Source organism: Ambystoma mexicanum, chromosome 10 (assembly GCF_040938575.1).
Source record: "Ambystoma mexicanum isolate Mex_15411 chromosome 10, UKY_AmexF1_1, whole genome shotgun sequence".
Lineage (NCBI taxonomy): Eukaryota > Metazoa > Chordata > Amphibia > Caudata > Ambystomatidae > Ambystoma > Ambystoma mexicanum.
This window is the reverse complement of record NC_090932.1, coordinates 457,582,677-457,654,765: the sequence shown is the minus strand read 5'-3', so window position 1 is coordinate 457,654,765 and position 72,089 is coordinate 457,582,677. Positions and strand designations below refer to the sequence as shown.

At 46.9% G+C, this 72,089-nt stretch overlaps 1 protein-coding gene across 1 annotated transcript; it reads right to left on the bottom strand.

Moving 5' to 3' along the window:
* Nucleotides 1-36,660: 36,660 nt before the first annotated feature.
* Nucleotides 36,661-64,503, bottom strand: LOC138492887 (cyclin-dependent kinase 20-like). Its single transcript, XM_069620201.1, has 2 exons — nucleotides 64,448-64,503; nucleotides 36,661-37,519 (listed from the first exon to the last, which is right to left on the bottom strand). Exons 1-2 carry the CDS (start codon nucleotides 64,501-64,503, stop codon nucleotides 36,898-36,900), a joined length of 678 nt encoding a protein of 225 aa, XP_069476302.1. The 3' UTR covers nucleotides 36,661-36,897.
* Nucleotides 64,504-72,089: the final 7,586 nt, after the last annotated feature.

The window sequence follows — 72,089 nt, the reverse complement described above, 5'->3', positions numbered from 1 at the left end:
TTGCTAACTAGACTTACTGAGGTTGCCTGGGTTTCAGACGGTGTGCTAAAGTGGTTATCCTCTTTCTTGCAAAATCGAACTCAAGCAGTTAAACAAGAAACTTTGTTTTCTGATAATCTCCCTGTTCTATGTGGATTGCCTCAGGGGTCGTCTCTGTCCCTGACATTGTTCAATGTGTACCTTAGGCCATTAATGGATATCTTCACTAGGTTTAAATTGAACTGTCATTTCTATATGGATGATACACAAATCTATGTTAGATTCAAATCTTCACCTGAAGCCTTTGAATGTATTCTGCACATTTCTAATGCAATAAAAAACTGGATGCTTGAAAGTAAGCTCCAACTTAATCCCTCCAAAACTGAGGTTATTGTGTTTGGCCCAAAAACCCATTAAGAGATGTCCATGCTACAACCTCTTGTCCTGCCACCTTTGATGTTGCAACCACCTTCTTTCATCGTTGGGCTGCAATGCTCATGTCTCTGAAGTCTTTAGATCTGTTTTCTACCAACGTAGGCTTTTAAAACCTCTTCTGCCATTTATCTCCAAACTAGATCATGCTCTGGTTGTGGGACAATGGTTAATTCCAGACTCAAGTACTGAATCACTCTTCTCTTAGGAGCACCAGTGAGCCAGTCACATCGACTCCAGGTGGCTCAGAATGCCACCGTTAGACTGGTATATTATCTGTCTAAAAAGGTATCCATCTCTGTGTATCAGCGGAAGCGCACTGGTTGTCTGTTCAAAAACAAATTGAATTAAGATTTATTTAATTTATTTATTTATTACATTTATCACACGCCCAGACTCGAAGGTATCACGGCGAGGTTACAGACAGCTTATAAGAATTTCTCATACAGTGTTACAAACAATGGAAGTAGAGGTAGCATTTCAATTAATAATTCTAGTTACAGACATAGTACACAGCTAAGGCATGCACAGGGGAAGTGGAACCATCATTTATTGTTACAGCTAAATAGATCGAAGGCACTCCAGTGCCAGGGTTGATTTGGGCTTGCAGAAATCAGTATTTGTTGAACAACCACGTTTTCAGGTTTTTTCTAAAGCCTAAGAAGGTTTCCTTGTTTTTAATACTCAGTGGTAGTGCATTCCAAAGAGTCGGGGCAAATACTCAGTGGTAGTGCATTCCAAAGAGTCGGGGCGAGGACTCTGAAGCTGCTTCCTCCTGCTCTATTATATTTGTATTGCGGTATTTCCAAGAGAGCCAGGTTATTAGATCTGAGGGTCCTACAGGAGATTCTTTTCTTAATAGTGTTATTGAGGTAACTGGGGGCTTTATTCATAAGGGATTTATGTACAACACATAGTGTTTTGAAAATGATTCTGGCTTCAATAGGTAGCCAATGATTTTCTCGCCTAATGTTGGAAATGTGTTCTGATTTCTTTATACCTAGTGCCGCTCCAAGGGCTTTATTCTGCAGTAGTTGTACTTTATTGATGTTTGTTTTAGAGGTTCCTAGTAGAAGGGCATTGCTATAATCGAGTTTAGTTATGATCAACGCTCTGGCCAAAGTGATGCAGTTGGTAGGTGTGAGGAATTGACGGCTGAGGGCGATGAGTTGCTGGGCCTAATACATAAATGCATTCTGGTTGTGGCACCCTGATATCTGGTTTCTAAAATCAGGCTTTATCAGCCACCTCGTTTGCTACTTCGGTCAAGAAAAATTTGTTGGTTTTGCCACCCTCTTATTTTGTTTCTCGGGGTGAGTAATGTTTTTCAATTAGGGGCCCTCGTCTCTGGAATGCACTGCCAGTTGAACTACGGAAAATATCTTCTATTTCTCTTTTTTTAAACCTGAAGACCCATTTGTTCCAATAATCTCTTTTTTGCTAATGTTATAGCTGGTCATAGGAATTGAACATCTGTGCCTAAATGCAGGTTCTCTGCTTGGTTCTGAAAAGATATACGCATTATGCATTCCAAATTAATCAAACCTGGAGCATTCGGAAATTCAAAAGTTCTTAATATATAGAGAGACACACCAAAATCTATTAAAAAAGAGACATATTTCCACTAACAGAGCATTTGTAATGCATAAAATTGGGGTCATTGTATATCCTACAGACATGGGTCTGGTGTCATTCCATTCCACATTTGGCCCAGTTTAATGGTATACTGTCCAAACTGCAATACCTACTGCGTTTGAAGTCCATTCACTGGAGTTCATTCACTGATGAAGTTCTGTATAAGTGACGATTTTGTGTAACATTTCATATGAGTCTGGTGGCATTCCGTTCCACATGCATCCAACTTTGATGGTATACTGTCCAAATATACAATTCCTAAGGCGTTTGAAGTTTATTAACTGACATTAACTGATGAAGTTGTGTGAGGAACTTGTGTAAGTAATAAGTGACGGTGCTGTAACGCTTTGAATTGGGGTCATTGTATGCCCTAAAGATATGGGTCTGCTGTCATTCCATGCCACATTTCTCCAACTTTGCTGGTATACTGTCCAACTTTCCAATTCCCCAAATGGGTCGGGGCAAACAAAGAGACCCCTTGGTGAAGTATCCCTTCAAGCGATTAAGCCGCCAATTTCAACGTATAGTAGTCGCAGAGGTGTGGGGGGTGCAGAGACCCCGGGTTGGGCACCCAGGGTGCCAGGGGGGTAGTGCCTCCCTAGTATCATATCATATCAGTAGTTACCCTAGCAAGTAGGGAGGGGGTAATAAGCTGCAACTCACATATAAAACATCAAGCAGATTTTATTTCACCTGACCCCCTCCCTGTCAGGAGCACCAGGGATCCAAGTACCCCTTTGTCAGGGACCAACCTGAGGAAAACATTCCCAAGACCCTATGAGGTGACAGGAGAACCCCTCTTTCTACAACTGACATATCCAACAGCCTCACAAGAATCTTGATGAGAGGGAACACATTTATGCTGGTAAATGTTAGAGTAATACCCTGATAGGTGCATAGGTATTCCAGTTATTAAGGTATCTCTTAAGGCAAGGATAATCATATGTTCTTATTGATAGAAGTTTGCTACGCAAAGAAACATGGGAAACCCAACCAGGGCCAAGAAGGGCCAGGAATAAGAACATGAGGGGAAGCCAAGAGACTCAAGAGGCACACTGTGGCAATAGCCCAGGAGTGTAAGTTTGACAGGAAGCCAGCAGTGAGATACAGCACTGGAACTGTGAATACTAGAGTAGAGAATTGGACTTGGACGTTATATCATTTTAAAGAAGTACCTTGCATCTGTTTTTAACCCACCAACATACAGACACTATTATCCCAAGTTGTCCCTCGAGTTCAGTTAAAACCTGTAGGTGCTCATGACATCCCTCATCTAAGAAAAAGCTAGAAGCAGAGGATAACCTGGAAAGTTACACCAAATAGGGGAAGGGAGGGACCATATCCCCAGGAAGTCCCAAAGAAACTGGGTGAGTTACAAACATCTAGGCCCTTCTTTTTCCCTTTCTCTGGTATACTGTTACCGTAGTAACCGAGGTCGGCCATCCTGTTGTGTTTACAGAAACCTGTTCCTACAAACATTCAACAAACCCCACTTGTTTTATAATAAAGGTGTTAAACTTTGCCCAGTGTCTCAAGAGTTCTGTTGACCCTGCATATTGTCTCAAGACACAATAGTTGTCACCTAAGTGGGCCTTATAGCACATTAAATATATGTTTGGAGGATCCGATCAGAGGTTTGCACATGCAAGAAATTGTGGGTGCTAATGCAAATGTGCCTCACTTGTAAACTAAAAACGCTGTTGCAGAAACAACATTTTAATTGTGAATGAAATGGCTCAAAGAGAAAAATACTGGAAGAGCCAAGCTCTCTGCCAATTTTTTTTACCATAAATGTCATTTCGGATGGAATTCCTACATGAAATGTGGGAGAGAAGTGTAAAATATCCCCCACGCATTTTCCCTCTCCATGCAGGAAAATCATCAGCTTCTAAACCAGCATCTAATTGTGCTGCTGGTAGAGCGGCTTCAATCCTAATGCATTCATACCTGCTTTTTAAGCCGCTAAAACGGTGGTGAAATCTATAGGGATTTGTTGTAATGCCGGCCACCATTAACGTTCATGGCCACTGGGAGCGTGGCCAAGGAGCCATATGAGAGAACGGGACTTCCAGTGGCCTCTTGCAGATCCTGCAATCATCCAGAGAAATATTGTGCAAAGCTGCAGCATTTGACAACAAAACAAGGGATTGTGCATGGGAAGCCTGGGAGAACGAGGAGGTGCATTGCAAACTTGATCTGGAAAGCGAGAGAGTAACGGTGCTGAGGAGAAGCTGGTGAGACGCGGGTGACCGGACAAAGGAAGATGGCCACCGACTGACAAACAACAGACAAAGGACCCGCCGCAGGGGCAGGAGATGCGAAGGCAGCCTCGTATTACTGCACGGCACCCTGGGAGGCACCAGACCCTTGAATGCACACGGCCCAGGTTGGTGCATGAATGATAAACGGCACGCTGTACGAGGAACTGGAGTAAAGGTCGGATGAGGCTGGGTGGGTAGAAGTCCTTCCGAAATACATGGGAGCCGAGTCAGTGCCCGAGCAGACGAGAAACTGACTACGGCGGGATACATTGTCGCTCCGCTCCCGAGTCTAAATAAGCTAATTGATTGAGCCATGTTAACGCATACGGCACCAGACACATTGTATCCACCGCAGCAACTGGTGGTGAAGCGGCCGTGGGAGGGGGGCCGGGTGAAGAGGAAAGTGCACACGGCAGCATCAGGCTGCGGTGTGCCAAAGAGAGCGGAGGACTGGCCTCAAGTAGGCACCTAAAGCGCTTCACTCCAATGTATGCAGCTGCACAGGAGGGAATAAAAAAAAAAAGAGAACTCGCAATGAGAACAGAAGTATGCCTGAAGTGAAAGTGGCACAGACAATTCAATAAGGCACAGGGGCAGCAATAAGCAGCGTGAAACACAGAGATCCAGGGTTGCTGCTCATAAGGATTACAGAACTAATCCGGGACAAAGAGAGACAATCAAGGCAGTGGTGTCACACACCCCGCACCAGGCAGACCCCGAGTTGGAGACTCAAGAGAAGGTTGGCTGTACTCCCAAGGGGCCTAAACGTGTATAGCAACGGGGCTGTGGAAAGGCACAAAATAGAGTCATATGCATGGCACTGGAGCTATTATCTGGGGAGATTCCCTGGGAAGAGATGAGTACGCTATGCCCGCAATGAAGAGCGTGAGACCCACACCTTGAACAGGGCCTAGTGGCAAACAACTGGAAGGAAGCTAAGAAGTGCCGGGAGAGAAACACACAAACCACAGCGGACAGAACTCAAGCAGTAGAACTCGGCCCAGTGTGGTGAAACCACAGTGACATCAGCAGCTGGGCACACAACCAGTAATTGGGAGGCCATGGGAATAGTCCCCAACAAAGTTTAAACATCATATGGGCTGAAGCAAGGGAGGAAGACAGTGATCATAGCTTCGGCAACGGCGAGCAGAACCGTAGTGGCATCAAGATGATGTCCAAGTTACTCAAGACAAAAGGGAAACAACAGACAATGGAAGATTATACAAAAACACCCCAACCATCTGAAGGGGCCAGGAGCAAAGACAAGAACCCACAAAATTGCCTGGGAAACTAAACTAGATGCAGCCATGAACGAAATCAGAGCATCATTGGACCTCAAAATAGGGGCAGTGCAAGAGGATGTCAACCTACTGCGGCAAGATGTAAAGAAAATAGCAGAACGTACAGGTGAGCAGGAGAAGACAGCAAGGACAAATACAGCATCCTGTGCATCGCACAATTCAGAGATCCACATATTGCGCCAACAAGTGGGCAACTTGGAAAATAGAGCGGAGGAAGTGGAAGGACGAGCCCGAAGGAATAATATTCTCATAGTGGGGCTTCCTGAAGGAGAAGAAGGCCCTAACCCCACAGAATACATTGAAACCATGCTACTGCAAGAAATAACAGGCGGGGAATTCACCCAGGGATTTGCGGTCGAGAGGGCGCACAGGGCATTGACTAGAAAACCACCACCTGGAGTGCCCCGAGGCCGATAATAGCCAAAATCCTGAACTACCGAGACAGGGAGAAGATCCTGGAATTCTTTCGCAAAGGAGGCACGATACACAGGGCATCCGCCCCATAATACTTACCCGAATTACACTCTCATGATGCAAAGGAAGAGATTGAACTACGGTACTGTGAAGAAGAGGTAAAGAGTGACAGGCCTTAAGTACATGTTGATGTACCCAGCGAGGCTGAAAGTATTCCATAAACCAGGGCTTTGTTTTTTGACACCCCAGAAGACGCGACAGGCTAGATGCGCAGAACTGCCGCTCAGGGATGGATACACGGATGGAAGACGGCACAGAGAAATTACGTGGTGGCCTGGGAGGCAGAGGTGCTGTATGACTATGACACTGGGACTAGAATATAATGTAATGCACATAGGCTAGGTCTGAATAATATAAATTTAACGCACATAGCGAAATGTAGCAAAGGTGCGGGAGACACTGGGGTCACATTCTCGCACCCCAGAAGTGAGGTTAGAAAGGTCACTGATAGAGTGGTGGCCTCCTACTGGGTCCCTAGTACCAGTAACCCGGGACGGGACGGAACGTGGGATCACCTGAGATCCAAGGATGGAGCTGGGCAACTGTTGGGGACAAGAAAAGCAGGGGAGGGGGAGTTTGGGTAGTTGAAGTGTTATTTGTTGGGAGTAGTTTATAGAAAGGGAAATGAGCTTACACACTTGCGAACCTGCGCCTTATGCAGAAGAGGGGGAGTGACGAGAAAGGGACTGGATATGGCTGAAATATGGGGACCTTAAAGTAATCACATGGAATGTAAGGGTGCTCAACAGTTATCTGAAAACAAATAAGATTATGATGTATCCAAGAAGGAAAAAGATAGACATTGCCCTGATACAGGAAACTCATCTTACAAAAGAAAAACAGGAGGTGATTCAGAAGAAATGGAAGGGAACTATAATTGGAGCGCCATACTTGTTGTATGCTAGAGGAGTGATCATGTGGGTAGCCCTGCATGTCCCATTCAAACTACTACAGACTACAATAGATGCAGATGGGAGGATGGTGGCAATAAGGGGGCTGGAAGAAAACAAAGAGATATGTATTATAAACACATACGCCCTGAATCAGGACACAGTGTCATACATCAGGTCCCTATACAACAAAGTTAATTCATACTTGGGAAAGGCAATGATATGGGCAGGGGATTTTAACTGCACATTAGACCCAAAGGTAGAAAGATCAGATACGAAATGGGATAAACCTGCCGGTGGCCAAAACCCTGAAGACTCTGCTGTCGGAGCTCTAGTAGAGGACCTGTGGATGGTACATCACCCACATAACAGACAGTACTCGCATTATTCGGCCCCACAGAAGCTACATACTAGGCTAGACTACATGTTTGCTACACAGGAAATTATGGTGGAGATAACATGTACAGAATACAAAGCGAGGGTCCTATCGGACCACTTGCCACTGGTTCTAACATGGCAATATTTTCCCCCGAGAGCTAGGATTCCAACATGGAGGCTTAGAGTGGAGGCATTACAAGACATGGAATTCAGAGAAGACCTGAGAGAAGAAATCATAGATTACTTCGAGAACAACACTGGAAGTGTAGATTCGGTAGGAACTTTATGGGAAGCATTCAAGGTGGTGATAAGGGGAGCAGCAATAGCTAAATCCAAAGGGCTGCAAGGAGGGATATTGAAGGAATTGCAAAAAGCAGAGAAAAAACTGAAGAAAGTGATGGGCGAAGGCGAGGACTCTGAGGAGGCACTGGAACCATAAGTCAACTGCAGCAGGAATGTGTAGGACACTGGGATAGATTGTGTAATTTAAGCTACAAGAAATATACAGAGAGGCAGCATGCGGGCGGAGACAAACCGGGGAGAATGCTGGCTTGATTGTACAAAAATGAGTCCCCCAGACCAGTGATTAGAGCAGTAGTGGGGGAGATTGGGCACATAGTGGATACCCAGGAAGGAGTAAACAGAGAGTTCCTGGAATTTTACAAGAGATTGTACAAGGACGTGGGGGGGAAGCGACAGTACAGAGATAGTGGAAACACTGGAATACATTGGTTTGCCCAAAATAAGTGCTGAAGAAAGAGAGGGCCTAGAACCCCCAATCACAATAGAAGAATTAGAAGAAGTGGTGGTGCTACTGCCCACCGGCAAGACCCCAGGAACTGATGGGCTCCCAAGCGAGTTCTATAAAAAGTATAAGAATGAAGTGCTCCCCCCGCTGCTAGCAATGTTGAATGAGGCATTCGAAATAGGAACGCTACCACAATCCCTGAGAGAAGCGATTATTATCCAACTCCCTAAACCTAACAAACCAGGCATGGAGTCATATAGACTACTGTTGATGCTGAACCAAAACAGTAAAATACTTACTGAGGTGTTGGCCAACAGAATGAAGCAAGTCATTGGCAACGTAATACATCCCGATCAAACAGGGTATGTCCCGTGCAGAAGCATATCAGACAATTTAAGACGGCTCCACCGGGTTATAGAACACACGAGAGGAGACCCGAGTGAGATTGCTATTGTATCACTTGATGCAATCAAAGCCTTTGACTCCGTCAAGTGGCCCTGGCTGACGGTATCCCTGAGTAAATATGGGATGGGACCAGGATACCTCAGATGGGTGAAATTGCTGTATAGCACGCCGCTAGCCAGAGTTAAAACGGGGACGTGTATCTCGGAGAGATGACAACTCGGCAGGGGCACCAGACAGGGATGCCCATGGTCACCAATGATGTATATACTAGCGTTGGAACCCTTTGCGATATGTTTAAGACAGCAATACGGAATAATCGGGATCCACACAAATGGGGAACCTCACCTAATCTCGTTATATGCAGACGATATGCTGCTGTACCTGCGATAACCTAAGGAAAACCTCCAATACATACTGGAAATTATGCAGCGATTCACGTCACTATCGGGCATCGCTGTCAACCCTAAGAAATTGTGTATATTCCCTCTGGGGAGGTACATAGGGGTCCCAAAGGAACAATTGGCAGTCCTGCAAATACAATGGGAGACCAACACATTCAGATATTTGGGGATAAACATTTATCATACGTGGAAAAGGAACATGGGCATAACACTGAGAAAACGGTAGCGAGCATAGAAAATAGCATGAAATTCTGGACTAAACTACCCCTGGCCACGATGGGAAGAGGGGCACTATTGAACATTGTCATATTGCCTAGATTATTACACTATTTCGGGAACATACCGTATATGATACCAAAACGATTTGTTGCCAAACTTCAGAGCATATGTAGGGGGTTCCTCTGGCATGGAACTAGGAATAGAATTGCCCTGTGGAAATTGCAGAACATGTACGACAGAGGAGGTATAAAACAGCCGAATTGTGAGGCCTATTACCTAGAAAGCCATTTGAAACATGTGGCTAAATGGTTATCTGAGGACGCTGAGTCTGTAGTGTGCGGCCCGTACTTCCTCAAAGAGATGATATGGCTCCCCAAGTCAGAGTTGAGGGGGTGCCCTGGGATGCTGGATTTGGGATGGAAGATATGGCAGAAGGCATGTCAGGTTATGGAGAACCCAACCCCATGTTCCCTGCAAGAGCCATTAGTGGCATTCACTGAAGGGGATGAACAACTGAGGAGAATGATTTGTGGGCGATGGGAATCAGTGGGGATTGCAACAGTGGGAGACATATGGCAAGAGGGGACGATAAAAGAATTTGGGGTGCTGGTGGAGGAAACTGGTCTACAAGTGGGGCAATACATTACCTATACTAGAATGGTACGGCGGATCAAAAAGACATGGTCAGAAATAATGCTAGAAGAACAACCCGATGAAGCCATAGAAATGATGTATGACATGGCAGATGGAGGGCATGAGATTTCCAGAATCTATGAGCTCTTAATGTCCAGGATTGAGAAAGAAGTGACCCAATTAAGATTGGACTGGGAAGAAGAGGTCGGGGAACCTATGAGTGGTGTTCTATGGGAAAGGGCCCAAGGCTACCATAAAAAGGTATCTAGAAATGCGAGGCTGCAGCAGATACAGCTATACGTAACCCACAGGGCATAATTGACTCCCCAAAGGATAGCTAAATTTGAGAACGCTGAATGACAAACATGCCCTAGATGTGGAGAAGTAAATGCAGGAATGACACATATGTTTTGGGCATGTCCAGAAATTGGGAAGTTCTGGGGAGAGAAAGTCCATTGTTTAAAGGAGAAAAGGATAAAGATAAATGTGAAATCAGTATGGGCATGCATGGTAGGGGGGTTCCCTAGGCCGCGTCAATTGAAACATGTGAGTAAACTGAAGGACTTGGCATACATATTTGCCAAACGGAGAATTGCCACGGGATGGAAGGCAAGCTATAGACCCAGAGTAGAGGCATGGTGGAGGGACCTACAGAAATTGACTGAAGCTGAAAAAGCAGTATGGCAAGAGACGAGAAACAGGGGGAGGGGAGGAGGAAACAGGATCCCTGATGGTTTGGTGACACCTGATAGCCACATTAGATGAGCCCACTCAGAATGGCCCAAGTGAGAATGAATCTGTTGAAGAGGAGAATGTAGGAATGCCTTGTAATGAAGGAACAGCAGAATGTGAGGTGGAGTAGGCTCGAGTTGGGGGGAGGGTAAAAGTAAACAGCAGAGTCTAAATGTTAAGTACCAGATGTTGTAGACCTATGATGTACATTGCTGGTTTGTTGATTGTTTATAGTTTGTTGTGAAAATTAATAAAAATTGTTTTTAAAAAAAAAGTTCATGCCCGCTGACATTATTGCTTGTTAACTAGTTGGGGTGAAAAAGTGTATGTGAACCAGGGACCACCCGGATTCCCTCTGTTTTTTACATCGTGAGCAGTCAATTGCTAAAATCTATTCCTTTCCAACCCTCCACTTTTTCTGCTTAGGCACCAGAGATTAATGACCTTTGTATTTTTGCAAAGCAGTAAGATGTTCCTCTTCTGTTACACTTCTAAAATAGAATTCAGTGCGCTAAGTGTGTGACTTTGTTTTCTCTGACCAGATCTGGGCACGATATGCTGATCAGTTGCAATGCCAGTTCTAAAAAAGGATTGGGGTAATCTTTTCACAGCATGCTTTTTTGCACCCCAGACCTCTCAATTCATGTTCTTTTTCAACCACTGTGGAAACAGTCCACTCACCCGTGAAACCCCTGGCCTACATTAAATGTAGGTCGGTCTAGCCAATTAATAACACTTATCCTGTTTGCATCACCCTTATTGCCAAGTAGAAAATGGCAAGCCACATTAGGAAAGTATATGCAGATTGACTACTAGTGTCACTCTGCATATACTTTGTTAATGTGGCATGGTATTTTTACTTGGCATCAAGGGATAAGCAAACATAAGTGTTATTACTTGGCTAGATTGACCTACATTAGAAGTGCCAGTCTGCATTTACTTCCTTAATGTGGCATGACATGTTTTACATGGCATCAAGGGTAAAGCAAACATAAGTGTTATTATCTGGATAGCTTGGCATATGGTGTCAGTGTGCATTTGCTTTCTTACTGTGGCACGGCACCTTTTGCTTTTTACTTGACATCAAGGGTAAAGCAAGCATGATGAGTGTTATTACATGACTGGAATGGCTTAAATTGGGGCTACACTATAGTCATATATTCTTTGTGTGCCATGGCATTTTTGTACTTTGTATCAAAGATAAACGCAAACATAAGTGTGATTACTTGGTACACTGGCCTATCTTGGTATAGCCAGTCTAGATGTGGTCTTTCTGTGGCATCACATTTGTATCACTGGCTGGGAGTCCTTATATGGTAATTCTGACATATATTGGTGCTGCATGCAAGGACTTGTATAGCCACAGCCACCATTAACATGTCTTATATACTGGCATATGTTGTGGGTAAAGGCATAATGAAAATGTGTTGTAATGTGGTCCTGTACACTGTTCGTAAGTTGTGCCTTTTTACCTACATTTTCACCGAAAGTATTGTAAAATGCACCATTTTAACCAATTATTTTAAGGGTTTTTCTTGGGGGAGACACCCTGCCTCCTATCCTGAGCCCCTTGGTTGGGGCTTCCTCTCTCTGCTCAGACACTCAGGCATATTTGACAAATGCACTTCCACCACCCCAGTCGAAAAATTAACCAGCTTCCACTGTGACTATGTAACTAACTCACATTTCGATTCACTGATTTCCAATGCATTTTGTATGCATGCCAAAACACAAGAGAAGGGCTGAATTCTTTTCCATGAGCACTTGCATCCTTTGAATCCCTCAGAATACCAGTGGCAGCCTGACTACACGCAAACTCCACGCATTTGAAACTCACTCATTAATGTTTATGTTTATGTGTGTGTGCTTGTAAGGCGCCGAAAGCCCGCGGGCATCAGGGCGTGGAGAAGCCAGAAAAGGTCAAACACATCATAATCTCCGCTTAGTTACAATTAGAGTAGAAAAGTAGGTCTGTGATGCATTTGCCAAATATCTTAAGACACAAGGGAGTGTGAGCCAGAATCTTCATAGAGGCCACCGGATGCGGTGGGCAATTTACATAATCCTTTATCTGAAGTTGTTCGCACGCATTTTTATACAAACATTAGGAGCATCAGCTGCTTCTTTGCCTTCAGGGGTCAGATAAGCCCACGCTTGTGTAACGTTTTTTTTTTATTTTTTTTTTACATTTCCATAGCAACAGATCTTGATGTCACGAGCAGAGAATCATTGTCCTTGCAGCAGGGTAAGCATAAGGATCCCAGGGAAGGCGCATGCAGAATGCGCACTTTGGTATATATATAGATGAAGATTGGTAGGGGTCAAGACTGTCTGTAGAGAATATAAGTGGGTGGACAATTACGACAAGTGTGACCCCTGCATGCACACGAAGTTTCCAGAGGCATTGCATATTGGAAGGAAAACATATGTATTGCACCGATGGCCAACGCACGTAATGCGTCATCCACTGTCTCAGGCATGCTTTTCATGTGTAGGTCTAGTAAAGAGAAATGTAGATATCTGACACGCAACTAATATGGTGAAGCAGAATTTGGCTAATATTTTTCCAAAACGAGAACTTGTAGTAAAGTACATCTAGCCGCTTTTTTAACATTGGGGCTATGGCCACCATTTGTCTGTTTTCATTCATGTGTTTTTCCTTAAGAGCTGCGTTCTGATATCCTAAGGGTTAATCTCTTCCTTTCTCGTGTCTGACAGTGATATCCCTCCCATGGGGCAGTTTCACTGGTCAGCTGAGGGGACTTTGGCATAGCATTCTTCCCTGCAGAGGCAGTGGTGTACTTTCTGCCATCAGATAACCTGGGAAGATGTAGTAAAATGGACAGGTCTAGTGACCACTAGGAGTGGAGCACTTTTGACAGTCGCTGACAGAATTGTGTTCTGTGAAGAGGGGCGAAAAGGAAACTGAAGTAACAGCTGTCTTTTGAGGATCATTTTGGACGTGAGCAGGGCAAAGTAGAACCGCCCCCTCATAGCGGAGCAGAATAATGCTAATGAGAGTTGAAACAGGACACTGCCAATGTATGAATTGGCAGGGCTTCTCCTTCAAATTGGGAAGAGGAGGCACATATGTGGGTGATGAGATTAAGTAGAGAACAGGGATCGGGATGGAGCAAGGGGCTGTGAACGGGGCACCACCAAGGAGAAAGTTCAAGTGGTGTGCCGCGGAGTAACAGCATCATGTTGCATCAGTTGTAGTAAGCTACAGGACAGAGATGTGGTATCCCACTCTCAGGGCACCGGTGCAGGACACACCAGATACTGGATTCCTCCGGAGGAACAGCAAGGCTGCGATCACGCAACAGGTTTGTGGCAGGGGTCACCTTGCTGAGGTCGGGTTTACCCGACCTGACAACAATGCTGGGGCACCCAGCAGACGTTGGCCTCAGCCCTGTGGTCACACAGGCCCCGCTCGAACACAGTCTGTGGGCGCACGGCAGACACACAGTAAATAATACAGAGACACAGAGTTGCCGCTTCCTGGGTCTCTGCTGCAGTCCCCTGCACGTGAATGCAGAGCCCCCTTTTATTGGCACGGGTCATGACAAAGTTCATGACTCGTGTTCGTAAAGGGGCAACATGCCCCAGTTAAAGCGGCGACACACAACACTCCTCCTTTATTATAACAAAACCAAACAACACAATAACATTGGCCCTGCAACCGAGCCCACAACTTTGGTGCATTCCATTCCCGCACGCCAGTACTATCATGTATTAAACCACAGCAAACTTTGGTGCTTTTCAGTCCGAGCACCCACTTAAGACCCAGCGGCCCTATATTCCTGGGTCAAACTGTCCTCCCTGGGGGGTCATGCTTCGGTCGTCCTGCCTTGGCCACTTGTCTTGCTGCAGGACAGGAAGAATACATCCTCGCCTTCGTCATCCTCCGCATAGTCAAATTGCCTTCTCTGGTCCTCTGCCACCTGGACCACAGCTGTTTTGGTGGTTTCCTCCCAGTAGCTTGTCTCATTTCCTCCCTGCTGCTGGTCCCACTGGGTTGGCAGGTGATGGAGCTTGGCAGACCCGTGCAAAATGATCTTCTTTTCCACACCTCCCGCACGTTTGTCCTTTCGGCAAGCACTCATATGCATGCGGTAAGGTCCCATCCACACTGAGGGCAAAACGTGGCACCCGTCTCCTTTTGTGGCCACTCCCCCTTTTTTTGCTGGCTTACTTCCTTGCCACTTGCCCACGACAAACATATCCTCCAATTTCACCCGTTGCATGGGGGCTTCCAGCTTGAGCTTCTGCCTGGAGATGTACATGGCTGAGGCACGCACCCTCGCCAGCTCCTGGGTGCAACCCAGATCTAGGATTCGGTCCAAACTTAGCCCTGGCTCCCTGAGTACCTGCTTTCGCAGCTTGGCAGAGCAACCGCCATAAATTATCTGAGCCTTGACCTCGTTATATTCAAAGTTGCAGGCCAACGCAATGGTCCAAAGCTTGCCATGAAAAGCATCTAGGCTCTCCCTTATCTCTTGTCTTGCGCATCTTATCCTGAACTATTCATAATCCCGGTTGATCATGGGCATAAAGTACTCATTCAGTCTGGCAATGGCTGCGGCATACGATTGTTCGCTGGGCCGCAAAGTCTTAAACGGTTTCTGCACTGCTGGGCCCGCTGAATATAGCAGAGTTGGACATTTCGCCCTTTCCTTGATCTCGACTGCCTCAAAATACAGCTTGAGGTTCTCAACCCATGCCATCCACCAGGGTCCTAGACTGGCAGGTGCTCCTACCACATCAAAGGCATACAGTGGCGCTAGCTGTCCATTCTGTCGATACACCCCTTGGGCGTCATTTTCCTCATCCCCCATGATGGGTGCCTGACATTGAACAGAGTCCTGTCACACAGGCTCACATGCACTCACTGGGAGCCGCTACCCCGTGGCTTCCACTCACGATCCCTGGCCTTGACCACTTGACCTGGATGTCTCTGTTATTTGAACCTGCAGAGTGCAGTCCTCAACAGCACCTCAGCGCCAAGCTCAGGCCTGTATTTGCCCCTCTGACTGCACTCCCACCCTCAAGGAAAAGTGTTCATACTCCTTCTCCAATCTGGGCCAGGTAGGGCGGGGGCTCTTCTCCTCTTCAGGCGTTGCACCACCCCATAGCACAGTGCAACTCACCGCCAGGCAGCCTGGGTAAGTGACTGGATGTAGTGTCCTTTTTCTTTCCACACGGGCATCCAAGTTATTTGCTTGTCCTTTTCCCTGGGACTGCTGGCTCCACGCCCCAGCACACAGCAGCCACACCCCCTTCGCCGCTGCTCCGCCCGTGCATGGAGATGGGCCCAAGCGAAACACGTGGCTCCTCCACGTTGCTTTCTTTTTCTTCCCATCTCCGGGTACTGCTGGAAACTGCCGGCTACATGTTCCTACACAAAGCAGCCACACTTTTTTCACTGCCGCTCAGCTCGTGTGTGGGGATGGGCTCGAGCAAACACGTGCCTCCTCCTTTTTTTTAATTAATTTTTTATTATTTTTTATTGATTTCCGTTTACACATAGTCATGGAACTTTTCCCAGCACTACCGTATGCAGCAACTGGAATCATTTCAATATATCAGGGGCGTTGCTAGGGGGGGGGGGCTAAGGGGGCTATAGCCCCTGATCTTTTGGTTGTAGCCCCGAACAGAATTTCAGGAGCTACACCCAAAAGACTAGCTAGCCCCCAGTCCCAACAGTTCTGACATCAGCTTAGCCCCAGGTCTTTTCCAGACCTAGCAACTCCCCTGCAATATATCACAACATATGCACAATCCCCAATAACCCCACTCACAGCACCCTACAACTCCCACCCCCCAACTTTGTCTGAAACACTAGTGTACAATCTTAGCATCACGTATCCATCCGACTGGACCTCCCCTAATTTATAATGGGATGCCTCCAGTTCATCCACGTCCTCAGCTGTAGTGGCAAACAATGTCTCTAGCAGAGCCGCCCGTGCCATTATTCCAGCACTGGTATCCTCACAACTAAGCCGCACCACCCCCTCCATGTCACTGTTGCGGCCACCGCCCACTTCCTCAGATCCCTTCACCATTCCTCCACATCCAGACCTTTAGGGGATTTCCATGCCATAGTAATTCTGCATTTGGCCAGTATTTATGCCAGATCTCGCTTCTTTGTGACATGGGAAACAGCCCAACAAACACACACTCAGAGAAAGTATATCCAGTGCCACCGCGCCCCTATTCGTTCTACTCACCACATCCTGCCAGTATTGCCCCACCACCGGACATGCCCAAAACATATGTAATAACCCAGCATCTATTTCTTGGCCCCCTGAGGCATGCTTATGGCGCCTGGGAACTATGTGATATCAATAGTTGTATCAGTTGCAGTTTTGCATTCAGTGACACCCTTTTATGGTACCCCAGTATCGCCACCCAGCGTACGTCTGCAAGGGGGGCTCCTAGGTCTTCTTTCCCATTTGCTCCTCGTGCAGAGAGTGTGGTGGGGCCATTGGTTAGAAGGAAATCCTATAGTCGGGATATAGAGTGTGTCCCCTCCGATATGTCGTAAAGAGTGTCCACTACAGAGTGTTTCTCTTTCAATTCACTGTAAGCAGGCCTTCTGAGGATGATCTCTCTCTTAATGGTGCAGTACAGTTAATATTGTCCGCCGTGTAAACCTGTGTGCTCAGAAAGCTCCAAAAAGGGCAAAAAGGAGGTATCCCGCAGCCGGTCTCCTATTGTGGCCACCCCAAATGACTCCCAATTTCTACGTATCCCTAATCTGACTTGTGCCATGGGTGCCACCACCGTGACCAAGGGGATTTGTGTTGAGAACGGATCTACAAGCCCTATTGTTGCAAGAGCTCTATCCCATATTCTCAACCCTAAGGTCACTAGATACGATCCATGGCCCCCGTAGGTCTACCCTCCCACACCAACTCTTTCAGATAATATCCAGAATGAGCGGGTGACTGCGGGCTCTGAATCCACCGGATTCTACCTGGTGAGACCCTCCTTGGGCCATTTGCTGGGATTTTTACTTTTGATCTGGTGCCCCCTGTTCCCCGCTCCTTGCTCCCTTCATGGTTCCCTTCTGCTTTCTTCCCCTCCTTCCTGCACGCCTCCCTGCCCGGCCACCACCCTGATTGGTTCCTCTGTTGTCCGTGTGTTGCAGTCTAGTGAGCTACAGCGCACCGTGCTCGCCATTCCATCCAGGCTGAGCAGTTGACTGCGGGCTCTGAATCCACCGGATTCCACCTGGTGAGACCGTCCTTGGGCCATTTTGCTGGGATTTTTACTTTTGTTCTGGTGACCCCTTTCCCCCGCTCCTTGTTCCCTCCATGGTTCCCTTCTGCTGTCTTCCCCTCCTTCCCGCCCGCCTCCCTGCCCACCCACCACCCTGATTGGTTCCTCTGTTGTCTGTCTGTTGCAGTCTAGTGAGCCACAGCACACCGCGCTCGCCATTGGGCTCTGAATCCACCTGATTCCACCTGATAAGACCCTCCTTGGGCCATTTGCTGTGATTTTCACTTTTGTTCTGGTGCCCCCTGCCCCCCACTCCTTGCTCCCTCTGTGGTTCCCTTCCGCTTTCTTCCCCTCCTTCCCACCCGCCTCCCTGCCTGCCCACGACCCCTGATTAGCCTTCCCTTCCTCATTACTGACCTTCCCAGGGCAGCCCTCTGCCCAGCAGCCCCCACGGCGAGGGCCCCAAGGTAAAGGGCAGCTCCCACTGAGGCGGCTCCTGGCTGTGTTTGCAGGTGTCCGCAGGGGAAGCCAGTTGCCAGCCGTCAACCAGGTTTAGACCCTCACCCTACCAAGCAAACTTAGGTGCATTCTTATTCCAGTTTTCTAAAATTGCACTGTGAAAGTCTTTAAAATTGCATTATGAAACCTAGGCCTTTTCCCTTCTATTCAGAATTCTCAAACTTGGGTATGTTTTTATTCCAGTTTTAAAAATTGCATTGTAAAAGTCTTTAAAATTGCATTGTGAAACCTATGCCTTTTCCCTTCTATTCAGGATTCTCAAACTTAGGTGTGTTTTTATTCCAGTTTTAAAAATTGCATTGTGAAAGTCTTTAAAATTACATTGTGAAACCTAGGCCTTTTCCCTTCTATTGAGGATACTCAAACTTGGGTGTGTTTTTATTCTAGTTTTTAAAAATTGCATTGTGATAGTCTTTAATCTGAGTGTCAGTCGTCTTGTCCAATTGTCAATTTTTCTCGCCTCTCCCTGTCTTGTCTGCCTGCACCCTGCCCTGTGTCCCTCCCTAGTGTTTCTCCCTTCCCTGTCTCTCCTATCTTCTCTAACTGCTTCTCTATTGACTATTCTGCTCTCCTCACTAAATCTGGTAGGAAGAAGTTTAAAAAGGACATCCTGGTCTCCAACCCAGGCCTACCTATCGCTGACACCTATAACAGTTCCTCCTCCAGGCAAACTTTCACTGACATCCTTTGTCATTGCCTCACCAGACCTATGGACTGTACACATGGTCTCTGTGCTCTCTCCCTTCTCTTCCTCTCCCATTAATGGTGGAACTCAGTGGGATGCCCTCCTGGCCTCCTCCCACTCCTCTCAGGTCATCATTAATGTTTACCTGAATGGCACCATCTTGGTCCAAGGCCCTCAGGCCAACCTTCTCCTCTTCAATAGATGCTTCCCGCACCACACCAATTTACTTTCTTCCCCTGCTGTCCCCTCTGCCCCCTCCACGGCTTTCTCACCTCCCCCTGCTGCCTCCTCCTTGGCTACTTTGCCTTCTCCTCCTTCCTTTTCTCCCCCCCCAATTGGGCATCTTATACACCGCTGCAGGGCGTACCTCTGATTTGTACCCCTCCCCGGAAGTCTTTCAAGGACGGCAACCTTCTCCATATCTCCATATTGCCACTCTAAACTCTTGCTCAGCTGTCAAACACTCCTCCGACATCTGCCGCCTTCTGGAGGAACTTGACCTCGATGTCCTCGGCCTCACTGAGACATGGTTCACGGCCAGCTCTTTCACGAGCTTTGACAGTCTTCTCCCAGACGGCTACAAGATCCTAAGTGCGCCCAGATCTAACCGTTCCGGAGGGGGTGTAGCTCTGATCTTCCCTGAGTGGATTCCTGCCTCTGTCATTCCGACGCAGGCCTACTCCTCCTTTGAATGCCTTCTCTGCAGGCTCTCTCTCTCTCTCCTGGCCATTCCCTTACTGTGGCTACTATCTATCAGCCACCTGGTCAGATCTCCTCCTTCTTCTCTGAGTGGGTGGACCCCCTCCTTGACTCGACCACTCAACTCCTCCTTCTTGGAGACTTTAACATCCATCTGGATGATTCCTGTCCTTCCTCTGGACTCTTTTGTGACCTCTGCGACTCTCTCTCACTCTCTATCCTCCCCTCTGGCCTGACTCACTCTGCAGGGCACACCCTCGATGTTCTGATCTCTACAGACCTTCCCCTTTCTATCCCTCTCACTACTCCTCTCTCCTGGAGTGATCACTTTCTCTTTTCCTCACAGCTCACCCTCTCTACCCCTCAGGCGAAGCAAAACTCCAGCACTGCCACCCACCTTCTCGATCATCCGACCCATGAAGCGCGTGTTAGTTGAGGCTTTCAACGCCACTTTCTCACCCCCCTCCACCTTTGGCTGACTCACACCCTGACACAGCCCTTTCCATGAGCCACTCTGCTATATCTGATACTCTCGATATTCTTGCCCCTGTCATGAGGATCCACCTGAAGCCCAAAGCCAAGTGCAACTCCTGGTACGATTCAGACCTTGTCACTCTCAAACGTAACTGCAGGGTGGCTGAGAGGAAATGGCGTGCTTGTGGTACATCCTGTGACAAACTGGCCTGCCTCCTGCTTCAAAGGTAATACCGTCTTTCTGTCCTCACCAAGAAGAGAGCTCACATCCAAGCCTGCGTCTCTGTGGCATCTAACAATCTCAGCTGAACTCTTTAAAATCTGCAAGGAACTGGCCAATCCTGCCGCAGTCTCTACCTCTCCTTTCCCTACCCAGGCCCTCTGCACAGCACTGGCTTCTCACTTCATCTCCAAAACTCAGGATATCCTGTTCTCTCTCTTCTCCTCTCCCCTTCCTCCCTCTACTCCCTGCTCTTCCTCGGGTCCTTCTTTGGCCACCCCTCCTCCCTCTTTCTCTCCCTTTCCTGTGCTCTCCCCAGACACGGTTTCTAGACAAGTTCAATCTATGAAAGTCTCGTCAAAATAGGTTCATCCCTGCTCCTCCAAAACCGTCAAGGACCACATTAACTCCCTGGCTCCTGCTCTGGCCGACTTCTGCAACTGCTCCTTCACCACTGAAGTCTTCCCTTCCCCCCTGAAGCACTTCCTTGTGCACCAACTTCTTAAGAAACCCTCTGCCGACCATTCCTGCCCGGATAACTATCGCCCAATCTCCATCACTCCTTTCCTGGGCAAACGCCTGGAAAAGCTGGCCATCTCCCAGCTCAATCTTCACACTGCTCCATGATCATTAGTCTGGCTTCAGACCTGCGACAAGCACGGAAACTGCTCTCCTGAACATCCGTGAAGACCTGCTCTCCAACCTTGATTCCAACACTGTGAAGAGGGAAAATCGAGATCAAACCCATGCCCCCTCACCCCAGGCGCATATACAGAAGAACAGCAGGAAAAACAAGGAGCACACTTATCATTTGAACCAGGCCCCAGCGCACCCATGGGTGACAAATATGCTGAAACACACCCACTTCACCAACAGTGCAACTTCCATGCTACATTAGAATCAATGCTGCAATATCAGAATCTACAAACACAAAAACCCCTGATTAAAGGCTTGCAAATGCCTATATGAATTAACATGGTCTAAATGCACAGTGTAAAGCCATGTTTCAGGAAAATTACAGCCAAGTTCATTTCTCTCACTGAACACTGGCTGCGGGAGCCTTCAGCAATGTCCCTCGCAAAACCTCCGACCTGCCAAGGCCGCACATTCAAGATAAGATTGCTTTCTGCAGACAAACATTTTTTAATTATCCACAAATGCGAATAAATCACGGCAACCCAGTGTGCTTTTTTTCTTTCCGGGAAAGAAAGACATTTTCTCAAGGACTCGCACAACATTTGAAACATAAATTGTAACAAGAATGGCACAGCCCAGCGCCCAGAGCCCAGGTGCGAACTGCTGGTTCAGCTAAAAGTTATGGGAACAAGGTCATATTGCAACAAGTTAGAATTAGGTAATGGGGGCTGGCACAGCTAAACCAACCCACTGACGCAAAAGGTTAATATCCAATTATCAGGCTCTCTATAAGGGCTACATAGGTAACCTATCACTTAGCAGCCAATAACAGGAGGAGTTAGGTTTCTGGGAACTGATCCAATTCTGTGAGTTCAGCCTGCAGTGTGATTACAAAGCTGGCTTGCAAGCCAGCCCCGGGGGAGACGGCGCTTGAACTCTCGATGTGCACGATGCTCTGCGTGTTTTTTTCTTTTTTTGCTGCCCAGAAATAAACGCAGTTTAGAACATGCTGCTGCCTGCTTGGGACTCTGTTGCATTTCTGGGGGCCATATGGGAGGTGTTGGTGTCTCCCATAGATGGTGAGGGTATGGCTGCTGGCCCCCACTGCCCTGGTGGGGTCCAGCTTCTCCCCAACAAGTTGGTGCCCTCTGTGAGTCTCATTGCTCATTGTAACATGGGTGAATGAGCACTGCCTGCGCAAGCCCTGCGTTGAACTGAACTCCCTGCCGCCGACTCAAGGAAGCTGCGGGACCCTCGCCTGCACCTGAAGACCACCGGAAAACGCGTAACCGGCTAAAGGCTTCGGGGGCCACTTGGAAATACCCTGCTTGAGAGCAGGTGAGAGCCCTGCAGGAGAAGGGGTCCGGTGAAGCGCCTTGAGGGGGTGTCCAGCAGCGGAGCAACTGCCAGTGCAGCATAGGAAAATGTAAGTCAACCAGCAACATGGGCTTTAAGGGTGGGAAACGTTTAAAGTATTATGATGCATTGTTGATCAGTATGTTGCAGAAATGTTAAGTTATTTTGTTTGGGTAGAAACTGAGGGAGGCATTGTAAATTGGGTGGTGGGTGATTGTACATTGTCGCAAAATTCAGCGCATTGGTGGTGATCGGCACGTGAATTGTAGTTGGGACTGGGGCGGTGGCAGTGATCCCATCTTGTGTTTTTGAGCCTATTGGGTGGGGTAGTGACTCCACACATATAGGACAGGAGTGTCGCACTGGTTGGTCTGGATGGCGATTTCATGTACGGGGGTCTGGATTTCCTATGAATTGACGTTATAGATCAATGAGTAGATGAGGTTCCCTGCTAATTGAGCGTTTTAGTTCAGTGAGAGGATGATGTTTTCCCGCAGGAGGTAGCTAGATTGTTCCCGAGTGCGGAAGATAGTTGGCTGCTTAAGGTCCCCTGGTGAGGAGCGTATCACACGTGAGGCGACGCAGTGTGTGCAGTCCAATTATAAGAATTTTTATTATAGTTTACCTTGTTCCAGTTGAGACAGGAAGACAGCTGTGGGGATTGTGGGGTTTTATTTTGGGATTTTCGTGGGGTTGGGAGAAATGGGTTATTGTTCTGTGTATGCACATTTGTCTGTTCATTTGCACTGTGTTTTTAGTTTGGTGACGTCACCTTCAGATTGATGCATAGGACACAGAGTTTTGATGGTGAGGAGATAGTGGTGTGGTTTTGGATTTGGAGAATAGGTGACCCAGAGGCGGTGTGTGGAAGACACATGCGCAAGATTGTGGGGGTGCGGAGCCAAGAAGGCTCACAGAAGTTGAAAAATGTTCAATTATCTTCTAACTTTTGCTCACTGAACAGCGGACTATCGAAATTTACGAATTGAATAGAGGTAAAATGTATCACACAATACAGAAATGACTCCCCTTCACATGTTGTGTAGCACACAGGTTCCATGCCGAAATAAGTAAGTAAAACATAGTGTGCAAAGATTCAAAAGTACTGAAGGTAAATTAAAAAAGACCATGGCTGCTCATAGGCGGCTTCTCCAGAAGCGTGCAGCAATCGCTAAGGACACACATACACAGCACTTACACGGGAATAGCTTTAAAAGCACATGGCTACAGTTGAACTGTGTGCACGAAGGAAAGGAAAGATGCGAGGGGTCAGTTGATGCTGAACCAGCGCGAGCAGAGGGAAGAGGGGACTCACCCTTCTGAACCTCCGGGAGTGTAATATTTGATGACACAGATGGTAAGCAAGGAATGCATTGCATGAGAGAACTGAAAACAGCAGAAGGACATTTAAACACCACACACAATCACAATACACAAACAGGAAGGTGCAGAACAACCCACTAGCAGCACAGGAGTGAGCAAAGGAGGGCTGCAGTGCATGGAAGCAGATTTGAAGGCACAGGTACAGAGGAATTAAATTTAAAGGTGAGATAACGGGGGAGTTGCAAGGAGTAACAATAGCAACAAAGAGGGGGAACCGGAAAGGGAAGAAAGGGATTGGAGGAGGAGAGAAGGACTGAACGAGACAGCACAGCCAAACATGATAGAGGATCAGTAAGGGGTGGTGCAGCATGCATGGGGTTATGGAAGGGAGGAAGGAATGATAGCGCGCTAGACATTGACTGTGTGCATTGTAGATTGTGGCAAGAAAACGCAGGGGCAGAGAAAGGCAGATGAGGGCAAGTAGGCACAAAATAAATTATTAAAGTATGCAATGGGAGGGGCAGTTTAAAACAGCCTCAACACACACGCACAAGAATCACAATAGCAGTGTCAACAACCACCACAATATGCACCGCCCATGTGGGGAGGATACATGGGGCAGGATGGGATCATTTCAGCAGACACCACAAGCACCAACGCAGGTACTGTCGCCACTACATGTACAGACACAACAAATGACAGCACCACTACCCCAGGACTGACTAGAATAACAACACAGGGGCACTGCACAGCAGCCAGCACCCATACAGAACACTGACACAATAGCAATGGTACCGGTTACATGACTGGGTGGGGTCTTCCTGATGGGGAACAAACCTTTCAAAGGACATAGATTGACATTATACCGCTAATAGGACAGCCCAAGACAATCTTGATTTGACTCACTCTGCCACACACACTCATGCTCCACCTCCCCGACAGAGCGGGCGAGACGCGCGCCGACACACACACTCACGCACACTCAATAATGCAGAGGACAATTGCATAGGGGCGGTGATAGGTATCAAAACATTTTCTTTTCTGGGTGACAGTGGGGCGACTAGACCATGCATTAGGGAAGAGACATTTGTGACATCATGAGCGATGTGGACATGACCACCTTATTAACAGAGAAATCCATAACTTGTTAAACACCACGCATACACATGTTGAAAGTAAGGAAGATTGTTTAAGCATAATGGGGGTGCACGGCACAGAGGGGGGTGCATAATGATAGCGCATCACAAGAGAGTACATTTAGCTACATTTTGAGCACACATCTTTCAGTGAGGAGACTGGGCTCATGAATACACGATTAACACAGAACAATTAAATAAGACACACAAGGTGGAAGAAGGTGCACTTGAGGGGGAGGCCTACATTTCATTGACAGTTCACCACAGGAGGAGAGAAATAGGGGTAAAGGGTGGATGATCCATGTTCCCAACAGAATTAATTTGGCGACAAAATGACAGTGCAAGTGGTAATGCCACTAGCGCTTTTGAAAATAGCACTGGCACAAATGCATTAGCCAACACACATAGGGAAAGAGGTCATTGCTGCACGAACTGGAGCATGATGGTTGTATTAATATTTGAGAGCAGATAATGGGGGATAAATATATTGTTTAAATGTAACAGTAATTAAAGTAGTGGAGTAATAAAATACTAGACTAATGAGTAACAGAGTAGGTAGGGTTTAAAAAGTGGACATGGGGTGGGATAGAGAGAATGGGAGTAAATTGTGAGGGTTGGGTTTGCAAGAAAAGAGGAAATAAATAAATAAATAAATAAATAAATAAATAAATAAATAAATAAATAAATAAATAAATAAATAAATACAAAAGAGGGGGGAGAGACAGGTAGCGAGTAATTGGTAGCGAATTTAATTAATACCAGCTTAAAGGGCCTGCAGTTCACTGCGAGGCACGCCCTGAGAAGTTGAGAGAGGAGCCATAGAAAAAAAAAAGATCTAAAAACCCTGCGATTATCTTAACTAAGTAACATGGTGCACTTAATTTAGAAACACAGCCACCCTATATGACAAATTTACCACCCTGATGTTTCCCTACTTAGCTTGTCAGTGCCTGATGCCCCACGGGACAAAGGCACGCACTATAAATAGCTTACAACAAAAGCACAGTAAATATAAAGATCCAAAGGCCCATTTGCACACTAGCACCTAAATTGCGTATATATGATCCAAGTGTGTAATGAGTATCTTCACATAAATTAAGTGCCTACCCATTTTCTGGGTACATTTCGAATTGTGTAACAATTTACAGTCAGACCGCCATTGAACGCCACCAGGTGGTGATAGGATGGTGCATAGGTGTACCATTGGCTCCTCCCACTAGGACACTGAATAGTGTGAGAGTAGTGCAGAGAGGTTAGGTCAAGAAATTGAAGAATATGTAAATTCTCAGGTCTCAAGCGCTTCCATTTCATTTCTCGCCAGATATAAAGGACCCAGGGCAGGCCTGAAGACAACGGACAACCAACACCCAATGGCTATGGACTACAGTGGGACATTTTCCCCTCCTGACAGACTTTGTTAGATGTGTGAGGCGTCAAGCCCTACAAAGCGGTGGCCACCCTGGCAACGAGGGAGCAACGATCAACAGGGCCAAAGCAAGAGATTTTCATGAACTGCAAAATAGCACGAACACTCCCGAGTTAGGGAAACATGGCCATCCTATGGTCCAACGCACACTAGCAACTAGAATAGGGACTGGCACACGCATTTCCAAAGTTTAATTGAGTTTCATATTACATTTTGTGCACCTACAGCTGTAACACTGTTTTGTTCCTTCTCTTTTCCCCGCACATGCAGGTTGTTGCGTATGTATGCTGTTAGAAATGTGTAGGAAATTTCCTTAATATTATCTTCCATTAGAAACTGTGAGGCCTACTGATTAAAACATTGTGTAGCATTCCCCACTCAATTGCCCACCCTATCAAGAACCTCAGACCCCTTAGAGCATGTTTCCCTGAAGTATATTTCCTTGCTTCCATTGAATAAACAACCCAAGATTTTCCCTACCCATATTGAGAAATTTTGAAAACACGAAATGTCCAGGGGGAGGTTTGATTTTTGCCCTTAGTGATTGTTTAGTTCGCGGAGCTTGAGGTTACTAACAAGTACTAACTATTAACGCCTTTCTTGCGATTTTCAGGCGGGCAACTTTATCATCTCATCAGCTGCAAGGACCCAGCAGCGTAAGTGGTTATGGGCAAGCAAATAAGGACTTTTACCTTCACGATGGGACTATTAATGATGAACGAAATAATGGGGGTGGTAATTTGAAAATTATTTGTAATAGTGAGCATTACCGCTGTATCCCCTGCTAACATTCCCTAACCTAAGCAGGAAGAGTTACGGCGTCAGTGGGTGAGGAAAAGCTGCTGCTAAAGTAAGGAGAGTTAAGGGCAGACACAAAGGGAGTAAAACATACACATAACACACATAGCAGAAGTGACCAACAACATGCACACATATACGAAATTGGTAGGGACACCACTGGAGAGAGCTGTCCTGACTGTTCTTAACATATGCCGGAAGAGAATTGATTACAACAGAAATTACTACAGCAGAGCACAACGCCCATGTATTCCAAGGTGCGAAGAAGATTGCAAGGGAAGACAGCAACATTGAGATTGAAAAAAAAAAAAGAAAAAAAAGGGGGGTAATCCCCTATGGAAGATGATTACATAAAGCAGCTACTTGGAGAACAACTGTATGTGGAAAGTGACCAGAGAGAGAAGAAACAACGAGCAAATGCACCAGTGAGCAAGCTGCAAGAAAAAATAAATAAATAAATAAATAAATAAATAAACAAATAAATAATAAAAGAAGGAAGAATAACAAAAAGAGAGAAGAAAAAATAAAATAAGAGAGAAAAATATGATAAGTGCCTAACGGAGTGAGACAAAAGAGCGAAGATGGTCACTTGGGTGGAGAATGAAGAAGGACGTATACTGTTAAGGTACCAGCGTTATGTTAACAGCACAACAGTGACAAGAAGTGGACAATCATTCTGGATGCAAGAAGGTTGAGAGAAGTTGCGAGATGAGAGCAGGAACATCACTGCTTATGGACTACTATTGAGCACATGCATCCAAAGATAAAGAGAAACTACCACTGAATTGGGGAGGAGAGTGTTCATTGGTGCGCATCAGCATGCCCTTGTTGGTGATGACCAAGGAAGATGTGAAGAGTGACACATTCACCAAGATGGAAAACAACGGAAGAAGAGAAACAGACAGAGGAGTAAAAAGAGGGGGGAATTACTTCTTGAGCGAGACAGAAGAATAATTGGGTGAAGTACCAGCATACTAAAGAATGATCAGCAAAACTGCATCTGAAAAGAGAAAGCAAAGAACTAGCTAGTGCTTGCATGGTAATGGAGGACATCATGACTGCCTGGTTGATTGAAGGTGATAACGGAAGGACTAGTACCGAGCACAGCATCATTGTGCAAGATAGAGATACATTGCAAGAGAACAACAGAAGAAGTTATCGGAATGCAAATAAGAGACATGGTGAAAGGAAGAGCCGGACTAAGGGAGAAGATAGCGGTGTGCAACATGGTTCCAGCAGTAATAAAGGTGGCCACTCCCTGTGATCAGAGGAAGTATGAAGGGAAGTGAGTGTAGTGGAACACAGAAGGAGAACACTCCTATATGTACTGTTCATCAACAACAATGCAAAAAATTATGGACACTTCAAGGAATTGACAAAGATATGCAGACCGGAAGGAGGTGAATGTTGCTTGGTGGTGTGGTCGACAAAGTCGACCAGAGGGGGGACTGAAGAGGGAAAATCGAGATCAAACCCATGCCCCCTCACCCCAGGCGCATATACAGAAGAACAGCAGGAAAAACAAGGAGCGCACTTATCATTTGAACCAGGCCCCAGCGCACCCATGGGTGACAAATATGCTGAAACACACCCACTTCACCAACAGTGCAACTTCCATGCTACATTAGAATCCATGCTGCAATATCAGAATCTACAAACACAAAAATCCCTGTTTAAAGGCTTGCAAATGCCTATATGAATTAACATGGTCTAAATGCACAGTGTAAAGCCATGTTTCAGGAAAATTACTGCCAAGTTCATTTCTCTCACTGAACACTTGCTGCGGGAGCCTTCAGCAATGTTCCTCGCAAAACCTCCGACCTGCCAAGGCCGCACATTCAAGATAAGATTGCTTTCTGCAGACAAACATTTTTTAATTATCCACAAATGTGAATAAATCACGGCAACCCAGTGTGCTTTTCTTCTTTCCGGGAAAGAAAGACATTTTCTCAAGGACTCGCACAACATTTGAAACATAAATTGTAACAAGAATGGCACAGCCCAGCGCCCAGGGCCCAGGTGCGAACTGCTTGTTCAGCTAAAAGTTACGGGAACAAGGTCATATTGCAACAAGTTAGAATTAGGTAATGGGGGCTGGCACAGCTAAACTAACCCACTGACGCAAAAGGTTAATATCCAATTATCAGGCTCTCTATAAGGGCTACATAGGTAACCTATCACTTAGCAGCCAATAGCAGGAGGAGTTAGGTTTCTGGGAACTGATCCAATTCTGTGAGGTCAGCCTGCAGTGTGATTACAAAGCTGGCTTGCAAGCCAGCCCCGGGGGAGACGGCGCCTGAACTCTCGAATGTGCACGATGCTCTGCGTGTTTTTTTCTTTTTTTGCTGCCCAGAAATAAACGCAGTTTGGAACATGCTGCTGCCTGCTTGGGACTCTGTTGCATTTCTGGGGGCCATATGGGAGGTGTTGGGGTCTCCCATAGATGGTGAGGGTATGGCTGCTGGCCCCCACTGCCCTGGTGGGGGTCCAGCTTCTCCCCAACAACTGCCTGTGTCCTCATCTTAGTTGATCTCTCTTCTGCCTTTGGCACTGTCAACCATGCCATCTTGCTCAACCGTCTCCGTGATAACATGGGCATCACCAGTCAGGCCCTGGCGTGGCTGACTTCTTTCCTCTCTGATTGACCCTCCCAGGTTCAACTTGGGTCCTTCCTCTCCTCTATCTCTATCTCTACCTGTGGTTTTTCCCAGGGATCTAACCACTCTCCCTGGCTGTTCAACCAATACCTGGCACTTCTTTCCCACCGCATTGCCGCTCTCTGCCCCAACTTTCAGTGCTACGCGGATGACACTCAACTCATTTTAAGGCTCCCTTCCGCCACTTCTTCTCCTTCTCTCCTCTCTGACTGTCTGTCCGCTATCCAGGAGTGGTGTGCCGCCAATGATCTCTGCCTTAATGCCAGTAAGACCGAGATTCTCCTCATCAGCATGCCTGCTCCCTCCTTTCCTGTCACTCTCTGGCCGGCCTCTCTTGGCCCTCTTCCTGCTCCCACCCTTGAGGCTAAAAACCTTATGGGTCATCTTCGACTCCACACTCTCCTTCTCTGCTCACATCTCCGATGTCTCTAAGAAGTCACACTACCAGTTGCTCTTTCTCAGAGGTATTCTTCCTTGCCTCTCCTTCCCACAGAAGCTCACTCTCCAGAGCTCTGGTTCTCTCTAGGCTTGACTATTGCAACAGCCTCTTTCTAAATCTGCCTGCTTCTACTCTCCAACCTCTTCAACTCATCCAGAACAGGACTGCAAGACTTGTCCTTGGCCTTAAGCCCAGGCATCGTATCTCTCCAGCACTGACATCTCTGCACTGGCTACCAGTGGCTGCGAGGATTAAGTTCAAAACCCTCTGGATTATCCACAAGGCCTTCTGGGGCCTGGGGCCTCAACACCTTCAACTCTCTCTTCCTAAATATCTTCCTTCTCAAGCTCTTCACTCATCCGCCTTCAACTCAGGGTCAGTCGCTTCTCCAAGCAACAAGTTGGTGGTAGATCTCTTTCTTCGGCTTGGGCCTCCCTCTGGAACAGTCTCCCTGAAACCTGAGGAGAACCATCTCTGGTTCTGGAAGCACCTCAAAACCCTTCTCTTTGCTTCTGCTTTCTCTCCTCAACTCCCCTGCTGAATTTCCTGGCTGATACTGAAACTGCACTGGTTACCTGCCCACCCTCTGATCTCGGGCCCAGGCCCCCTCCCCCAGCAGTCGCACACCTGCACTGCCTTCCTGGCAACCTCCACACATAATGTATATGCTTATATAATGTATGTAACTAAGCTAACTGCAACTTGCAAACTGTAACCATGCTCTAAGTATTCTTGATATGCTGTGCGCCCAGCTACCTAAGGGTTTTGGGCGCCCTACAAATAATAAACAAACAAACAAACTTTGGGACTGTTTTCTATATCCCTTCAGTTCCACTACCAGCACTTGACACCTGTTGTCTGCACATACCCCTTGCACTTGCCACCAGCTGGACATACTTTTACTTATTGTTATTTATTCTATTATCCCATATCCCATATTCTGCACTGTACCCTCCCCTTTTCCCCCATGCACTTTCCCCCTTCTCATGCACTTGCGCAATATGAATGAAACCCAGCCTAGTAGGATTGTTGTCTTTGTCTTCCCTCTGTTCCCCCTCCCCTGCCTCGTCGCACCTTGAAACACTTATGTATAGGCGTGTTATAAATGCCATATCATATCATATCATTGTGCTCTAATAGGCTGCAGCATTAATGTGTCTGGAGTTGGGTCATCTGTGAGCCAATCCACCAGTGGCGCAGGAGACACATAAAATCTGGGGGGACAGGGGACATCTTGGGGACTTAGCTTTATTTATTTATTTATTTATTTATTTATTGTGTTTTAGTGAAAGAACTCGACTTTTCACAAAATTAGAATTAAAATAGCAGTACGTATTAAATTACAAATATCACTGTATAAAACAAGAGAAAAGAAGAAAAGAAAACAGAAGAAAATTAGAGGATGCAGCAGCAAAGAGCATGTCTTTGTATGTTGCATTTCTGGATTTTACATCTGACCATGAGCTCATGGTAAGAGAGAGGAAATAACAATTACTTCCAGTGGGCCACAGCTAGGATGCCAGCTTGTTAAGAGGCATATCACCTGTAAGTGGACTCCTGCCAAATAAAGGAGTTGAAGCCTTTTCTACCAACTGCAAGTTGCTACTTTTTTTGTGTGGGGCAAGGTGACGTGTGTGTCTCTTGGAATGGAAAGATGGGGGTTTCAAAGAAAGAGAAAATCTTGTTTGTACCTCTGAGTAAGCCCTGTTATGGGAGTATAGGGATCAGGTGTGTGATGTTGCTGCTTTGACTGTCCTCCGAGGGGGTACAGCAAACAAGGAGGATGAGCATCGCAAGCCCACCCCCTTATAAGCACTCCCCAGGTCCGGTGCCGGATGTGTCAGACCCAAGGGATGCCTAGTAGGTGGGGTGTATGTGGACCCAGGGGGGTGGCCAGAGGGGCAGCCTGCTATGTGGGCTGCCCCTCTAGTGCCCCTCCGAGGGCCGGGCTAGCCTCTCACGATGAGTATGGTCCCTCTTATTCCAACTCATGCTGGCTTCAGAGCCTAGCCTTTCTTTGCCTTTGTTATTCTGAATGCAGAGCTGGACTCTGTTCCTTTCTCGTTTAACATTTGCTGCAAAGCCTGATCTATTTCATTCTCTCATATGTTACTAGGATGGCAGAGCATGGGTCCTCTGCCCTGTTACATTATTCAAAGAGCCCCTCTGGCCTTTCTTTGCCTCTACGTTGTCTCACTGCTTGCTTGCTTAATACATACCTCCTTGCTTGAACACTCAACATATTCTCCCTAACACAGCAAAGGCAGCTGCAGTCTGTCTTAACTTCTATTTGTTTCGTGTCTTGAATTTGCCTCTTATTTCTGCTTTTCGGTCTGCAGGGGAAAGGCATTTTGCCAGTCACTGCCATGATGGTTCTACCTGGCCATAAGAGGGCAACACCTAGCCAATATTGGAAGAACATGGGCATATTATGCCAGAGGCTGGCAACTGTCTTCCTAATGCCTACACACGAGACACAACTCTTGCCTTTGTTTCTAACACTAATTCAGTGGATGAAGAAACACGAGAGCACACATATTGCTTATAAAGGAAGGGGATGATGTCACACTTGGTTAAGACATTTTGATCACGCCAGGAGCAAATTTCCAGCTGCAATTAGGCGATTACCTTTTAGACATCTGGCTTTAAATAACGTTGGTATGACCTGGAAAGCACAGAGGTTGCTCAACAGGGTTCCTGGAGCACAAGGGGTACCCTACACGTGGGCATGGATGATTGGAGGGCATTCTTGCCCTGTTTTGGAGCCTGGCCGCTACAGCCATGATCGGAGAGGGGCCTATTACTTTTGGTTGTACGCAGGGCCATCTTAAGCACTTTGGGGGCCCGGGGCACGGACACCTTTGGGGGCCTCCCTTCATCAAGCCAAACGAATTAAGGTATCCAGAATATCTGATCGTGCCCCCGTCATCGCGATCACAACACATAGCTTGGCATGTTACCTCGCAGCTATTAAAATAGCCAACGGTATTCCCTTTCAGTCCCCTTATTCTCTTCATTTTTCTGTAATAAGAATGATAAAGAAGTAGCATTTCAAGTCCAACATTAGCAGTCCACGACAAGGCTACTTGCATTCTAGCAAAGGTACAGGCCATTTTTCATCATTAGCAGTAACGAGGAATGTATACCAGTCATAGTATACATGATTCAGGATATGAAAAAGGCACACATAATCCAGAATAGACAAACTCAGATTAGCTCACTCTCACAGAATGCAAAAATGATCAAGCATGGATACAGAAGACCAATTAGAAGCAAGGAGAAAGATACACTTACCATATAATAGATAGTGGATGAAGATTAGAAGCTACGAGGAAGATACACGCATCCAGACAGATTGTTATTAGAAGAGGGACATGGGTTTCAAGTAGGGTTGCCATTACAGAGCAAAGAAACAACTGGCTGTGGTGTGCAATATAACAATGCTCACTATTAGTATAGAGGAAGCAACACTATAGCCAGTTAAACTATGTGTGAAGCTGCTGTGAAGCTCATACCCTGAGAACAAAATCACTCAGAAGGGTGACAATTGTGAATGGTTTAGGGACTGACAATTGTGACATGTTAGGCAGTCCAAGATTAAATGAGATGCCCAGGATTACACAGTGGCTAAAAGGTGAAGTTGGGATTTGAACCCACTCTGCAATTTCTGCACTTTAACACTTGCTTTTCTAGTGCGTACCATGAACTAAAATAATACCATTTTAGAGATCTGACTTAGAAGTAGACCAACCACATAATCTAAAATGACAATTTTAAAAGCAAAATGTTATAGAAGCTCATTATGCAAAATGGGAATGATTCTAGCTTCATTGTCTGGATCATCAAGGGAATTATATAGCTGCCAACATACTATTTGATGTGAACCTAAAAGATTACATCTAGGTTTCTCTTTTGTATTTTAATGCTTTAAATTGGCCCAAACCACAGGCTTGTGAAATTGTTATTTATAAAGATACACAAAAACCTTTCGGTTGTACAAAAAAGCAAACTGTTTTTTTTTGTGCCAAATGAGCAGACCTTAAAATATGCTTGCCAGAGGCTTGCAATATCTGATCAGCTCTCTATTCTGTCTAGGACCTTTTCCGCTGAAAGGACCTACATAAAAAGTAAGATCAGGTAATGAATGGGCTAAACAATACCCACATGTGAAAAGGCAACCTTTTCAAGGAAGACAGTACAGTAATGTCAGTGAAATAAGTTGATTCGTCCAGGATCACTGTATCGTCTGCCGGGGAAGCCAGGATAGAAGCATGAACGTTTTAGTTCCACAGTCTTGAATTTGCATACCTAATCACTTCTCTGACTAACACTTTATTGGGCCTCATTACAAGTGTGCCGGTCCAGTAACAACGGTGCTGTAGGCTTACTGGCACCGTTGTTACCGGGTGCCAGTAAGGTCACCCTGGCGGGGGGGGAACAGCACCCGCCCGCAGACTTTCATGGAAGCACCAGCACTGTTGCACACTCAAATGGGAATGGGTATTTACATTTTCTGGCGCCTGACTTCACGGACCGCCAGGGCTGTAATGCCCCGGTGTTTCAGTGAAGTTAGGCAGCAGAAAAGTTTGCAAGTTCGGCGGCAACCTGCCGGTTTTACCGCCACGGTTGCTGCCGGACTTGTAATGAGGTCCATAGTCTTTATTTGAGGTACCTGCCTAGGTTTTACAAGCCTCCGTCTGCAGAAACCAATTTCTAGACCTTCACCATACTGATGGTATATTCGTTTTTTTTTTTTATAGCAACCACAGTTACAGGTACACTGCTGAAAACAAAGTACACATACCTGCAGATTTATCAACTTCAAACATAGGAAAGGCTGAGTTGGCCTTGCTGGAATTCCGTATTATAATCTTGCATTTGAACACAAATCTCTGCAATTAGTGCTCAACACACTGTGCTATCTTCTGAACCGACGCAGCACTCACATTTATCAGTATGCATTTCAACTTTGGCTATTGCACATGATCAATATTATTCACATAGAAAGGTGAGATTGTTACAGGAGTTGTAGTGAACACACAAACTATGTGTGGGACAGTGAACACAGAACAGGATGAATTGGTCAGAGCAGAAAGTATTTGTTGCAACAGACAGGAAATAGGTTCAGAGCCTCATCAACACGCCATACAATGGGCCTCATCACGAGTTGGGCGGTAACGCTGGCGGTTTTACCGCTGGTGGTATTAGCCCTACCGCCAAACCCCCGGCTCTATTAGTGCCGGATCACGGGTTTGGAGGTAATGGAATTCCCCATTCCCCACTGAGCCCGTTCGGGAATGCCCCATTCCCCATTGGGCTTAATGGGGAATTTTCGTGCTCTTACTGCCTAGGGAAATCCGCCGGCGGTAATAGCGTGAATTTTCGGCGGATTTCCCCCCAGCTCAGAGCTGGGGAGAAATCCGCCGAAGCCCTGATTTGGCGGACCCTTAAATCCGGCGGTAATAGCGCGACCGCCGGATTTAAGGGTTACCGCCAAACTCGTGATGAGGCCCAATATCTTGATGTGTGCTATTTAAGTTTTGTAAACAATGGTCACTAACATCTTTAGATTAGACAACGTTGTGGGGGCCTCCTCCAAGGTGGGGGCCCGGGGCAAGTGCCCCTTTTGCCCTTCCATAAAGACATCACTGGTTGTACGTAGGGATGTAACGGTATTACGGTATACCGTTAAAGATACCGTGAACCACTTAATTGTACAATAATAACCGTCACATTGTTTATACCGGTATGCCGTTCATACCGTTAAGTGTGCTTTTGAATCTGATTTGGAAAGGCTGCAGTAAGCAAGTGCTGTGCAGTCTTGGTCTTGCAGTCTTGGTCTTGCAGTGTTGGATGTGCCGTCTGCCAAGTAGTTTCAGTTGGAGCAATTTTTAAATGCCATTCCATAAACCACACGTGCCTGACACAAAATCAATATGTTAGCAATAGGAAGAATAAATACAGTGCCAAGAAGGAAAAGGGTTTATTTTGGGTTGGCGGCTTTGAGGTTTATATATTTATAATGGCTAAAGTTTTCTAAACATATGACAAAGGGGGATTTCCCTGGTTCCATCATTGAATTTACATATAATAAGTCACACTGCGAAATTTACTCATCTCTGTGGGTATTCCCTGCTGCCATACCAAGGTGTAACATGTCCGTGATTACTGAACACCAATTGGCCCGCAAGTAAACTAAAGGCTGTAACGTAAAGAGAGAGTGCGTGTTCGTGTGTATGCGCACAAGCGTATACTACCATCAGACTCCATTGATCTGTGGCATGCAGGTTATCAAAATGGCAACATGTTCATCTTCACCAGTAGCCAGTGGGGGGGCTAAAAGCCTAAATGACCACTTAAGAAAAGCCATTCAGTTTGCTTTGCTAGTCGCAGCAGGGCTCCCCCCGCCCCCCCTCCTCTCCACACATGTGTTTGAGTTTGGTGGAAGCAAGGGGTGGCATTTCAGTGGAAAGTATATTGAAAAGCCCAATTCTGACCCTTGGTGCCTGGTTTTGTTTGTGATGATAAATCTGACAATGTATGACCTTTTAGAAAATATTTTTTTTTTTTTTTTTAGCTGTTACTTCACTTTATTTTGAACCAAGCTATTAACACATTGGTTTGCATTTCTGAGAAAATCCAGTGTCCCCCTCCAGGCATATTACATGGTACATTTTATAATTTCCGTGGTTCTGCTGAGAACAGCTTGAGCAAATTACCAGATACGCCTCTACGGTCTTAGTCCCTGCCTCTAATCTGCTCCTGCACAAATATCACAATATTAAAGTGTGGGCAGTGGGTGCAGAGAGTCCAGAGTTTAGCTCATTATATATGGGGCTATGAGTTCCGGGTCCACAACAGACTCTTCGATCGGATGGTCGATGTGGAACTCCCGCTGATGCTGCAGGCGCTGGCGGGTCTTCCTTCCACTGCGCTGTGGTATCGGAAGCTCTGAGTGATGAGCAGGCAAGGGCTCAGTGAAAAAGTAAGGACACAGCAGCGCCTCTGCAGCACTGATCCTTTGCTTTGAAGGGTACACCAGGAAGCGCTTAAGCAGCTCTAAGGCATGAGGAGAGGCATCAGGTACAATCTTCTCCAGCGGGATAGGAGGATTTTCTTTAAAGGAGATTTTGTTGTAATCAGGCAAGTCTGTAATTTCTGGCCAGATCTTCTCATTGGGTGTCCCCAGGACCTGCAGCACACAGCACAGTTGTTCAATGTCATTCTCTCCAGGGAAGAGGGGAGAGTTGTTCAGGAGCTCCCCAAAGATGCAGCCCACAGCCCACAAGTCTACGCCCTCATCGTATTTCCGCGCTCCGTAGAGGAGTTCTGGTGCTCGATACCACCTGGTGGCAACCTGATGACTGTAAAGTCTGTTGCCTTCATTGGAGAACACACGGGCAAGGCCGAAGTCTGCGATCTTCAGGTGCCCAGTCGAGCTGATATTTAGAAAATATTTGTTAAGATTAGTTAACTCCACCTGCTATACCGCGATAACCATGATATACCGTCATTTGGCAAGAAGGTCATTGTACCGTCATAAAACTAATACCGTGACACCCCTAGTTGTACGTACATACCCTTTAAGGGTGGGCAGACATTGCCTCCTGCTTTAGCCCACTCACAGCTCTGCTTTGCAACCTTATCACACATACCTGTCAGGTGGCATGTAACTCAATGGTACTTATGTTATCAGCCTCAGAAGTCTGGAATCCTTTGCCACATCAACTAGGGTACAGGCTTGCCACCTGAGACTTACCCATGTCTGAGTCGGCATCTGTCGCCCTGTGGGGAAGACACACACAGAAAGAACAGGGCACAGTGCCCTTGTGGGTTTTTCACACTTCTTCCTCGGGGTGGGCACAATTCACTCCGCAGAGAAAGTGGCACATGCTGGACAACATTCTCCCACTTTGACAATGTCACCCAAAAAGCGAAATTGGCCATTTGAAATACCTCTGTCGACTTATTATTGTGCAATCCACACTGATGGGTTTCAGCGCCTGCTTAACGCTAAGGACATTTGCCAATGTACTCTAGAAGCACAGGACACCCTGTTACCAGTGAGATGCCCTGCTCACTCAATCTGATCACGAATTGGCTTTTCTCTGGGGTCATGTTAAATGTATTTATTTATTTATTGCATGTGTAGCATCACGTAAAACCCCCAACGATCTAGGCGCAAAGTAAACTGCATGGAGTGGACCACTTCCATTGGCGCACGTTTTTAATTTTCTGCCACAAAATGGAAGATTTTAGGGTAAAAGGCAGGTGAAATCCCATCGCTTTTCCACTTTGGAAGAGTGTAAATACCTCACGCAATTAGCGATTGCTGGCGGAATTGACAATGGCTTCCTCTGGACTCCGCCCGCTTTTACCAGGTTTCATTTCCAAGCAGATCCCAGAGGAATCCCTTTCCTTATTTCCAGCATGAGAATCCATGCTGGCAGTAAAGCCACATTTGTCTGGTGGAGCGGGAAATACAGGGGGTCCTGATGTGTCCACTCGGCTCCCGAACTCCACCCAGAAAATGCACGAAAATCTGGCCAATTGGAAAAGGTGACAGTAATAGTGTTTTCCACCACTTTTTCTAAACCAATTCACCTGGAAAATGCTGTGTTGCATCGGAAGCTGAATGTATTCACTCTGCCTATTTTTCCACTGGAAGATTAAGCCAGGTGCTGAACACAGGTGTTACATATTCCTGTGCACAATCTGCACTTGAAGAATTAACTAACTGAGCTACCTTACAAATGAAATCTCCTCTGGGACTTTACCGTCTTAACCCCTTAACTGCCATGGGGATTTCCCTCCAGTGCCAAGGCCTTTTTTGGTGATGTCGGTATGTCGTCATTCAATCCCTTGTAGCTTCTTTGTTACATGAGATATCTCGGCCAAAGTTGTCCCCTTTTTTCCCACATGCAGGCGGTCGTAACGCCACCCAGGAATCCTAGTTTGCTGTAGGGGGGTGAAAATAACCAAAAAGGATAACATTTGTTTTTTTTTAGAAAATGCCAATAAAATGTTGTACAAAGAAGCCTGTGGTGTTTTCCTTGTAAGAGGTAGGAACAAATAGTTTGCTGTGCTGGTTTCACCATTTTCCAGGCTTTCAAGAACAGATTGAATGGAAACCAAAATAACGTATTTTGATATGCTAATCAGCCGTTTTGTGAGAGGTGGGCGATTTTGGCATTTTTTGTCCAATAGGACATGCGTAGACGGAATGGAAGAAAAGGGTAGGAAAGCTGAATGGGAAGCCAGAAAGGCATACATTTCTGGAAAGGAGACAATATTCCAAGTTTAGGAAGGGGTGATTTCCACAGGTCAGGCAACAACTATGTAGGGAAAGATTCCATTGTTTTGTGAGAAGTGGGCGATTTTGGCATTTTTTGTCCAATAGGACATGCGTAGACGGAATGGAAGAAAAGGGTAGGAAAGCTGAATGGGAAGCCAGAAAGGCATACATTTCTGGAAAGGAGACAATATTCCAAGTTTAGGAAGGGGTGATTTCCACAGGTCAGGCAACAACTATGTAGGGAAAGATTCCATTGTTTGGGGGGAAATCAAGAAAATTACAGAAAAAAACCCACAATATCTGCACATTTCACTCTGTTCACCCACCGAAACACATAGCCAACAACGGATGGCCTACCTTCCCACATTCCCACAGGTTTCCTGATGAAAACGGTACCTCAAATGCGTGGGTGCACCCCAAGTCCTTTCGAGCAGCAGATTTTCAGGAATTTTGCTCATGTAGACAACCTACAGATTTGGGCCTAGGGTGTCGAAGCCACGAAGGAAAACAGGGAACCCCATGCATTTCCGAAAAGAAGACACCAGTGGGAATCCACAGAGGTCTAACTTGCGTGAATCGCCCCATAATTTATGACCCCCAATCCCTGACAAAGTGTGAAATTTAGTGGAAAAAACACAAATTTCACTTTGTCTGGGATTGTGAGTAATACATTCAGAAATCTGCCCCCAGGGATGGCTACATAAGGTGCTCCCCATCTACTTAGGGTGGGGGGGAGAGGTCCACCCCCTTGCAAAAATCTCTGGTGGCTAGTGGTCCCACCCACACCGACCCCACCCAAAACTATGTTTAAAAAGAAAATCTTTTTTTTTATTTGCCCCCTTCCCTGAGGGCAGATGATCACCCATTTGCCCCCAGGGTATTGCCGCCATGTTTTGGGGGCAGGGGGAGAGGGCAGCTTACATAGTAAGCAGCCCCTCCCCCCACTTCAAAAACAGATCCCTGCATGACACACCAAACACATATCCTGGGGGGGGGATAAATGACATTACATCCCCCCCACTTAAAATTGTGGGGGGTATTTGTCCCACCTGACCCCCCATGTCCTACGCCCATGCAATCCACCACAAATTGCAGCTGTCCTGAAATGTAATGTAGCTCAAAGTTCGGGGCCCTGACACCTCCTCCCTCATATGACCTTTGTAATGTAGATAGCGCAACTCAATTTCTACCGTTTTGCTGCAGAACCCTCTGCAAATGCCGTCCAACGGCCTGAAAAAAGATATAGGTACATAGAACGGGACATTTAAAGAGAAATACAGCAATCTGGGCTATACCACCAATACTATTCTCCCCATTAATGAAAGGTGCAGTTTAGCCCAAAACCTCATGGAGCTCTTAATGCCCGCCAGTGCTTTCAATGTGTTATTTACATATTCTGTCTCAGGAGCCTGATATATATTAACCCCTAAATACCTAAAGGTGGGTTTTGTCCAATGCAGCGCAAGAACTGAGAGAGCTTTTCATTCTTGCTTCTGTAATCCAGCAATCGGGAACAGGGACGTCTTATCCATGCTAACCCTAACCCCTGACAATTTCTCGTATAGCGCTAATGCCTCCAACAGCAATTCAAGATTATCTTCAGGGTTCTGGATATATAACAGGATATCATCGGCATACATCGAGATCATGTGCCAAACCCCATTATTTTCTATGCCCGCCTCCATATATTCTGCTCTCAGATATTGCGCTATGGGTTCCATGGCAAGGACATAGAGCAATGGGGACAAGGGACTGCCCAGTCTAGTTCCTCTTTCAAGTTCCCATGCTTCTGATATGCATCGCCCCGTTTTAACACTAGCTATCGGGCTAGTGTATACCAAATGGACCCATTTAATGTAAAGCTGCCCAAACCCAAACCTGTGTAAAGTTGCATATAGCCATTCCTATTTCACCTACTCAAACGCTTTCACGGCATCTAACGTGACTAGAGCGCACGGTATATCCCAGGATGCCATGCTGGCTATCGCATGATGTAATCGCATTACGTTCTATCCGCCAATATAGACTTCAGTATCTTAATATCTTGATTAAGCATTGACTGGGGCCTGTATGAGCCACAATCCGTCGGGGCTTTATGAGGTTTGAGAAGTGGTATAATAATGGATTCCCTCAGGCTACGTGGAAGCATACGAGTTTCATAAGAGTCAGTGAAAGTGTTAAGCAGATGCGGGGCCAGCTCCCAAGCGTATTCTTGGTAGACCTTTTATTCTTGGAAGCCCGTATGAGCCCGGGGTCTTTCTTGTGGGCAACGCCTTGATTGTATTTTGAATTTCCTCCAGGGTGATGGGTGCCTCAAGGCTATCTCGCACCTCAGGGCTCAATCTAGGGAGACCTATCTCATCTAGCACGTCTTGCAAATTGGACCTAGATGTCTCATGTTTCCCTCAGTAAAGGGCTCTATAAAAGTCTTGGAAGGTTTCAATAATGCCATTTTGGGTGTGGCACAGGGCCCCCCTTTGTACATTTCAAATGGATAGGGCCTCTATTTTCTTCCTTTTTGTAAAGCCATGCCAGTAAGCGACCTGGTTTGTCACCCTCTTTGTGCTGCCTCTCTAATATTTGGAGAAGTTATGTTTACCCAGTCTCTCTCTGCACTCTATGCAAATACTATATAAGGTTGCCACCTCCTCCCCCTTGCCCGAATGCTTTGCAGGGGATTGCTCTAGCTTCCTCAGCCGCTCCTCTGACGCTGACAATTCCTTGTGGATGGTTGCTTGGACACTATGCAAGCCTGCAATAGCTGCTCCTCTAATCACCACTTTAAGCACTTCCCAAAACGTTCCCTCGCTGGGTACACTGCCTACATTATTCTTGACATAGTCTATGATGTTCTCACGGATGTAATCCCGAAAAGGGGCATCCTCAAGAGACTCACCTCTAAGCTGCCACGTGGGTATTGGATCTCTAGGTGACACATACTGCCACTGCAAAGTAAGCGGGGCAGGGTCTGACAGGACCCTGCCTTTGTACTGCACAAATGTGATAAGATGCGCCAGCTCCTTTCCTACAAAGAAGTAGTCTTTTCTGGTATGCACCGCATGGGACACAGAGTAATGCTAATAATGTCTGCTATTGGGGTGAAGTTCCCTCCAAATATCAATAAGGTCAAATTAATCTAGGAGTGTGTGTAATGACCTGGCTGGCGGTGCTGGGTTAGTGTACTTCGCATCTGACCTATCTAGGACCGGCTTCAGTGTGCAAATAAAGTCCCCTCCCCATATAATATCGCTGTTCCTAACGGGGGCAAGTCACGGTTATAATGTCTGGAAATACACAGCTGCACTTTGTTTGGGGACATACGTATTAACAAAGAAAGTATCTACTTGTTCAAGAAGTCCCTGCATTAACTCCATTCTGCCCTTGTTGTCTGTTTTGATATGGATTATCTGAAAGGGTACAGTGGGCACTATCCATATCAGGACCCCTCGGGCATAGGCAGAGTACGGGAACCAATCACCAGTCCTCTCCATTTGCCTGCCAACATTGTTTGTTTCTCCACAGTCAGGTGTGTTTCTTGTATCAAGGCAATGGGCCTCATTACACAGAAGGCGGTGATCCAGGGTGCTATTAGCACCCTGGACCATGCCGGTAAATTACCGGCACCGCCTTGGCGGAAAGGGGATTTACCGCCCCATTCCAAGGTTGGTGGGGCGGTAAATCCCCCTTCCGCCATTGCCCTTCCCCATTCCCATTTCTGCCCCATAGGGCTCTATGGGAATGGGGAAGGCGCTAATTACGGCACCGGAATTTTGCGGTACCGTAATTAGCTCCGAGGTCCCTTAGCGGGTTGGTTTTTAACGCCTGCAAAAAGCAGGCGTTAAAGCACCAACCCGCTAAGGGACCTCATAGTAAGGCGGTAATGGTTAACGGTCACCGTTACCATTAACGGTGGCCATTAACCATTACCGCCTTCCGTGTAATGAGGCCCAATGTCTATTTTACATCTCTTTAAATACGAGTAAACCCTATTAAGCTTAACATAGGAATTCAAACCCTTAACATTTCAGGAAAGTATATTTACAGTTCCAGCCATGCACGGCTGTCCCACTCTGATCTGTCGAGGCATGCTTTTCATTCAAAGTAAGGTAGTCTAGTTAAAACTAGCATGTGGCAATTTGTTGTTAGCACCTGTGCAGGCATAACTCTTCCCCCCAATTACACCTCACAACTTCCCCAATTAACAATAACTGCCAGCGTCATAACACATGCTCGGGTGTAACTGCTTCCCGCACGTTCCCCAGGTGTACATACTTGAGGCGAGTACACAGTGGGGGTGCATAAACAAGTGCCCCAAAAGAAGAACTCAGAGGGCATGGTGGTCGCAGCCGTAAGTATGGTCTTCTCTCGTGTAAACTGTGTGTTGTGTGGTGCTTCCCGTCGTGGTAAAAGTAGTGTACGCTCCAATGTCCAACTTGAGTCCAACTATCCGCTCAGCAAGGCTTTGCGACCCAGGGGCCCACATCAGCACTGCAGACCTACTGTTGCAGTACCAAAAGGATGAAGCGAACAGCAAGATGATCTGCAGTCCTGCTTGGCCACCCTCTAAATCGATCTTCCCTTATGCTTCTTGAGAACATCTACTTCGTCTTCTCCTCCGAGGTCTATTTTCTCCCTATCCATCCATGAATGTGTCTCTTCCGGTAGATCGAAGAACACATTTTTGTTTTTATATATGACTTTCAGTCATGTCGGGTAGATCAACATGTATTTAAAGACAGCTCTCCGAAGCCTAGATTTGGCCGCAAAGAATTGTGCCTGAGTCTTCTGTACCTGGAAGCTGTAATCGGGATAGACCGCAAGGTCCGCCAAGGCCCTCTTTAGCTTGCTGCCTTGCATGCAGAAGTCAAGTATTTTTCCCCGGTCTCTATAGTTCAGAACTTTAGCAACTTTTGGTCTGGGAGGAGCTCCGGGGGGAGGTCGTCTAGTTAGTGCCCAATGTGCCCTCTCAATTGCAAAGTCTGGCGTAAGATTCCCAGGCCCTATTTCCTGAAGAAGCATATTTTCTCTATACGTAGTGGGGTCCGCTCCTTCTTCTCCTTCAGGCAGGCCTACTATGTGAATGTTGTTTTTGCGTGCACAACCTTCTGCCTCTTCCATCCTATTTTCCAGCAGGCTAACCTTCTGTTGCAGATCATGGACATCGGTACGCGTCTCTTGAAAATGTCTCAGTGTTTTCCTTGACCTGAGATTCCAGAGTGGTGGTGCACTCAGCCAATTTACAAACATCTTGTCGTAACAGTCCAACATCGACTTGGACTGCTTCAATTTACGTCCCCAGTGATGCTTTCAAGTCGGTGATGGCTTGCATCACTTGATTATGCAGTTCCATGGCATCTTCCCTCTTTGCCAGCATGGGTTCTGTGTCCCCCTGCTGCCCTGTTGCACGGTCTTGACAAAAGTGTCCAGCTTTGGTTGGTTCACCTTCATTTTAGCTGGTAAGGGAGGCATCCACCTTGTTCCGTCTGACCCTCAGCGGGCCACAATCGTTATAATCCCTGAATGCGGCAATGATGTTCTGGGGTTCAGTATTGGGTGTTGCAGTTATGCACCAAGCAATGTGAGCTTGTAATTGTTTACTGACTTGCAGGGACGATCTCGGGAGCCGGATGCCCGCGCTAGCGTCCACTTGCCTTATTTGCCAGGTCTATGCTGCACCTCCGCTCCGGTATTACTTGTCGTGGCTGCCCCTCTCTTAGGAGGTGCCCTCCTGTCTCCACTGGATGCCTCTGCACTTATGGCCTCTTCACTGCAGCTTCTACCCTCTGCCTTGGGACTGACACTTGCCACCACCGCAGCATGCCGCACCGCCCAGGTTCACAGAGGGGCAGTACGTTCTTACTTCTTGCAGGCACCTTCCCACCTGCACCCTGAGAGGGGGTCACACTGTCCACCTCCACCTGCAACTGGGCACCGTTGACCAATCCCAGAACGCTGCAATGACAGCTTTGGGCCTGTTTCCGGGTGTTTCAGCTGTGTGATTATTCAAGTGGCTATGTAGGTATTAAGTACCATGCAGTCACCCGAGGTGACCACTGCCAACTAAAAGCTCCTGCTGGCTTTCCCCCAGCTCTATGTGTTAGTCTGGTCCATCTCCTGCTCTCCAGTATTGCCCACTACCTTAGGTGTGTTATTGCAGCCCCCCCCCCTGCTTTGCCTGGGCTCCTTCGTATATGCTACCACTGTAGCTGTGCTCCCGCTCTGTGCCCCCAGGCGAGGCTCACGCGGCTGCTTTGCCTCACCGATGGCCTAAATCTACAGTTGCGCAGCGTCTCTGTTCGCCCGTGACCACCCAGTCTTCAACCCAGCAGGAGGGGGCCCCATGCCGACACTGACTCCTCTCTACCAGGTGGGCTGGGCCAGGGAGACCGCTTACCCACAACCAGCAGGAGACTGCAGACACTGCTCCCCCATGGCTCCTCCTGACTAACTGTGGCAGTGCCGGCGCCCCCCTCACTTCCGTCGCTGCTCTGATGCGGGTCGCTGCAATTGTGGTCACCAGCTTCTGCAAGCGTCTGCCATGCCTTGCATCCCTGGTCCTCGATCTCCTTCTGGGCTGCACACACCTTTCCCAGAGGAATTCCTTTCCTTATTTCCAGCATGAGAATCCATACTGGCAGTAAAGCCACATTTGTCTGGTGGAGCGGGAAATACAGGGGGTCCTGATGTGTCCACTCGGCTCCCGAACTCCACCCAGAAAATGCACGAAAATCTGGCCAATTGGAAAAGGTGACAGTAATAGTGTTTTCCACCACTTTTTCTAAACCAATTCACCTGGAAAATGCTGTGTTGCATCGGAAGCTGAATGTATTCACTCTGCCTATTTTTCCACTGGAAGATTAAGCCAGGTGCTGAACACAGGTGTTACATATTCCTGTGCACAATCTGCACTTGAAGAATTAACTAACTGAGCTACCTTACAAATGAAATCTCCTCTGGGACTTTACCGTCTTAACCCCTTAACTGCCATGGGGATTTCCCTCCAGTGCCAAGGCCTTTTTTGGTGATGTCGGTATGTCGTCATTCAATCCCTTGTAGCTTCTTTGTTACATGAGATATCTCGGCCAAAGTTGTCCCCTTTTTTCCCACATGCAGGCGGTCGTAACGCCACCCAGGAATCCTAGTTTGCTGTAGGGGGGTGAAAATAACCAAAAAGGATAACATTTGTTTTTTTTTAGAAAATGCCAATAAAATGTTGTACAAAGAAGCCTGTGGTGTTTTCCTTGTAAGAGGTAGGAACAAATAGTTTGCTGTGCTGGTTTCACCATTTTCCAGGCTTTCAAGAACAGATTGAATGGAAACCAAAATAACGTATTTTGATATGCTAATCAGCCGTTTTGTGAGAGGTGGGCGATTTTGGCATTTTTTGTCCAATAGGACATGCGTAGACGGAATGGAAGAAAAGGGTAGGAAAGCTGAATGGGAAGCCAGAAAGGCATACATTTCTGGAAAGGAGACAATATTCCAAGTTTAGGAAGGGGTGATTTCCACAGGTCAGGCAACAACTATGTAGGGAAAGATTCCATTGTTTTGTGAGAAGTGGGCGATTTTGGCATTTTTTGTCCAATAGGACATGCGTAGACGGAATGGAAGAAAAGGGTAGGAAAGCTGAATGGGAAGCCAGAAAGGCATACATTTCTGGAAAGGAGACAATATTCCAAGTTTAGGAAGGGGTGATTTCCACAGGTCAGGCAACAACTATGTAGGGAAAGATTCCATTGTTTGGGGGGAAATCAAGAAAATTACAGAAAAAAACCCACAATATCTGCACATTTCACTCTGTTCACCCACCGAAACACATAGCCAACAACGGATGGCCTACCTTCCCACATTCCCACAGGTTTCCTGATGAAAACGGTACCTCAAATGCGTGGGTGCACCCCAAGTCCTTTCGAGCAGCAGATTTTCAGGAATTTTGCTCATGTAGACAACCTACAGATTTGGGCCTAGGGTGTCGAAGCCACGAAGGAAAACAGGGAACCCCATGCATTTCCGAAAAGAAGACACCAGTGGGAATCCACAGAGGTCTAACTTGCGTGAATCGCCCCATAATTTATGACCCCCAATCCCTGACAAAGTGTGAAATTTAGTGGAAAAAACACAAATTTCACTTTGTCTGGGATTGTGAGTAATAAATTCAGAAATCTGCCCCCAGGGATGGCTACATAAGGTGCTCCCCATCTACTTAGGGTGGGGGGGAGAGGTCCACCCCCTTGCAAAAATCTCTGGTGGCTAGTGGTCCCACCCACACCGACCCCACCCAAAACTATGTTTAAAAAGAAAATCTTTTTTTTTATTTGCCCCCTTCCCTGAGGGCAGATGATCACCCATTTGCCCCCAGGGTATTGCCGCCATGTTTTGGGGGCAGGGGGAGAGGGCAGCTTACATAGTAAGCAGCCCCTCCCCCCACTTCAAAAACAGATCCCTGCATGACACACCAAACACATATCCTGGGGGGGGGATAAATGACATTACATCCCCCCCACTTAAAATTGTGGGGGGTATTTGTCCCACCTGACCCCCCATGTCCTACGCCCATGCAATCCACCACAAATTGCAGCTGTCCTGAAATGTAATGTAGCTCAAAGTTCGGGGCCCTGACACCTCCTCCCTCATATGACCTTTGTAATGTAGATAGCGCAACTCAATTTCTACCGTTTTGCTGCAGAACCCTCTGCAAATGCCGTCCAACGGCCTGAAAAAAGATATAGGTACATAGAACGGGACATTTAAAGAGAAATACAGCAATCTGGGCTATACCACCAATACTATTCTCCCCATTAATGAAAGGTGCAGTTTAGCCCAAAACCTCATGGAGCTCTTAATGCCCGCCAGTGCTTTCAATGTGTTATTTACATATTCTGTCTCAGGAGCCTGATATATATTAACCCCTAAATACCTAAAGGTGGGTTTTGTCCAATGCAGCGCAAGAACTGAAAGAGCTTTTCATTCTTGCTTCTGTAATCCAGCAATCGGGAACAGGGACGTCTTATCCATGCTAACCCTAACCCCTGACAATTTCTCGTATAGCGCTAATGCCTCCAACAGCAATTCAAGATTATCTTCAGGGTTCTGGATATATAACAGGATATCATCGGCATACATCGAGATCATGTGCCAAACCCCATTATTTTCTATGCCCGCCTCCATATATTCTGCTCTCAGATATTGCGCTATGGGTTCCATGGCAAGGACATAGAGCAATGGGGACAAGGGACTGCCCAGTCTAGTTCCTCTTTCAAGTTCCCATGCTTCTGATATGCATCGCCCCGTTTTAACACTAGCTATCGGGCTAGTGTATACCAAATGGACCCATTTAATGTAAAGCTGCCCAAACCCAAACCTGTGTAAAGTTGCATATAGCCATTCCTATTTCACCTACTCAAACGCTTTCACGGCATCTAACGTGACTAGAGCGCACGGTATATCCCAGGATGCCATGCTGGCTATCGCATGATGTAATCGCATTACGTTCTATCCGCCAATATAGACTTCAGTATCTTAATATCTTGATTAAGCATTGACTGGGGCCTGTATGAGCCACAATCCGTTGGGGCTTTATGAGGTTTGAGAAGTGGTATAATAATGGATTCCCTCAGGCTACGTGGAAGCATACGAGTTTCATAAGAGTCAGTGAAAGTGTTAAGCAGATGCGGGGCCAGCTCCCAAGCGTATTCTTGGTAGACCTTTTATTCTTGGAAGCCCGTATGAGCCCGGGGTCTTTCTTGTCGGCAACGCCTTGATTGTATTTTGAATTTCCTCCAGGGTGATGGGTGCCTCAAGGCTATCTCGCACCTCAGGGCTCAATCTAGGGAGACCTATCTCATCTAGCATGTCTTGCAAATTGGACCTAGATGTCTCATGTTTCCCTCAGTAAAGGGCTCTATAAAAGTCTTGGAAGGTTTCAATAATGCCATTTTGGGTGTGGCACAGGGCCCCCCTTTGTACATTTCAAATGGATAGGGCCTCTATTTTCTTCCTTTTTGTAAAGCCATGCCAGTAAGCGACCTGGTTTGTCACCCTCTTTGTGCTGCCTCTCTAATATTTGGAGAAGTTATGTTTACCCAGTCTCTCTCTGCACTCTATGCAAATACTATATAAGGTTGCCACCTCCTCCCCCTTGCCCGAATGCTTTGCAGGGGATTGCTCTAGCTTCCTCAGCCGCTCCTCTGACGCTGACAATTCCTTGTGGATGGTTGCTTGGACACTATGCAAGCCTGCAATAGCTGCTCCTCTAATCACCACTTTAAGCACTTCCCAAAACGTTCCCTCGCTGGGTACACTGCCTACATTATTCTTGACATAGTCTATGATGTTCTCACGGATGTAATCCCGAAAAGGGGCATCCTCAAGAGACTCACCTCTAAGCTGCCACGTGGGTATTGGATCTCTAGGTGACACATACTGCCACTGCAAAGTAAGCGGGGCAGGGTCTGACAGGACCCTGCCTTTGTACTGCACAAATGTGATAAGATGCGCCAGCTCCTTTCCTACAAAGAAGTAGTCTTTTCTGGTATGCACCGCATGGGACACAGAGTAATGCTAATAATGTCTGCTATTGGGGTGAAGTTCCCTCCAAATATCAATAAGGTCAAATTAATCTAGGAGTGTGTGTAATGACCTGGCTGGCGGTGCTGGGTTAGTGTACTTCGCATCTGACCTATCTAGGACCGGCTTCAGTGTGCAAATAAAGTCCCCTCCCCATATAATATCGCTGTTCCTAACGGGGGCAAGTCACGGTTATAATGTCTGGAAATACACAGCTGCACTTTGTTTGGGGACATACGTATTAACAAAGAAAGTATCTACTTGTTCAAGAAGTCCCTGCATTAACTCCATTCTGCCCTTGTTGTCTGTTTTGATATGGATTATCTGAAAGGGTACAGTGGGCACTATCCATATCAGGACCCCTCGGGCATAGGCAGAGTACGGGAACCAATCACCAGTCCTCTCCATTTGCCTGCCAACATTGTTTGTTTCTCCACAGTCAGGTGTGTTTCTTGTATCAAGGCAATGGGCCTCATTACACGGAAGGCGGTGATCCAGGGTGCTATTAGCACCCTGGACCATGCCGGTAAATTACCGGCACCGCCTTGGCGGAAAGGGGATTTACCGCCCCATTCCAAGGTTGGTGGGGCGGTAAATCCCCCTTCCGCCATTGCCCTTCCCCATTCCCATTTCTGCCCCATAGGGCTCTATGGGAATGGGGAAGGCGCTAATTACGGCACCGGAATTTTGCGGTACCGTAATTAGCTCCGAGGTCCCTTAGCGGGTTGGTTTTTAACGCCTGCAAAAAGCAGGCGTTAAAGCACCAACCCGCTAAGGGACCTCATAGTAAGGCGGTAATGGTTAACGGTCACCGTTACCATTAACGGTGGCCATTAACCATTACCGCCTTCCGTGTAATGAGGCCCAATGTCTATTTTACATCTCTTTAAATACGAGTAAACCCTATTAAGCTTAACATAGGAATTCAAACCCTTAACATTTCAGGAAAGTATATTTACAGTTTCAGCCATGCACGGCTGTCCCACTCTGATCTGTCGAGGCATGCTTTTCATTCAAAGTAAGGTAGTCTAGTTAAAACTAGCATGTGGCAATTTGTTGTTAGCACCTGTGCAGGCATAACTCTTCCCCCCAATTACACCTCGCAACTTCCCCAATTAACAATAACTGCCAGCGTCATAACACATGCTCGGGTGTAACTGCTTCCCGCACGTTCCCCAGGTGTACATACTTGAGGCGAGTACACAGTGGGGGTGCATAAACAAGTGCCCCAAAAGAAGAACTCAGAGGGCATGGTGGTCGCAGCCGTAAGTATGGTCTTCTCTCGTGTAAACTGTGTGTTGTGTGGTGCTTCCCGTCGTGGTAAAAGTAGTGTACGCTCCAATGTCCAACTTGAGTCCAACTATCCGCTCAGCAAGGCTTTGCGACCCAGGGGCCCACATCAGCACTGCAGACCTACTGTTGCAGTACCAAAAGGATGAAGCGAACAGCAAGATGATCTGCAGTCCTGCTTGGCCACCCTCTAAATCGATCTTCCCTTATGCTTCTTGAGAACATCTACTTCGTCTTCTCCTCCGAGGTCTATTTTCTCCCTATCCATCCATGAATGTGTCTCTTCCGGTAGATCGAAGAACACATTTTTGTTTTTATATATGACTTTCAGTCATGTCGGGTAGATCAACATGTATTTAAAGACAGCTCTCCGAAGCCTAGATTTGGCCGCAAAGAATTGTGCCTGAGTCTTCTGTACCTGGAAGCTGTAATCGGGATAGACCGCAAGGTCCGCCAAGGCCCTCTTTAGCTTGCTGCCTTGCATGCAGAAGTCAAGTATTTTTCCCCGGTCTCTATAGTTCAGAACTTTAGCAACTTTTGGTCTGGGAGGAGCTCCGGGGGGAGGTCGTCTAGTTAGTGCCCAATGTGCCCTCTCAATTGCAAAGTCTGGCGTAAGATTCCCAGGCCCTATTTCCTGAAGAAGCATATTTTCTCTATACGTAGTGGGGTCCGCTCCTTCTTCTCCTTCAGGCAGGCCTACTATGTGAATGTTGTTTTTGCGTGCACAACCTTCTGCCTCTTCCATCCTATTTTCCAGCAGGCTAACCTTCTGTTGCAGATCATGGACATCGGTACGCGTCTCTTGAAAATGTCTCAGTGTTTTCCTTGACCTGAGATTCCAGAGTGGTGGTGCACTCAGCCAATTTACAAACTTCTTGTCGCAACAGTCCAACATCGACTTGGACTGCTTCAATTTACGTCCTCAGTGATGCTTTCAAGTCGGTGATGGCTTGCATCACTTGATTATGCAGTTCCATGGCATCTTCCCTCTTTGCCAGCATGGGTTCTGTGTCCCCCTGCTGCCCTGTTGCACGGTCTTGACAAAAGTGTCCAGCTTTGGTTGGTTCACCTTCATTTTAGCTGGTAAGGGAGGCATCCACCTTGTTCCGTCTGACCCTCAGCGGGCCACAATCGTTATAATCCCTGAATGCGGCAATGATGTTCTGGGGTTCAGTATTGGGTGTTGCAGTTATGCACCAAGCAATGTGAGCTTGTAATTGTTTACTGACTTGCAGGGACGATCTCGGGAGCCGGATGCCCGCGCTAGCGTCCACTTGCCTTATTTGCCAGGTCTATGCTGCACCTCCGCTCCGGTATTACTTGTCGTGGCTGCCCCTCTCTTAGGAGGTGCCCTCCTGTCTCCACTGGATGCCTCTGCACTTATGGCCTCTTCACTGCAGCTTCTACCCTCTGCCTTGGGACTGACACTTGCCACCACCGCAGCATGCCGCACCGCCCAGGTTCACAGAGGGGCAGTACGTTCTTACTTCTTGCAGGCACCTTCCCACCTGCACCCTGAGAGGGGGTCACACTGTCCACCTCCACCTGCAACTGGGCACCGTTGACCAATCCCAGAACGCTGCAATGACAGCTTTGGGCCTGTTTCCGGGTGTTTCAGCTGTGTGATTATTCAAGTGGCTATGTAGGTATTAAGTACCATGCAGTCACCCGAGGTGACCACTGCCAACTAAAAGCTCCTGCTGGCTTTCCCCCAGCTCTATGTGTTAGTCTGGTCCATCTCCTGCTCTCCAGTATTGCCCACTACCTTAGGTGTGTTATTGCAGCCCCCCCCCTGCTTTGCCTGGGCTCCTTCGTATATGCTACCACTGTAGCTGTGCTCCCGCTCTGTGCCCCCAGGCGAGGCTCACGCGGCTGCTTTGCCTCACCGATGGCCTAAATCTACAGTTGCGCAGCGTCTCTGTTCGCCCGTGACCACCCAGTCTTCAACCCAGCAGGAGGGGGCCCCATGCCGACACTGACTCCTCTCTACCAGGTGGGCTGGGCCAGGGAGACCGCTTACCCACAACCAGCAGGAGACTGCAGACACTGCTCCCCCATGGCTCCTCCTGACTAACTGTGGCAGTGCCGGCGCCCCCCTCACTTCCGTCGCTGCTCTGATGCGGGTCGCTGCAATTGTGGTCACCAGCTTCTGCAAGCGTCTGCCATGCCTTGCATCCCTGGTCCTCGATCTCCTTCTGGGCTGCACACACCTTTCCCAGAGGAATCCCTTTCCTTATTTCCAGCATGAGAATCCATGTTGGCAGTAAAGCCACATTTGTCTGGTGGAGCGGGAAATACAGGGGGTCCTGATGTGTCCACTCGGCTCCCGAACTCCACCCAGAAAATGCACGAAAATCTGGCCAATTGGAAAAGGTGACAGTAATAGTGTTTTCCACCACTTTTTCTAAACCAATTGACCTGGAAAATGCTGTGTTGCATCGGAAGCTGAATGTATTCACTCTGCCTATTTTTCCACTGGAAGATTAAGCCAGGTGCTGAACACAGGTGTTACATATTCCTGTGCACAATCTGCACTTGAAGAATTAACTAACTGAGCTACCTTACAAATGAAATCTCCTCTGGGACTTTACCGTCTTAACCCCTTAACTGCCATGGGGATTTCCCTCCAGTGCCAAGGCCTTTTTTGGTGATGTCGGTATGTCGTCATTCAATCCCTTGTAGCTTCTTTGTTACATGAGATATCTCGGCCAAAGTTGTCCCCTTTTTTCCCACATGCAGGCGGTAGTAACGCCACCCAGGAATCCTAGTTTGCTGTAGGGGGGTGAAAATAACCAAAAAGGATAACATTTGTTTTTTTTTAGAAAATGCCAATAAAATGTTGTACAAAGAAGCCTGTGGTGTTTTCCTTGTAAGAGGTAGGAACAAATAGTTTGCTGTGCTGGTTTCACCATTTTCCAGGCTTTCAAGAACAGATTGAATGGAAACCAAAATAACGTATTTTGATATGCTAATCAGCCGTTTTGTGAGAGGTGGGCGATTTTGGCATTTTTTGTCCAATAGGACATGCGTAGACGGAATGGAAGAAAAGGGTAGGAAAGCTGAATGGGAAGCCAGAAAGGCATACATTTCTGGAAAGGAGACAATATTCCAAGTTTAGGAAGGGGTGATTTCCACAGGTCAGGCAACAACTATGTAGGGAAAGATTCCATTGTTTTGTGAGAAGTGGGCGATTTTGGCATTTTTTGTCCAATAGGACATGCGTAGACGGAATGGAAGAAAAGGGTAGGAAAGCTGAATGGGAAGCCAGAAAGGCATACATTTCTGGAAAGGAGACAATATTCCAAGTTTAGGAAGGGGTGATTTCCACAGGTCAGGCAACAACTATGTAGGGAAAGATTCCATTGTTTGGGGGGAAATCAAGAAAATTACAGAAAAAAACCCACAATATCTGCACATTTCACTCTGTTCACCCACCGAAACACATAGCCAACAACGGATGGCCTACCTTCCCACATTCCCACAGGTTTCCTGATGAAAACGGTACCTCAAATGCGTGGGTGCACCCCAAGTCCTTTCGAGCAGCAGATTTTCAGGAATTTTGCTCATGTAGACAACCTACAGATTTGGGCCTAGGGTGTCGAAGCCACGAAGGAAAACAGGGAACCCCATGCATTTCCGAAAAGAAGACACCAGTGGGAATCCACAGAGGTCTAACTTGCGTGAATCGCCCCATAATTTATGACCCCCAATCCCTGACAAAGTGTGAAATTTAGTGGAAAAAACACAAATTTCACTTTGTCTGGGATTGTGAGTAATAAATTCAGAAATCTGCCCCCAGGGATGGCTACATAAGGTGCTCCCCATCTACTTAGGGTGGGGGGGAGAGGTCCACCCCCTTGCAAAAATCTCTGGTGGCTAGTGGTCCCACCCACACCGACCCCACCCAAAACTATGTTTAAAAAGAAAATCTTTTTTTTTATTTGCCCCCTTCCCTGAGGGCAGATGATCACCCATTTGCCCCCAGGGTATTGCCGCCATGTTTTGGGGGCAGGGGGAGAGGGCAGCTTACATAGTAAGCAGCCCCTCCCCCCACTTCAAAAACAGATCCCTGCATGACACACCAAACACATATCCTGGGGGGGGGATAAATGACATTACATCCCCCCCACTTAAAATTGTGGGGGGTATTTGTCCCACCTGACCCCCCATGTCCTACGCCCATGCAATCCACCACAAATTGCAGCTGTCCTGAAATGTAATGTAGCTCAAAGTTCGGGGCCCTGACACCTCCTCCCTCATATGACCTTTGTAATGTAGATAGCGCAACTCAATTTCTACCGTTTTGCTGCAGAACCCTCTGCAAATGCCGTCCAACGGCCTGAAAAAAGATATAGGTACATAGAACGGGACATTTAAAGAGAAATACAGCAATCTGGGCTATACCACCAATACTATTCTCCCCATTAATGAAAGGTGCAGTTTAGCCCAAAACCTCATGGAGCTCTTAATGCCCGCCAGTGCTTTCAATGTGTTATTTACATATTCTGTCTCAGGAGCCTGATATATATTAACCCCTAAATACCTAAAGGTGGGTTTTGTCCAATGCAGCGCAAGAACTGAGAGAGCTTTTCATTCTTGCTTCTGTAATCCAGCAATCGGGAACAGGGACGTCTTATCCATGCTAACCCTAACCCCTGACAATTTCTCGTATAGCGCTAATGCCTCCAACAGCAATTCAAGATTATCTTCAGGGTTCTGGATATATAACAGGATATCATCGGCATACATCGAGATCATGTGCCAAACCCCATTATTTTCTATGCCCGCCTCCATATATTCTGCTCTCAGATATTGCGCTATGGGTTCCATGGCAAGGACATAGAGCAATGGGGACAAGGGACTGCCCAGTCTAGTTCCTCTTTCAAGTTCCCATGCTTCTGATATGCATCGCCCCGTTTTAACACTAGCTATCGGGCTAGTGTATACCAAATGGACCCATTTAATGTAAAGCTGCCCAAACCCAAACCTGTGTAAAGTTGCATATAGCCATTCCTATTTCACCTACTCAAACGCTTTCACGGCATCTAACGTGACTAGAGCGCACGGTATATCCCAGGATGCCATGCTGGCTATCGCATGATGTAATCGCATTACGTTCTATCCGCCAATATAGACTTCAGTATCTTAATATCTTGATTAAGCATTGACTGGGGCCTGTATGAGCCACAATCCGTTGGGGCTTTATGAGGTTTGAGAAGTGGTATAATAATGGATTCCCTCAGGCTACGTGGAAGCATACGAGTTTCATAAGAGTCAGTGAAAGTGTTAAGCAGATGCGGGGCCAGCTCCCAAGCGTATTCTTGGTAGACCTTTTATTCTTGGAAGCCCGTATGAGCCCGGGGTCTTTCTTGTGGGCAACGCCTTGATTGTATTTTGAATTTCCTCCAGGGTGATGGGTGCCTCAAGGCTATCTCGCACCTCAGGGCTCAATCTAGGGAGACCTATCTCATCTAGCACGTCTTGCAAATTGGACCTAGATGTCTCATGTTTCCCTCAGTAAAGGGCTCTATAAAAGTCTTGGAAGGTTTCAATAATGCCATTTTGGGTGTGGCACAGGGCCCCCCTTTGTACATTTCAAATGGATAGGGCCTCTATTTTCTTCCTTTTTGTAAAGCCATGCCAGTAAGCGACCTGGTTTGTCACCCTCTTTGTGCTGCCTCTCTAATATTTGGAGAAGTTATGTTTACCCAGTCTCTCTCTGCACTCTATGCAAATACTATATAAGGTTGCCACCTCCTCCCCCTTGCCCGAATGCTTTGCAGGGGATTGCTCTAGCTTCGTCAGCCGCTCCTCTGACGCTGACAATTCCTTGTGGATGGTTGCTTGGACACTATGCAAGCCTGCAATAGCTGCTCCTCTAATCACCACTTTAAGCACTTCCCAAAACGTTCCCTCGCTGGGTACACTGCCTACATTATTCTTGACATAGTCTATGATGTTCTCACGGATGTAATCCCGAAAAGGGGCATCCTCAAGAGACTCACCTCTAAGCTGCCACGTGGGTATTGGATCTCTAGGTGACACATACTGCCACTGCAAAGTAAGCGGGGCAGGGTCTGACAGGACCCTGCCTTTGTACTGCACAAATGTGATAAGATGCGCCAGCTCCTTTCCTACAAAGAAGTAGTCTTTTCTGGTATGCACCGCATGGGACACAGAGTAATGCTAATAATGTCTGCTATTGGGGTGAAGTTCCCTCCAAATATCAATAAGGTCAAATTAATCTAGGAGTGTGTGTAATGACCTGGCTGGCGGTGCTGGGTTAGTGTACTTTGCATCTGACCTATCTAGGACCGGCTTCAGTGTGCAAATAAAGTCCCCTCCCCATATAATATCGCTGTTCCTAACGGGGGCAAGTCACGGTTATAATGTCTGGAAATACACAGCTGCACTTTGTTTGGGGACATACGTATTAACAAAGAAAGTATCTACTTGTTCAAGAAGTCCCTGCATTAACTCCATTCTGCCCTTGTTGTCTGTTTTGATATGGATTATCTGAAAGGGTACAGTGGGCACTATCCATATCAGGACCCCTCGGGCATAGGCAGAGTACGGGAACCAATCACCAGTCCTCTCCATTTGCCTGCCAACATTGTTTGTTTCTCCACAGTCAGGTGTGTTTCTTGTATCAAGGCAATGGGCCTCATTACACGGAAGGCGGTGATCCAGGGTGCTATTAGCACCCTGGACCATGCCGGTAAATTACCGGCACCGCCTTGGCGGAAAGGGGATTTACCGCCCCATTCCAAGGTTGGTGGGGCGGTAAATCCCCCTTCCGCCATTGCCCTTCCCCATTCCCATTTCTGCCCCATAGGGCTCTATGGGAATGGGGAAGGCGCTAATTACGGCACCAGAATTTTGCGGTACCGTAATTAGCTCCGAGGTCCCTTAGCGGGTTGGTTTTTAACGCCTGCAAAAAGCAGGCGTTAAAGCACCAACCCGCTAAGGGACCTCATAGTAAGGCGGTAATGGTTAACGGTCACCGTTACCATTAACGGTGGCCGTTAACCATTACCGCCTTCCGTGTAATGAGGCCCAATGTCTATTTTACATCTCTTTAAATACGAGTAAACCCTATTAAGCTTAACATAGGAATTCAAACCCTTAACATTTCAGGAAAGTATATTTACAGTTCCAGCCATGCACGGCTGTCCCACTCTGATCTGTCGAGGCATGCTTTTCATTCAAAGTAAGGTAGTCTAGTTAAAACTAGCATGTGGAAATTTGTTGTTAGCACCTGTGCAGGCATAACTCTTCCCCCCAATTACACCTCGCAACTTCCCCAATTAACAATAACTGCCAGCGTCATAACACATGCTCGGGTGTAACTGCTTCCCGCACGTTCCCCAGGTGTACATACTTGAGGCGAGTACACAGTGGGGGTGCATAAACAAGTGCCCCAAAAGAAGAACTCAGAGGGCATGGTGGTCGCAGCCGTAAGTATGGTCTTCTCTCGTGTAAACTGTGTGTTGTGTGGTGCTTCCCGTCATGGTAAAAGTAGTGTACGCTCCAATGTCCAACTTGAGTCCAACTATCCGCTCAGCAAGGCTTTGCGACCCAGGGGCCCACATCAGCACTGCAGACCTACTGTTGCAGTACCAAAAGGATGAAGCGAACAGCAAGATGATCTGCAGTCCTGCTTGGCCACCCTCTAAATCGATCTTCCCTTATGCTTCTTGAGAACATCTACTTCGTCTTCTCCTCCGAGGTCTATTTTCTCCCTATCCATCCATGAATGTGTCTCTTCCGGTAGATCGAAGAACACATTTTTGTTTTTATATATGACTTTCAGTCATGTCGGGTAGATCAACATGTATTTAAAGACAGCTCTCCGAAGCCTAGATTTGGCCGCAAAGAACTGTGCCTGAGTCTTCTGTACCTGGAAGCTGTAATCGGGATAGACCGCAAGGTCCGCCAAGGCCCTCTTTAGCTTGCTGCCTTGCATGCAGAAGTCAAGTATTTTTCCCCGGTCTCTATAGTTCAGAACTTTAGCAACTTTTGGTCTGGGAGGAGCTCCGGGGGGAGGTCGTCTAGTTAGTGCCCAATGTGCCCTCTCAATTGCAAAGTCTGGCGTAAGATTCCCAGGCCCTATTTCCTGAAGAAGCATATTTTCTCTATACGTAGTGGGGTCCGCTCCTTCTTCTCCTTCAGGCAGGCCTACTATGTGAATGTTGTTTTTGCGTGCACAACCTTCTGCCTCTTCCATCCTATTTTCCAGCAGGCTAACCTTCTGTTGCAGATCATGGACATCGGTACGCGTCTCTTGAAAATGTCTCAGTGTTTTCCTTGACCTGAGATTCCAGAGTGGTGGTGCACTCAGCCAATTTACAAACTTCTTGTCGCAACAGTCCAACATCGACTTGGACTGCTTCAATTTACGTCCTCAGTGATGCTTTCAAGTCGGTGATGGCTTGCATCACTTGATTATGCAGTTCCATGGCATCTTCCCTCTTTGCCAGCATGGGTTCTGTGTCCCCCTGCTGCCCTGTTGCACGGTCTTGACAAAAGTGTCCAGCTTTGGTTGGTTCACCTTCATTTTAGCTGGTAAGGGAGGCATCCACCTTGTTCCGTCTGACCCTCAGCGGGCCACAATCGTTATAATCCCTGAATGCGGCAATGATGTTCTGGGGTTCAGTATTGGGTGTTGCAGTTATGCACCAAGCAATGTGAGCTTGTAATTGTTTACTGACTTGCAGGGACGATCTCGGGAGCCGGATGCCCGCGCTAGCGTCCACTTGCCTTATTTGCCAGGTCTATGCTGCACCTCCGCTCCGGTATTACTTGTCGTGGCTGCCCCTCTCTTAGGAGGTGCCCTCCTGTCTCCACTGGATGCCTCTGCACTTATGGCCTCTTCACTGCAGCTTCTACCCTCTGCCTTGGGACTGACACTTGCCACCACCGCAGCATGCCGCACCGCCCAGGTTCACAGAGGGGCAGTACGTTCTTACTTCTTGCAGGCACCTTCCCACCTGCACCCTGAGAGGGGGTCACACTGTCCACCTCCACCTGCAACTGGGCACCGTTGACCAATCCCAGAACGCTGCAATGACAGCTTTGGGCCTGTTTCCGGGTGTTTCAGCTGTGTGATTATTCAAGTGGCTATGTAGGTATTAAGTACCATGCAGTCACCCGAGGTGACCACTGCCAACTAAAAGCTCCTGCTGGCTTTCCCCCAGCTCTATGTGTTAGTCTGGTCCATCTCCTGCTCTCCAGTATTGCCCACTACCTTAGGTGTGTTATTGCAGCCCCCCCCCTGCTTTGCCTGGGCTCCTTCGTATATGCTACCACTGTAGCTGTGCTCCCGCTCTGTGCCCCCAGGCGAGGCTCACGCGGCTGCTTTGCCTCACCGATGGCCTAAATCTACAGTTGCGCAGCGTCTCTGTTCGCCCGTGACCACCCAGTCTTCAACCCAGCAGGAGGGGGCCCCATGCCGACACTGACTCCTCTCTACCAGGTGGGCTGGGCCAGGGAGACCGCTTACCCACAACCAGCAGGAGACTGCAGACACTGCTCCCCCATGGCTCCTCCTGACTAACTGTGGCAGTGCCGGCGCCCCCCTCACTTCCGTCGCTGCTCTGATGCGGGTCGCTGCAATTGTGGTCACCAGCTTCTGCAAGCGTCTGCCATGCCTTGCATCCCTGGTCCTCGATCTCCTTCTGGGCTGCACACACCTTTTCTGTCCCTTCACTGCTTCCGAGACGCCATTTTTGTTTTGGGACGCTTCAAAGTTACAATCTTCTTCTTCCTGTTACCAGCGCTCCAGCAGGGCTCCACCCTTGCTCTCCCAGGTGGGTGTTCCTGGGCAGATGGACTACGAACGCTGATACTTTCAGGAAGAATATGCTTGTTAGAGCGTAAATTCATGGCAAATCGTGCAGGATCCAACAGGAGCAGACACGAGAGTCACCTCAGTCCATTGGCTGCAAACCACGCAACGTGGCTCCTCCTTGGGCCTGCGCAGGGAAATGCCAGTGCTCAGTCCACTTGGTGGGGGATCGGCACACCTGATCACGTGGCCCCTCGTTCACCCTGCTGGGTAGGGAAAATGCCAGATGCCGCCATCCTCGCCGCAGAGCTCCACTCTCCCTCACCGCCAGTGGGCCCCAGACATTCTTTGTTGTGCGGCCGACACCGCTCTGGTGGAAGTGCTCCCTGACAGAGCACCACACAGACCCCCCACAGGGCCCAGCAAAGATACCAGATAGCCACAGCTGTCGCGCAGGCGGTGGAAGCCGCCTTCCCAACAGGGCACAGAGGCCTGTCCTGCTCATTGTCAATGTGGTGTCCTGCTCTCGGGGCACCGGAGCGGGACACACCAGATACCGGGATCACCGGGAGAGACAGCAAGGCTGCTATCACGCAGCGGGTTCCTGGCAGGCTCACCTGACCTGACAACAATGCTGGGGGCACCCAGCAGACGTTGGCCTCGGCCATGTGGTCACACAGGCCGGGGCTCGAACACAGTCCATGGGCACACGGCCGACACACAGTAAATAATGCACAGGCACAGAGTTGCCGCTTCCTGGGTCTCTGCTGCAGTGCCTGCACGTGCATGCAGAGCCCGCTTTAATTGGTACAAATCATGACAAAGTCATGACTCGTATTCTTAAAGAGGCGACACACAACAAGAGGGCGTGGTTCTGAGTGGCACCATGGAGGGAGGGACTGCAGACCTATGCCCGTAAAGGGTGGCAAACCGTGTTTTGTTAAGAGGTCCCTCAACCATGTCAACAGACTATGTTTTTTATTGTTAAAGTACCAGGGGCTCCCTTATTGTAGACATGAGGAGAGAGCCCCCCACCTTGCAACTTCAAGTAACCTGACGGCGTTGTACTTTCATGGCTTCCAGGCTAACAGAATGCCTTTTTAAGACATGCAACCCCTCATTGCTAGACTGAGCATAGGCCCTAGAGCTTTGGAAACAGATAAAAGGGAGTTTGGTTGACTTAATTGTAACTTCGTGGATCCCATTAATATCATTATGTATGAGGGGTGGGAAACGAGGGAGGATTTGGATAGGAGAATGTGATGTGGAAAAGAAGAGGAGAGTAAGAAGCAGGGAACGTGCATTAAAGACATGTTCACCTGATCCTGTGTGCGCGTCCTCTGATACAGGGAGGCCCCATGTGGGTGAATGATCCGGAGTCCTACGGTAGCCCGGGAACTCCCGACACAACACTGGCAACATCATGGTGTGGCTGCGCTACCTTCTGTGAGGAAGTCGAAAAGGAGAATACAGGACAGGCATGCTCCGGTGCCATCAGGGCACTGCAAAGCCATCTGTGGAGAGGCCGCTGGGGTGGAGGTGAATGAGGGTCATTTTTTAAATTAAAGGTTGTGATCACCCTCATCGGCCCGTGGGGCGACGTTGATAAGATAAGCGTGGCCCAGCCCTGTGTACTGTGGCGGGCATAAGGAGGGTGGAAACGCGACCCCGTAGGCCCTGGCAGCTATATACATAGCACCAGCTGGAGAAGCGCACAGGCAACATGTGCACCAGCAAAAGAAGGGCACAGGTGACACATGGAAATTGGAAACGGGCTGTGGCAGCCCAGTTATCACCAAGATGAGGCACCAGCTACAGCCCAGGCAGGACATTACACTGAACAAAGTACATAAGCGAACAGACCACTAGTTTCTGCAACAAGGCAATCCTCACACCATAAGCAATCATGTTGCAGGAGGACATACCAGCCAGAAAGACAGCGACCCCGCCAAATGTATTCCATGCGCGCTTCCAGGAATCCCTGTCCATGCAACTACCTGGGACGTTTGACCTCACTGAAACAAGCAACTTGAGCCCAGATGGGGAGAGACATTGACGTCTACATTGAGGTGATGGGCCCGCTTGATGAACACAGAAATAGATGTCTTCTCACATTGGCAGTAAGACCGGCCACAGGAGACATCATTGATGAACTACCAGAAGAAACCATGGACACATTCAGAGGTCTCAGGACTGCATTGATATAGTATTTGACACCGCACACTATGTGGATTATAAAAAGGCATGTATTCCACACCATGACACAAAACAAATGGGAAGCCATGGGAGCATTTATGATGTTTCTTTGGATGCGAATAAAACACTGCGATTTCAATAACTATTCCAATGATGAAGCATTGAGATCCTGGATAATTACAGGATGTGAGTCGATACAATTCAGGAAGAGACTGCTCCAGAAACCTGGTTGCTGGAAGATATCCTGAGACTAGCGTTCTCGGAAATGAAGGTAGAGCACCAGAGGCGGATTTAGCAGTGGGACATGGTACAAATGCCCACAGGGCCCCCTGCTCTGTCTCTCTCACTTCAAAGACAAACAGTCAGGTCGTCACACAATCCCCAATGAGGTTGTCTGTTTTGCAAATGTCTCAGCAGCAGACCTTTTACAACAGTGAATGATTAGTGATGGGAACAGCTAACTAGCAGCGACTATGGCTGTGGCACTTTATGTTTAGAATTATATGTGGTTTTAATACGCTATTCAAGTGTCTATCTATCTATCTATCTATCTATCTATCTATCTATCTATCTATCTATCTATCTATCTCTCTGAGTTCTTGTATTGCGCCACTAACCCAAGGGCCTCAGGGCGCACATGAGAGAGAGGAGAAACAAGACAACATAGAAACAGAGCAGACAGGAAAAGCCAGCATCAACCTTCAAGCCAACAGCAAATATCAATAGATGTTGCAAAGATGGCAATGTAGGGATAAATGTCAGAAACCGTTTTTAGAAGTTACCCACGACCTACATCAAATAGGAAAGTTTTAAAATGTTTCTTAAAAGCAGTTAGTGAGATGCTTTCAGCCAGATGTTTGGGCATTGAATGCCATAAAGCAGGAGCCCAGAGATTAAAACTGGCACCACCGATTCTCTTCATTGAGGATAAGGGTTGGACCAAAGAAATGTTACGACTGGATCGTAATAAATCTCCAATGGGTTTCTTTTTACACCTAGCAATAAGGTATGATGGAGCACCGCCCCAAAGGCATTTGAACACAATGGATATACCCTTGTGTTGCAGCCGCTGTTGAACAGGCAGCCAGTGCAGGCTGCGTCTGGCCTCAGAAACGTGCATGTTGCGTTTGAGACCAAGCACAGCACGCACAGCACTATTCTGGACCACCTGCAAAGATTTAAGATTGGCCTGGGATGTAGCAATTAGAAGGCTGTTACAATAATCCAGCTTACAGTTCACAATTGCTACTGTAATCAAAGCAAGATTTCCTTTTGACAGATAAGGCCATATCTGCCAAAGAAGCTGAATATAGAAATGGCAGGAGGATTTTAGATAACTAGTCTGCCGATTGAAAGACAGTTGAGGGTCAAAAAAGACTCAGAGTGTTTTAACAGTTTTTGAAACTTGAATAGTATGCTGGCCGATCATAAAATTCTCATATCTTATGTCCATTTTCTTGAGCCGTTGCTGAGCGCCCAAAACAAGCAACTCAGTTGTGGCATTATTAATAGCCAAGGAATTCATAGCCATCCAATTCTAAATGTCTGTAAAAATTTAGTTAATGTGCTCCAGGTCTTTACAATACTTGCCAGTTAGCCTGATAATAATCTGCGTGTCGTCGGCATAATTGGCAAAATATATGCCCATAACTGACAGAAGAGCATAGAGAAGTTGCGAGTAAATGTTGAAAAGTAATGGCGAGAGACACAACCCCTGGGGGATGCCACATAATAGAGTAGAGACGATGGAAAAAGCATTATCCTTGGTTACTCTCATATTCTGTGGACCGAGGAAAGATTTAAACCAGGCCGTTGCCTCTTTAGTGCATTTACCAACTGAAATCAAACAGATACAAAAGCAACAATAACGCTGTGTTACATTCATCCACAATGCCAGCAATATGTGATTTTAAATCCAACAATGCAGACTCAGTCCCATAATTTGGTCAAAATCCAGACTGCTGGACAGCTAATATGTCATGGTCTTCAACAAAAGTCTGATACTGATAATAAGAATTTTATCTAAAATCTTTAGAATGAAGGAAATGTAGACCTCTGCTGGGTCTAGAATTTCCTTCTTCAGCAGAGGTGTTACCCATGCCTCCTTAATGCTTTCAGGGACATATGACCCTTGAAAGGATCGATTGATGAAAGTGGTCACCCATGGAGCAAGAGTCAGAATAAACTCTTTACTTAAAGCTGCAGGGAAAATGTCCCTTTTGCAAGAGGTGGGTTTAAGCTTTGAAACTACATCAATGACCTCTTCTGTAGAGACTGCATTGAATGAAACGATAGGAGAGTCATTGACACTTTCTGCCCCATTTGTAGTAGGGTTTTTATGGCCAGATAATAATTTGGCCTGAGCATTAATGTTTTTTTGGTGCTTCAGGCTTTTGTTGGTAAAACTATTCTGAATGTTTTGACACCAAGAGCTGTCTGCATGGGAAGAAGCAGGCATAGTAGATCCTTTCAGTTCTTGTAGGATTGTGAAGAGCTCCTTTGGCCTAGATTTTGCCTTTGAAATCCAGGAATTTAGGTGTGTCTCTTTGGTTTGATGGATGAGGGTTTTATAACGTCTCACAGAAAGCCTATAAGTAGTTAGGTTTGACTCAGACGGATGCTTCCACCATAAGCGTTCCAATAGGCATTCTTGGGCGCAAGCCTCAATTACCTCAGGCGTAAAAGGAGTATAAGATGTATTTGTTCCTTTTTTAACTGAGGATTTAAGAGGAGCAAGTATCTCAAATGCTTCATCTACTGCTGTTCTTATGTTGGCTACAAAAACTCCAAGAGACATTGGTTCTTCAAGTGATGGTAACAATGGAAGAACCTTGGCATGAAATGCATCTTGAGTAACTTTTTGTATGTTCCTAGTCATACATGCTATGGAAGACTGCTGATCGGTAGAGATGATGTTGTGGTAATTCATCTCAAAACAAACAAGATGGTGATCTGACCAGATACAGTAATCTACCTGGATACTTGTAATGGGAAGATTTTTGAATAGGACCCAGTCTAAGGTGTTACCACTGGTATGAGTAGGAACCTTAATATGTTGCACAAAGTGTTTAGAAAGTTGAGACTCAGCAAGAGATGTAGCAATTCAATCCGTTGAAACATTAGCCCAGAGATTGATATCACCCAAAATAATAGTGGGGGAATGTAACTTACAAGAGTTACCTATAAAATCCAGCAACTGTTCTTCAAAGAGAGGTGTGTGGATAGGAGGTCTATAGAGTAGCAATAAGTTAAGAGAGGATACTGGATCAAGGCTAAGTTTAACAACAAGAGCCTCATAATGATCCAGTGTAGGTCAGCTTGAAACATGTAATTTAAGGATTGATTTATAAATTAAAGCCACTCCTCCACCCCGTTTCTCCGGCCTATTTAAATGAGGAAAAGAATAACAAGTTGGAGTATCCATTTGGAGCGAATGATTAGCAGCATCCTGGACCCACGTCTCTGTCAAGGCGCAGATATCTAGTTGAGTTTGCACAATAAGATCTGCCACCTCATAACAGTGCTTAACTAATGAACGTGTGTTCAGTAGCAAGCATTTTAATGTTTTATCATTAATAACTGTATTACTCAGTAGTGGTGAAACCACTATTGGAAGCTTAAATATTAGCTCTGTTAACACGACCTGCTCAGTTGGAGTACTCAGTAGTGGTGCAACCACTATTGGAGGCTGAGGTATTAGCTCCGGTAACATAACCTGCTCAGTTGGAATAGGGATAAGGTTTACAATTGTAGGTGAAGCAGTCATGTTTTTTGAGACAGTTATAAAGTTTTCAGTATCGTCATCATATAACGCAGTTTTAGCCTACTTCTACGATTGTGTGGAATGGCAGAAACAAGTTCACACCGAGACACCATAGTTACAAAGGGAGGACAGTGAGAGAAAAAAAAAGAATACAAATTATAAACTAATAGTGGCAGGTACAGGTACTCACCTCCACGAACTGCCACGAACCGTCCCAGACGTACCGGCAATGACGCAACTTACATGTCTAGAAGTACGGTGAGAGGACTACAATCCCAAAAAGAAATGTAGTTCTTAAGCGCTGCGTGTGTACGTGAGATACACGCTAATGAAAAAAAGAAGTTGCCATGCCCTCAAGAGTCAGGAAGCACTTAGCTACAAAAATATTGTTGTTTAAACAGATTTCTGCCTAAATGTGCTTTTTGCTATTATTCAAGTAAAATGCAGCAAATGCAATTAAATAGCAGCAATGTCCTGACTACGGTAAGTTTAAAACACACTAGCAATCTATGTAAGGATGAACACAATTTTATAATACAACCAATACAAAATGCATGCTAAATAAAAGATTTTAAGTGTTATTGTTGGATGATTGGAAATGATAGTGGTAGAGAACAAGCTGTATGAAAGAATAAAGACTACCCCTGCCTTGGCGCAAGAAGTATTAATTCTATTAAAGACATGGAGGCGAGCATTCAGCACATTTAAATCTTCAATCATTCGTTTAGTAAAACATATGCATATTTATTTTTTAACTAAACATATCTAGACTTCATTTCCCATGAACCCCAGTGTCTCTAGTAGTCCATATGCTCGTACTGAGTCTCATGAGGCACTTCCTGCCTAGGTCCCTTCCTCTTCTTTTGATGCCTTCAAACTGACATCTTGCGTTAACCGTAACAAACTCCTAACAGAAACTCAACATGGCGTCCAACTGTCCCTTAACTCGGACCACTCATGCATGAAGTCCTCTCATGTCCAACCTTGACAACTTTGGCTGTGGACTGCTCTCACTCCATTCTGTTATTCTCAGATCATCATCTGGTCATCTTCTGTCAGAGAAGATATATGTTAGGGAGGATCTATTATGTAATACAATAGTAATGTCATACATTCTTTAATATTATATGCATTTCTGTTGCGTCGCTGGGCGGGATAATGCTCGCCTCTGTGTCCTTAATAGAAGTAAGACTCTGTGCGCCAAGGCAGGGTTAATCTTTAGCCTATGTCAAGAATGGATACAAGCATTATGCTTGTTCAAAACTATTAACTATTGCTCCTGCAGCGCTTGCTATAGGCTTAAAGAAGAAGGTCCTAAACGTGGCGTCGCTGGACCAGTCCGCTGCCTTTAATATGTCCTGAAGACTCACGCCTAATCTGAAAGCCTTGTAAGCCATGGCTCCCCCTGAGTGCGCCCCCAAACGTAGATACATCTACACCTGCTAAAGTCATGATCTCTCGCACCCAACATGCTATGGTCACTGCCGCTACCGCTCTACATGGTGTCCTGTGCATGATGAGCAGCTGTGTTATGCCTGATGGGCTTTGCTCTGCTGTTCTTAGTTCGTATTCTTTGATACACTCTGCTACGCATATCTTGGGTTGCTCTCGGAAGCAGGGGTACATGATAGCTGACGTGTGGCATTTGGTCCTTTTCGCTATGGAAAAAGACACCCGTCCAGACCGAAGGATTTCCTGTCTATCTAGTGCTTTCACGTCTGACACTCTTTTACACTATACTAAACACAGAAAATAGCTAGTTTTCCTGATAACTGCTGGTCGGATAAATCTCTATTGCGTGGCCATTCTAGGTGTAGACGCAGGACTGTTGAAATGTTCCATAACTGGGCATATTTCAGAAAGGGAGGTGTACTAGCTTTTACTCACCCTCACCAGTCTCACTACTGTAGGGTGTTTTCCTATAGGGACTCCTTCTAAAGGATCGTATCCCGCTTTGATGGCCGATCTGTAAACCCTTATTGTTCAGAAAGCTTTCCCTTCTTTGGATAAGGAAGCTAAATAATTGAGTACTTGTACTAAAGGGACAGAAATGGGATGAAGGTTGCGCTGGTCGCACCATAAGCTCCATTTCCTCCAAGTTGTCTCGAATCTTTTGAGCACAGAGGGGGCCCAGGATTGCTTGATGAACTTTGCAGCCAACCGTGAAATGCCTGGCAAGCTCCATCTGTTCCCGATACTCTGCATGCGATGAGAGGTAGCTTGTCAGTCCTCGTCAGAGGATGATAGTTTCCTAACAGATCCTCTAGGAGATACTCTTTGGGGGGGAGATCTTGCGGCAAATCCGTAGAATGTTCCATAAGAACTGGAAACCATGCATGCGATTTCCAGTTTGGGGCAATCGCTACCACTTCCACCTTCTCTCTTCTGATCTTTTCTAGTACTCTCGCTACCATTATCAAGGGGGGGAAAGGCGTAGTGCACTGCACCCAACCAGGTTTGCAGAATTGCATCCTCCCCTTGGGCTTCTGGGTCCAACCTCCAGCTGAAAACTTTTGGTAGTTGTTTGTACAATCTGGAAGCAAAAAGGTCAGTGTTCAGGGACCCCCAGAGCACTGCGAACACTTCCTTGCGCAACTTTCAGTCGCTGGAGTCATGTCAATAGCTAGAATTCCAATCCGCTACCAAGCTCTGGGCGCCCGAAAGGTACTCTGCTGTCACTAAGATATTGTGATCGAGGCAATAGTCCCAGAAGTCTTTTGTTAGCTCTACTAGCATGCACGACCATGTCCCCCCCAGGTGATTGATATATCGGACAGCAGAAATGTTATCCATTCTGAGTAGGATACAACACTCCACCTTGTCCTTGGTGAAAGCTTTCACTGCAAACAAGCCTGCAAGCAGTTCCAGGCAATTGATGTGGAGGTCTAGCTCTTTCTGGGACCATCTTCCTTATGTCTCTAGGTGGCCGCACCTTGCTCCCCAGCCTACTCTGCTGGCGTTGGATTCTATGATCAGCTCTGGGATGTCCCCAAATATGGCACGCCCATTGCAGGCTTCCATGTTCTGGAGCCACCATTCTAGCTCTGACTTCCCCTTTGGGTCTAGCAGGACTAGTTTGTGGTATCCTAGCCCTCCTTGTAGCTGTCCGATGTTTAGCCTTTGCAGGGCTCTGTAGTGCAGGGGCCCCAGAAAGATCAGAGGTCGAAATGGGCGGGAGCGGTCGGGAGCGGTGCTCCCATACTTTTTATTTTTAAGTTTCACAGTTCCTATACTTTTATTTTAAAAAGAAACCATTCTGAAATGGTTTAGTTTTAAAATAAAAGTTTAGGAAGAAGTTGAAACTTTCACTTCAGTGCACTGCACTGCACATTCCCATAAATAGCACGTGTGTTTGTTTCAGTGTTTCGATTGTGTGTGTGCGAGGGGGCGCACGGGATGGGGTTTGTGGGGAGCGGGGCAGACCAGCAGGGAACATAGTTCCACTACTTCTTTTCGTACACTTCGATCACTGAGAAAGATGGCTTGTATAGAGGCTGCTAGAAGGCTGACAATTCTCACCAGTGCCCGGAGCAATATTATGTCCTTCGTCAGTGCTGCTCTGAGCTCCTTCTTTATCGCTCTGATCTTGGATCCTGGAAGCTCTAGTGTCCCCTTTGTGGTGTTCACCATGAACCCTAGGAACTCTCGACGTTGTTTGGGAAAGAGCTCTGATTACTCCTGATTTATCAGGAACCCTAGAGAAATGAGGAGTCTGGACGCCCTCTGTGCCTGCTCGATGACTTGTTTGTTCTCTGCTAGTATTAGAATGTCATCTTGGTAGACTATCATTCGGATGCCTCTCTCTCTCATGGCTGTCGCAAATGATCTCATAATTTTTGTGAAGGCCCACAGCACTGACGCTAGCCCAGACGGGAGGTATTTGAACTGCTATATCTGCCCATTCCATATGAAGCCTAGGTATCTTCGGTGTTTCCTGGCGATCGGAACTGTCAGGTAAGCATCCTCCAGATCTAGTCTTACTAGACAGTCCCCTATGCAGAGGATGTCCCTGAGAAGGGGCACTTCTTCCATTTTGAAGTGTCTGTAGATCAGCCAACCGTTCAATTCCTTTAAGTATTATAACTGGTCTCACCTTCTCTTTTCTGTGAACTAGGAACATGTTGCTTATGAAGGCATCTCCTGCTGTGCAGCGCTCTATCGCACCCTTGCTCTCTAGCATACTAAGTTCCTTGTCTAGCAACTCGCTCTCTTTGCGCGCTATAGTGAAGTGTTTTGGCTTAATCTGTTGTGAAGGTAGTGCTCCATATTCTAAGCGGAACACTATCACTATCAATATCATCGCTTGAAAGCTTCTGCCAATTTTCAAAGAATAGCAGCGTCCTGTCTATGACGGGGGTAGGATGTCATTTTTCTCACCTGTAGGTGTGCTAGGATGGCGGTAGTAACTGCATCCTCTGCGTCCCCTGTAGCCACGTCCACAAGCTGGGAAGAAGGTGCCTTGTTGCCGGGATTCCCAGTAATGTGTTCTGGAGTTTGGGGTCTTCTCTGTCAGTAGAAGCGACCAGACGCATGACCTCTGTTGTGGCTGGTCCCGACAAAAATTCTTGTGGGGAAAATCTTTTTGATAGATGCTTGGGGTTTCTCGAGAGCATGTACGTTCCCACAAATCTCCCCATCTCCTTCACGAAGGCCTCGCCAAAAAGCATTCCCTGGGCGGCTTCTCCCACCACATAGGAAGCTAGATCTCCAAGTTTGGAATCCACTTTTAGCAGAAGGCATCTTCTACTCTCAGGAAAGAGCACAATTTGCATTACGTAGGAGGCATGCTGCTCTTTGAGCTCAGATGTCTAGGACTTCCGGATCTACCGGCACTCTGGTGTCTCTGGCTCTTTCTGTTAAGTCCATGATCTTAGATATGGGTGCGGACAAGTCCAGAACCTTTTCTTGGCAGCCTCTCCAGGCTCGGTCCATACCTTTCCTCAGATCTCCGGCTGCTTTAGCGATGAATGTGGTAATCTTTGGGTTTAGCTCTGGAGTCTGTGCTACTTTGCCCGGCAACTCAGACATGGGACATTCCGAACGCATTCAAAACTTCACTTCTTTCTAAACGGGCTTGCGCAATCTTTGTGCCATGTATGCTGTCACTCTGGG

What these genes read in the sequence shown, in the direction of transcription:
- LOC138492887 (XM_069620201.1), bottom strand. Translation starts at nt 64,503, where the DNA reads ATGGCCTTATCTGTCAAAAGGAAATCTTGCTTTGATTACAGTAGCAAT. An exon ending in TACAGTAGCAATTGTGAACT is followed by an intron (nt 37,520 to 64,447) that starts GTAAGCTGGATT and finishes TCTAAATATCAG; the next exon opens with CTCGACTGGGCACCTGAAGA.